Source organism: Psittacula echo, assembly GCF_963264785.1.
Source record: "Psittacula echo genome assembly, chromosome: 4".
NCBI lineage: Eukaryota > Metazoa > Chordata > Aves > Psittaciformes > Psittacidae > Psittacula > Psittacula echo.
In genome coordinates this window covers 32,335,291-32,407,379 of record NC_137738.1, presented here as the reverse complement: position 1 = coordinate 32,407,379, position 72,089 = coordinate 32,335,291, and the positions used below count along the sequence as shown (strand labels likewise).

At 38.2% G+C, this 72,089-nt stretch overlaps 1 protein-coding gene across 1 annotated transcript; it reads right to left on the bottom strand.

Moving 5' to 3' along the window:
* Positions 1 to 14,739: 14,739 nt before the first annotated feature.
* On the bottom strand, positions 14,740 to 44,574 carry THBS2 (thrombospondin 2; the record flags this gene model as incomplete). Its single annotated transcript, XM_080615312.1, has 21 exons — positions 14,740 to 14,838; positions 15,519 to 15,658; positions 18,006 to 18,103; positions 19,046 to 19,317; positions 19,784 to 20,011; positions 23,053 to 23,287; positions 23,942 to 24,060; positions 25,033 to 25,192; positions 27,003 to 27,110; positions 29,399 to 29,617; positions 30,626 to 30,778; positions 30,879 to 31,006; positions 31,441 to 31,614; positions 32,918 to 33,094; positions 34,084 to 34,254; positions 35,212 to 35,308; positions 35,550 to 35,690; positions 36,616 to 36,809; positions 41,424 to 41,508; positions 43,046 to 43,602; positions 44,505 to 44,574. The coding sequence occupies 21 exons, from the start codon at positions 44,572 to 44,574 to the stop codon at positions 14,831 to 14,833; spliced, it is 3,534 nt and encodes a 1,177-aa protein (XP_080471438.1). The 3' UTR covers positions 14,740 to 14,830.
* Positions 44,575 to 72,089: the final 27,515 nt, after the last annotated feature.

The following is a 72,089-nucleotide window of genomic DNA, read 5'->3' as shown; positions in this document are numbered from 1 at the left end:
TGGAGGACAGGGAAAGGAATGGTCTTATGCAAGTCGCAGATCAAATGCCTTGTATCTCCTCCAGAACTGGCAACTAATTTCTTCGAAGCCGAGCTAGAGAATTGAGGCTGTCAACCTGAGCACAGATGGGACTCCAGCTGAGCTGCTGTTTGTTTAGTGACAACAGCTGCTCTCAGCTAGGACCTTCAGAAAATAGTATGTGTTTGGAGAGGCAGGAGGATGCTGCTGCTGCTGTGAAGTACCAAGTATCCTCATCTCCGCACTCTGACTGCTGTGGGAGCTGAAAGCTCTCAGCACTTTGTTGGCAGTGATCGTCACCTCATGATTAGATGCATGGACAATTAAGGCTTTCAGATATTCCCACAGAAGTGATGAAGAATTGCAAACATGAGGTTCTGATTCTCACTACTGTTATGAAGTGTAACTGCTGAAACATTTATTTCCACTTCGAGTATTAGTCCATATGCGTACTTCACTATTGGCATGAGTACACAGTATGGAGCTGAAATTTGAAAACTTTGGCCACCAGTATCTGCTGGGGACATTCCTTCTTGCATGTCCACCTGCTGTGATGCCAAAAGCGTAAAGGGCGGTTTAGGCATAATAGCACAATTTCTTCTCAGCATTCATTTTTTCCCAGTATAATCATTTGTACCAGTCAACATATACAATAGTGTTAGCTTAACAGTACTAATTAAGTAGCTGTTCCCTGAAAGTTCTTTAATCAGATTTAGTTTGTAGTCAGAAATCAAAGGAGCTTCTTTTTTTGTGATAAGCTGTTCCACCCTGGAATTGCTAGATTGAAACACTGCCCATCTTTTAAGACAGAATTACTTCTTACTGCAAGAAGTATCTATATATGCTGTTTAATTATATTTTTTAATTTTACTACACCCTCTTTTACTTCCAGGAAGAGTATTTTGGACCCTACAAGGTGTTACAAGATGTGAATTCTGAAAGTTCTGGGGAAAAAAATTAAAAACCCCAGATTAGAAAATTCTCATGAAATTCTGGAAACATTTAGTTGGTGGGATAGGAGGTGTGTTTTCTTCAGGCTGTCAAGAAGGGAGATAAAATACCATGATTTTCTAAGAGGCTGAAAAGCAAAAATTAGATCAAAGACCTTATAAATTCTACCAGGGACCTACCAGATAATTTGACTATTACAAACTAGTTTCTATTGAAATATAAAGAATAGCAGATCCTCGAGCAGTATGATTTTTTTCCCCTAATTTTCTTTTCTAGCTTTTTCTATGGATGCATACATGTTACTTCTATCCATTTTAGCATAGACAGCAATGTATGTGTCCAACAACATGTAGGAAGGTAGTCTAAAAGATCTCACGTGCTAGTGAACAAACTAAACCCTGTCCTTTTGCCTTTTCAAATCCTGCCTAAAACTTCACATTAGATGCTAATGAGAAAGAACAAAAACTGCCATTTGGGAAAACTGAGTTCTGTTCTCAGCTCCACGCTGACATTCTGTGGAGATTACTTGTCTATAACACTATTCTTCATCTGCCTTTCCCTCCACTCATGACTTCCATACATGCTTGTACATGTGTATCTTTAGTCTCTCTTGACCATTTAGCAGATTTTCCAGGACAACAAACTGTATCTTAAACTGTGCTTGTGTAGTGCCAGCTATGCCTTGGTTTTGTTTGCTTGTTTTAAATTCCTGTGAATAGGCCACTTATATGAGGGCTCTCCCAGAACTGCCAATGGCACAACTCCACCAGCACTGGAACTAGCAACTGGCTTCCAATGCACTTGTGTCTTTTACCCAGTTTTTCACTGCATGTTTTCTCACGAGCTTTACTGTTATTAGACATCAAAAAGAAAGAGATTAGAGATCCTCTAATTATGAGAAAATATTTCAGTCTTTTTGTGACTTACTGGCAAAAAAAAAAAATCTTAATCAATCCTATCTGTGCAAAGTTCCTATGTACTTAATAATTTTGAAAATCTGTCAAATTCAGCTCTGTCAAATTAATTAAAACTGGCTAATGAGCTTAAAAGTTCTGTAGCGATTTACTAAGATATGAGAGACAGATGGAAGCATGATCATGCCAGCTTCATTTCTTTGAGGAACCAGGATTAGTAAAAAGCCCTCTTCAGTTCCTAATAATTTTTTCACTGCAAAATTGTATTCTGTATACTTACAAACTTACATCTTTAGACTTTCTTTTTTTTTTTTTTTTTTTTTTGTCTATTATGTAATTTCTTATTTAGACAACATTCAAGGCAAATGTTCTTCAGCCAGGGGAACAAAGAGGTGGAAGTCCTTGAGAAGCATCATAACGATACTCTGATTTTCTGATGAAGAGGTATCTTAGTACCAATCAGGCAGGCCTGGTAATGGTTAAACCCAGTGCCAGCTCTAGATATCTGCTCTTCTAAATAGAATTACACTGAGTCCTGCATGTATTAGATGTGGTACTGAATATGAGTTAAATATAAGCTAACGGTGCTGCCTCACATGTATCACCATTCCTTTTTTTAAAAATAAAATTTAAGTGCAACACTGAAAGCCCAACCCTACTTGGAGATTTTCTTGCTCAGTCTGATTTGCTCTTGAAGCTCTGCCATTAATGATGAAGCACCCAAATCTGGTGCTTCTAGCAGGCTATGTAAGAGCTCCTTTCACTTTCCATAATCTTCTATAGAGTCAAAGAGTGGTTAAGGTGGGAAGGGACCTCTGGAAATTGTCTAGCTCAACCCCCTGCTCTGAGCAGAGCCAGCTGGACCAGCTGTTCAGAACTGGTTTTTGGTTTAGTGGTGAGCTTTCTTAAATCTCATCAGTGGCTTATATATCATAGCAGTGTTCCTAAATAAGAGATTATTCATATCTATTCCAATATTATTAATATCTCTAGAATTAGCAAAGTCAAATGAATGCAGCTGCTAGGATCCAGAATCACAGCCATTTGGGTCCTTCTGTCTGGTCAGAGTCATTCTATTCAAATGCCTTGATGCATGGGTGTAAGTAAAGCACAGATCAACTTGGATGAAGTCGGTCCAGTGAACACACGAAATGAATCCTTCTGAATCAGCATAGTCAGAAAAAAAGCCCTGTCTCTATTTGCCTGAATAAAATTAAGCGCACCTTGAAAAACCTTTATGGAATGATTTTTTTTTAATACCATACTCAGAGTGCAAAAGAGAAATGTTCTCCCTACAAGACCATATCAGAAAAACAGAAAATCTACAGTGTTATATTCATTTATGAGCAAAGCAAAGCAGGAGAGATGTTTTCCTTCTGCATCTTAGAGAATAATTTTATTTGTTCTATTTTATACACATACATTAAACCAAAAACTTTGTTCTAGGAACGCCTGGTTTGCTTCACTAACTGGAAAGGAAGTAGAAGGAGTTGCATCAGGTATAAATATCTGCTTCTCAGATGTTAAATCTCATTTCTGGTCTTTTGGGTTTTCTTGGGTTGGGGTTTTTTGGGTTTTGGTTGGGTTTTTTTCATTTATTTACCAGATTATCATCTGTCTCACACATCTGGAAACAGAGCATTTCTTACAGCTATAGCTGCAAATAAAGCACTGTGAAACACACACCAAATGGCCAATCCTTTATGAAGGAATATTCCTTCAGGAAATACAATTTTACAGTTGCCCTCAGGTCACTATTAACAATCTCAAATAATTTCTGTTTCCATCTTTAAGAAGCCTAGGTATGAACATGGATCAGTAGCTGTCTTAGTTTAAGCCCAGGCCGTAAATCAGAACCACGCAGTCTACTTTCCCCCGCACCCTTTCTTCCCCCCGCTCCTGGAAGGAGGGGGAGGAGAATCAAAAGAATGCAACTCCCACGGGTTGAGATAAGAACATTTTAATAACTAAGGTATAACACAAATCACTACTGCTACCACCAATAATAATAATGATAAGGGAAATAACAAGGGAAGAAAATACAACCGCTCACCAACCGGTACCTCACCCCCACCCCACAGTGATTTAGCCCTTCCAGGAACTCTCAGTTCTACATCCTGGGCATGACGTGCTGTGGTATGGAATACCTCTTTGGCTAGTTTGGGTCAGGTGTCTTGTCCCTGCTTCCCCCCGGCTTCCCCTCGTCCCTGGCAGAGCATAAGACTCACAAAGTCCTTGGTCAGGGTAAACATTCTGACCAGCAACTGAAAACATCGGTTTTATCAGCGCTATTCCCAGGCCGAAAGTCAAAACACAGCACTGCACCAGCTACTAAGAAGGAGAAAAAATGACTGCTACTGCTAAACCAGGACAGTAGCCTTCAAAACTGTAAGTGAAAAATGTATGTAAGTGAAAAATATCACCTCTGTAAGCTCACTCTGAACAGTGTAACTTCTGTATATTATGCACATGTATAATTTTTCAGCCTGCCTTTGCACAAGTGAAGCAAGAATTTGGCTCTCTGGTTTTATGGTCTATATAATAAAAAATACACAGCAATGAAGAAAGACTAGCAGCTGCCTTCTGATGCATACAGCACAGCACCTCCCCAGGGTATCCTGCCAGTCATCTTAGGTGGTTCAGATCCTGGCTGATGATCTCTGCAGATGAGATCCTACATTTCTGCAAGTACTGATTATAACTTTGAGCAGAGTATTATTTTCCCCTGCCCACCTCTTTCGTGCGGTTTGTCAGACCCTATAAAATTTTGTGCAATTTTACTGCTGCTGCTTTCCCTCATTCCCCTGAGCCACATCTGGTATGTTACATGTTTCCATCTGAGATGCTTCTGCTGGCTTTCCAATAGCTTCAGTAAAGTGATATTGGCATAGGTACTTTAAAAAAGTGGAGGACCCTTTGCAGCACAGATCATTGCAATATGTCTCCTTCTGTGACTGAGCCAATAAGTTTAGTACTGATACTTTTGGCTATGACGATTTCGAATCAGCAGCTATGCTTTTGTTAACAGGAATTGTTCAAATGGTTAATTTTTCGTTGTGATTAGCATGCAAACCCCTGTACATATGAGCACTTACTGTGTATATGTCTATATACAAGTTTGTCTATATGCAAGTGTACTTAAAAATGGATATAAGCACAAATGCTTTGTGACTGGCAGAGAACGAGCAAAACTAATGTCCTTGACCCAGTAATTAATGTCAAGCTTACATTTATAAACTTTATAATAGACTTTCCCAATGCTTTGTGTCACACAATTTGTGTGCTGAAAGACACAAATTCAGATGCCCTGCCCCCTCCTCACACCACAATATTTCTCTCTCGTCACAAAAGGTGAATTTTCCTTTCCTCTCATGGCAGCACCTCTGGCACTCACAAGGCTCCCTACCACTCTCTGAAAAAGTAAAAACCTGTCTTTGCAGTATATAAAATGTGTTTCATTCACTATAAAAATAAGAAGCATTTTTTTTGCAATGTACTCCCTGCAAGTTTTACCAATATTGAAGATCATTGGTGGAAGAAAAAGAAAACAAAAAAACCTTAGATAGCCCAGATGACAAATACATTTGGCATTCACAGTTTCTTATTAGACTAGTTTTTAAAAAAAATCTCTTTGGCTTAATACACTTCAGGAAATTAATATTTAACTTGAAGAAAATTTAGAAACCCCTAAAAGCCCCCATCACAAGCTGCTGTTTGGTATTGTGAGACCTGGCAATAGCTGTACAGGTTCCCCCTCTCAGCTTTTTTTGTCTTTATCCTTCTTTAGTTTCCTTCTCAGCACTTGTGGGTCTGTGATACTGGGAGACTCTGCCTCCCACTGCAGCACTGATGTGCACTTCCAAAAGCTATGACATGGAAAAAAGGGAGGATTTTCTACCTTTCCTACAGTTTATCCCTGGGAGAAATGGAACACCTCATGTGATGGGGACATTACAGTGCAGAGCATAAACACGTGTCAAAACCCAGATGATGAGATACAAAAATATGGATATAACAGGAAATTAAAATGCTCTGAGAGTGTTTCCTTTTGAATTAATAACTCTTTCCAAGCCTTCAGCTTTATTTTGCATTTCTAATGCAAAACATTTGCAACATAAGAAGCATCAGGCTTTTTTCACTAAAAGATGATGTATGTCCCTCGAAATTATGAACATGTGTATGAAAACCTGGTAGTCCTAATAAGGCAAATTGGCAGCATTGGCTTATCCCACATGGACACATCTATGCAGAGTAATAACTGAGCAGTAGAAGAAGTAAAGATGTCTCAGATACTTGCCATTTCTTACTTTACTTATTAAACACTTCATAGTGAAGTGTTCACAGTGTCTTGTAAAAATGAATCTTTCTTCTTGAGAAATACCAGTTCTTCATCTTGAATTATTTAGACATCACAGCCCAAAGATTTTCCCAGCCACTTTTCAGTGTTAGAGCTTTTCTAGAATATTTCAGGAAAGGGCACCAAAATATACATTGATAAAATGTTTTCCATATCCAGCTGAAAATGACAACAATTAAAAATTCATATTGATAAACAAAACTGGACGGAAAAGTAAACTTCCTCTTTATAAGAAGGCCATATATGCAAGCACAGCATTCATTTCTTTTGAAGCTATAGAAATAAATGCAGTAGTTTTCCAAGTAATCTTTTATTTCTGAATGTACTGCAAAAACAACAAAGGCTCCCCTCTGGTTTGGGAATTAGACATGACCTAAAAAGATTACATAAAGTAACAGTTTATATGGAATAGGCAGTGATTTACCAACTGCATTGTTAAATCAATACATTTCATGCTCTGTTGGGATGAGTAATATAGGGAAAAAAGTATGTATATAATTATGAAGCGAAACAATGCTCACTTTTTGAGAAACAGCAGCCACAACATTATGAACTCATCTTGGGCAGGAATGAAGAGGCACAAGCAAAGACCCTTCACAGTACTAAAACACCACAATGCTTTGCACAGGAGTTTTTTTAAGAACTCTTCCAAAACATTATTTCATCCTCTGGGATATACAGGACTATTATAAAACCCCAGTTCTTAGAATTAAAAAACAACATTGGCATGAATCTCCAGAAATAAGCAAGTAAAACTGTTTAGTTTCAGTATACATACATCATTAAGAAAAAAAAAATCTTGAGCACAGCATGCAGGTGTTAAATCTGGAACTAGACTGTAGACAGATTCACTGGCAAGAGAACAGGGGAAAGTATTTTAAGTACAGGCAACACAGCCTCCACAGAGCTGATCTGCAGAGCTCAGCATTTGAAGTAACTGTCTGGGGGCTTAGCACATTTTTCCCCATCTCTTCTGTAGGATACTGAGCAAGGGATAGCTGCAAGCAGGACTTCTTACCTGGGCTGTTTCTTTAGCTGTCACAATGGGTCAAGTGGAACCATGCCACAGGTGCCAGCTACTGTTTTCCGTAACTCAGTTGTACTATTTGTGTCATCAGAAGGCATTCAATGCCCACTGGAAGAAAACAGATCTTCCTCTCTATGGAAAAGTGGTTCTGGCTAGAACTTTCCTTTCCAAGACACATGGTTTCAGCAAAAACTAAATCAAGCATCAGGTCTTCCATGCAGTCAAGAATGATTGGTATTAACAAAAATCAGCTTTTCATTTTTATTCAAAAAAAAAGTTACCATAGATAGAACAAAAAAACCCCAAACCCTGAGGCTTAAAGGATTTTACACAGAAGACCCTTCAATCACTGCAGAAAAGTAGATATAAACCACTTATTTCCAAATGTAATAACACAAATTCAGAAATTGTTACAGAAGTATTATTTGTCTTACTAATAAATTCACACAACATATTAAATACCTGGGTCATTTGTTAAAGTAGTCATTAGTTCTAAAACATTTTCTATAGTTAAAACTGGAGATATGTTTGAAAGTCGGGTCCTTCCAGTGTATAGGTCTCAATCTGCCAAATCTAACAAGGTAGCAGAAGAATGTTCTTTTCATTTACCTTTCCAGCATAGTGCCCATGGTTGGATGAATAATCAGAATATTCATATGTAAATAAGGGAATATGAAAGCATTCAACTAAGATGGCTGGTCTTCATTTCTTGTAAAGGAAGACTAATTCATTGTTAGAGGAAAGTAGGAAGAGGAAATAACTGAAGCTGATGTTTTCGTGGTGTTGTCATAATGACTTGCGCTCGTTTGTTATCAAGTACACAGTCTTGTGATAAAGATGTTGACCTAGTGCTCAGAAGCTCTCTGCTTCCTTTCTATTCAGCCACAGCTTCCCTCTCTCTCATGTTTAAGACAGGATGGATATTAACTTCTCACACCACAAGGAAGGCTGATGCTAGACATGAAGAACAATAGGTTTCTTGATTGTCCAGTGATGGAAGATACAGTTCCTACTCAAGGTTGGACAGTCTTCCTATATATAACCACGAATGGCTTAATTTCTTTCCACTTAATTAATAATACTAATTTAAAGTCTATTTCAAACTCTGAATACCAGTCTTCAATAAAGACATCATGTAAGGTGATCTGAGATCATAATTAATTATATTTGACCATTTAATATTATTGAATAAACAAAAAAAAAAAAAAAGGAAGGATTAGGTGCTATATACATAATAGTCCTCTTTGTGTACTGTAGAGGGTGTTTTCCTTCTCAAATAAGTGGGAGCTTTTTATTGATATATTAATGAAAGAACTGAATGCAGAGTGACTCTTTCTTTCTGCTTTTTAACTCCCTTAATGAAAAAGAAGAATTTCCAGGAAGAAAAAAATGAGAATGTGGTCCCTTGCCATTTTATTGCCCATAGATTCTTCATTTCTCTGAAAATTGTGCAGTGCTTAATCTGAGCATTTAACAATATTCTGGGTTTCTCCCTGCTCCTGATTGCCCTTATAAACATTGCAACTTCTCTTTTTAAATAGAAGAGTGCTCTCTAGAACAGTGACTGCCAATATCTTTGTAACTGAATCTCACTTGAGAAAGCTAGTGATCTTCCACATGTCACTGGTTACACCTATAAATATTGTCCCCACTTCTTTAGCATCAAGGCTGAGTTTCTGCATATAGTTAAACCTACTGGATTACATCCACAACCATCTGGGTGGTCCTTTACTTCTGTCTGCAAAATCCTAGAGCAGAGACACAGCAGCTGAATCTTCAGAAACCAGGACAGATTAACTTGCTTGGGCTCTAACACTCCACTCTAAAGTACTCAAGTATCACCAGAGAAGAATGTCTTAACAATTGGTAGCCACTGCTGCTAAATATCTTTTAAAGCAAGCTGAGGTATTGGTTTTGCCGTATCTTGAATTAATTGTCTCTTTACAGTAGGCAGATCCATTTCTAAAATTTCTATTGGGTGCCTTTGCTACTTTCAAGAAGGCAGCAGCAGCAACTCCAGAAAGAAAAAAAAAATTGAATAATCAGTCAGGAGACTGAGAGAAACCTGTCTGGCATGGAACTGGAAAATCTGGGTTTCCTTTTTATTTACGTATATAAAAAGGTGTAAGTCAAAAAATGTCCGTTGCAGCAGCTGACAGTGCCTGCAGCTTTCCACACTCTCCCTTGTTTTCTTTTCTGTCAGCATGATTTAAAGAGGAAATCAGCTCACAAAGGGAGCATCAAGACTATATCCCTAAAAGTTACTAAATGATTGACTAAAACCAATTTCTAAGTTGCAAGTTACCGTATTACAGCTGTTGCTAAGATTTGAAGTGTGATTTGCAATGCATGCCTCCAGCATCCAGAGACTGGTGCATTCAGCAGTGCTGGAAAGAGTCCAGAAATGGCAGCAGGTGCATGAAAAGAAACTCACCTGCTTCTAAAGGAATATCACCAAACACATTTACATCTAGCTCTAAAAATATCAAGATGAATGGGTAATGACTGATGATTGTTGATAGGATGAAAGGTTGCAAAAGATCTGTCCAACTCTTTTGCCTGATTTCAGCTCTGGCCTGTAGCAGCTGGCTAGTGAAAGCACTATGGACGAGACAAGCACAGAATCACATTTATTTGCAAGAGCTAGCCAGAGAGACTTGGAGGAGACCCTAACCGTGAGTAGCATCCTATACCTGAATAGAATTGCAACATGACAGCTGAGATTTTCAGCAAAAACAGAGGAAATCCTTCTACCTTTGATGTACTGCATGAACACATTGCAGACACATGCACGCAAGCAGTAAAAGCAAAGCAGGGTATTTTTTTTTTTCTAACATGCAGTTTTTATGATGAAATACATACTATTCACTCCTTCCCAAAGCCTGTGACAAATAAAGCCTGTTGATGAAATTAAACGGTAACAGATCTGAAATTGGTAAAAGGAAATTTATACTGTATATCAGGTATATTTAACCACCAGAAGTCTCAATAGGCCGACAAGTGAGATTAAAAACCTGAGATATTTATATGAATAATAATATTTGCAGTTATATTAGTGCAAAATAAGCCATGCAGGCACAAAAGCAGAAACCACCCATTAACTGCCTGAGGCTAAGAATGAAGCATCACTTCTAGGTGTGACAATGTATGATTTTTAATGATAAAGATTTTGCATCTTCCTCTGGTGCATTTGGTACTGGCAGCTTTAAAGAAGCAGAGTAATGGATAAGAAGCACCTTGGTTTAAACAGTCCCGGGTTTCTTTTCCTTCAAAATCCCCCTTCCTGATCTACAAGGGTGGTCTTCTCCATATTGGGAACAACACTGTGCCAAGTTATTACATAGTTAGTTATTTTTCAAATGGCTTTACAGAGCAGATGTTCCCATGAGAACATTAGAACTCTTCCTCTATGGAAGTTTGCAGCACATGCTGAACCTTGATTCTCACCCAGATATCACTCAAGTTTGTAGAAAAGCTCCCACTGAGCTGACCAAGACGAGGATTTGGCCCACTGACTGTGATAGTCTCTTCAGCTTCTGCTCCCATGGTGCAACTAGCAAGGAGCAGACATAGATGTTAGCATTCATTATGCTAATATTTGAGCTGCCTGATGTGCAAAATCACAGGTTTTTTTCCTTTCTTGAAAAGAACCATGATAAATGTGTTACTGATATCCTTAAATGCTGTGAGCTCAGCTTAACCTTCCAGAATTCAGAGGCTTATCCAAAGTTTATCTGAAAAACCCATGTTTTAAAAGTGGTCAAGAAGTCTCATCAGGAATTAATTTCAGGGGGATTTCAGGATTTCATTATTTCCTGTGTTTTTTGGCTGGACCAGAAACAAGAAGATACATAAAACTTATCAAAAGGATTTTAAAAGGGAGGAAAATTATGATTGACGTTTAGTAGGTGGGAGTGTGATGCTCTGGGAAATGAAAAATCTGCCTTGTATCACACAGGAGGCAGTAGCAGAATCAGTGACTACTCTACTTTGTTTCGCCTTACAAGAAAAATGGGATTTCTGCAGAGACTCCAGGCCTTCTTTTTCCAGATCCATATCTCTTTAAGAATCAGATGTACAGAGGCTGCAAAGCTTTTAAATATGGATGTTATTCCAAATTTCCTAAATAATTCTGAATATCTTCAAAAGCCTATAGTTAGAACAACAGACAGGGGATGTCACAGCTTTATATGAACCTGCTCATTCACAGCACAGAATTTGTATTTTTGGTCCTTTCCTGTTTTTCATAGACACCCTGTACTAGTACTGAAGTGCTGCTGTTACATTTTCACATATTTCTACTAATTTTATTTCCCTGGATATGTATTGCAGGTCTCTGATTGGCTGCCACAAAAGGATTTCCCCACCCCCACCCTGCTTCAAATCATCACTAAGTGCTCATGCTCAAAATTCTCTTGCAGGTCCATACTAGAGTTTTGAATGGGACTCTTGAGAACATTGGGTAACAAGATCTTGATCTATTACCTGAACAATGTCAATCATTGATGTCCTCACAGCATAAATAAAAGAAAGCCACTTCTCTAAATGACTGAGCATTTGCATTGGTTTAAAAGACTCATCAAAAGACTGTCCGGAAGATTTGGCTTTCTTGTGCAGTATTCTGAGTATGCACTGGAACCAAAATCCAGGGAAAACAAATAGATGGGATATTTGTAAGGTCAAGAAAATGTAATAGTTGGGCTATTATATATTATAGTTATATATGTATCATCTCATATATATTATAGTTGTATATATATAATATAGTTATGACTTCAGTTCACACCTCAAAATTGGCATTTGGCATGCTGGGCATTCTTACTTTGCTTAATCCAACTTAGATTCCCTTTCCTGGGAGCAGTTCCTACTTCTAGCAATGATCTCTTATGCTAAAAATTTTTCATTTTATTTGGTTAGTGACGATTCACTGGTTCCTGAAATTCTCCAGCAGGAAGGTAATCCTCACTCACAGCAACAAATCACAGACTCAGATGGGACTCACGGCAGAAGCAGTTACAGAGAAGGATCATGTATTTGTTCAAACACATCAGCCAAGACACAATTCAGAGAAGCAGGACCAGTTCCTGCTTCTCAGTTGCAATGCTATAAATAAAACCTGGGATAGTCTGCCAGATAAAGACTTCATTGGGAATGATTTCTTGTCAGAGTGAGCTGGAAATCTGCTGTTTACAACCTTAGAAGATGGTGATTTGTAACCAAGCAACAGATCTGCTGGTTTGCTTGAAACAAACTGGTTTATAGCAAGGCAGGAGGATTATTTAACTGAGAGCTTTGGGGAATGGAATATTTTCTTTAAAGAAACATTTTAACTATAAAAAAGGTAAAGAGAGTTTTTTATATAAAACCTTTTTACAGTTTATTTCCTATCATTAATTTCTTAATATATATAAAAATGAGGATCTGACTAAATGAATCAGGACGTTAAATGATAAAGTTCCGTCCATGTGAACAAATAAATAATTATTTACAATCTTTGGCAAAACAAATGAAATTTCATTGATCTCACTCTCTCACACACACTTGCACGGAAAAAAAATGAAAAAGAAATTTAAAAAACATCATAAATAATTTACATAGAATAGGAAAATTATGATACAGTCCAAATATTAACATCTTCCTCCCCACATTGATGTCTGTCTCTGACAAAACAAAAAAACCCTACACAGCCATTACAATCACTACATTTAATGAAGTCACCCTCCCTTCTGCTTGGGACAAGCAAAATAAATTTGAAACACAAAAAGAAAGAAACTGAAATGTTTAAAAACCTTAAAAAGGGGGCAAAAAACCCAAACAAAACCAAACAGAAAACAGGAAAAAAAAAAAGTTTGAAACAAATCCCTCCCCCCCCAAAAAAAAAAAAAAATTATAATATGAACACTATAAAATGTGCAATAAAGCCAGTAACTGTAGATTCCTTCCTAATGAATATAGCAACAAGATCTACTTCAAGGGAGAAAATTTAGCTCACTTTGCCCTACAAGGTGGCAGAGATACTGTATTATTCCATTAGTTAACCCATCTATGAATAAAATTACACCGGCGTGTGTTCTTTTTGTGAACAAAGCTCATACAACTTAAACAAAACAAAGAAAGTTAAGCATGTTTATACTATTGTATATCTGAGTAACTGTTGTATCTGTTTAGAATAAACACTGGTATCCCTTCAGCATTATTTAAGAAGTTCTATATACAGCAGACACAGGTATCAATACAAAATATTAAAATTAGGGTAACTGCATATATATATTAAGGTTCCATTTATAAATTCCTTATTATTATTCAACTTTAAAGTATACATGAACATAACCCATGAAACTCTACTTAAGTGTATACCGTGCTTTGACAAAATCTACATATTGTGATATGCTTTTACAAACAGCTTTAAAATATTATTTGTGTATGTATTACTGATGCATTATATGACATGCTTTAAAATAAATTATCAGAGAAGACAGCTCCGTGTGATAATCTTAATAAATACTAACAAAATATTTATAAGTGGAACCTTAGATTCATACATTACCAAATTAAGCAATAGTGGCCTTGCCACCTTTTCAGAAACCCACATTACGATTCAGGATCTCAAAGTGCTTTTTGCAGCAGAGGTGGGGAAAGTGGTTCAGGTTCATTTTGCTCCACATGGTCACTGCATATTCTTTATTACAAGGGAATGCAAAATATGATGGAAACAGAACAATTGGAAATAACTTTTTGAAAGTCAGACAATAGTGATAGTTTTTGCATGCTTACATGACTCATTCTTCCCTTTCACATGGGAGTTTCTAGATTAATTGTGTTTGGCCTGAACTAAGCTTCTACTAGGCTAGGCTTTAAGTTGCATATCTGACATTTCTACCAACTGTAATTTTAATAGGTGTATTAAAAGCATCCTCATCAGCTAAAGAACACCTTTTTGGATCAAGAAGTGTTCATAATTGATCTTTACTTTATTACCCAAAGGCATTTTCACTGTTATTATAGACTACTTCACTGTTATTATAGGCTACAACTGTTGGTGTAGCCCTCCTTTATTTTGCTGAAGTTAGACCCAGAAGCCTTGTGTTATTGAAGTCCAGTCCTGATCAGAACAAGGAAGTGTCAATCATATAACTAAAAAGTTATTCAAACACATTTTTCCTCACTTAAAGACAATGACTGATAATCACCCCCCTCTTTTTCTCCATATATATAAATACACTAAGTAATTACATTTTTATATGTAAACGTCATTCCTTGAGAAAAGACAAATAAAACCCCATGTTTTCACTCTACAAAACTGTTCTAACATATCAATCTGCTACTGCTTCAGTGGTGGGTCAGATGCTCACGTTTAGGTTTCATTAATCCTGGCTGTGAGAAGGCACTTGCGTGAAGGGATGATTGAGGCACTCCTGGAAGCAGGGAGGTACCTGGTGAGTGGAGCACGAGGACAGAGGACAGGAGGTACACAAAAATAGAAACTGGGAGTACCAGGATGTACTGAGGTGTCTAGGTTGCATAGCATTTACAGTACTTTGCTGGTAATGCAGCAACCGTTGCTCAAGCATCTGAAAGAAATCGGAAAAAAGGTATTAATTGTGATTGTTTTATTGGGTTAGGTAGTCAAACACAAGAACAGAGCTCCATCATGACACAGTAAAGATCCACACAATGTTTCCTGTTCTGCATTTCCTACAAATGTGAGGACACTTATATAAAAATAGGTATCTGCTCGTGTAGCAAGACACACACTTATGTGTATGTGCATCTACATATCTAAATGTATATAAAAATCATATAGAAGAAACCCTGGGAAAGCATTTTCGTATTTCAAGACATTTCAGACAAGGCAGTATAGACAGACATGCTCATTAAAAAATATCTGCTTTCCCCTTCATGCCTCTTGAATGAGGGATGATCCACAAGTAGCTCTGCCCGCAGGACACACTGAAATAACCTACAAAGGAAAGTGAATATACACAGAGAATTCTAAGAATGTATCTTGCTTAGAGATTTCAATCTCATTTTTTCCAGGTGGGTAGTATTAAAACATCTGTTTTTTATTATTTAAATTGAGATTACTATAGGGGCAAAGGGCATTCATGGTATTTCAATAAATCAAGGTTTACTCCATGTTATGATATTACAGATTGCTTTCAGTAACTAGAGGATACTTTTAGTTTCCATATTTCACTCTGCTCCACAGGTTATCAAAGTCTTCATTTTCCAGACATTTTCTGTAACTAACCTCTGCATTCATATTTGAGGTCAGAGAAATAGACCATCTCTTGAGAGAAGACAAAAAGACCTAATCGTCCACCAGCAAATGTTGTATCATAGATTGGTCCAGAATCCACCATGACTTGTTTCCCTTCATACACTAAAACTCTGTAAAGAACAACATAATTTAAATTAGACAAGAAAGATAATACAGTGTGGAGTGCTGCTGACAGTTCCCAAGAACTAAAACTGAACTAATTTTAACAAGGCACCAGAAAACCCAACTGCATTGTAAGGATCACTTCTCATCTCTATCTCACGCCCACCTGGCTGGCAGCCACAACACATTAATCAGAAGCAGTGGAGCTGTTCCATAAGTAATTTTATGCACACCATCTGCAAAAGATTTACCAATTCCTTATTTAGAAGTCATGTCTCCTGGAATGAACTATGTCATGTGCTAGCATCCACTGATAAGCCCTTGTCCCTGTGAACTCAGAGGTTAGCACAAGACCTTGCCACATCACTTAGCAAAGTCATCTTTACAGCTGTCTGAATGGCTGATTTATTTGTCTTTAAGTGCAAGGGCCAACATCTAAAATTGTAAGAACCATCGCTTGAGTAAAACAAAACATTAATTGGAGACATGCTGAATCTCAATTTCAGACATTTTAAGAGCTTAATGATAGTTGGAAGGGTTTGGACACAAATGACTAGACTAATAATAAATAAATTGGAAAAGAAAGAGAACATGTTGGGGGGGGGTCATCTGTAGAGGTTTTGGTGGGTTGGTTTGGGTTTTTTGTTGTTTTAGGGGGAAGGATTGACTGTTTCTTGTAGTGCTTTGGGCATCTACCCTGAAGCCAAAAGACCAAGACATTTCTTCATTTTCCTTCTCTATCAGATAGGCTGCAGTTCCTTGAGCTTGGATTCTCCACTTCTCATAGGAGATCTTGAGATAGTCAAGGGTCTTAGGCTCTCAGTCTCTTAAAATAGCTTTAGAGTCAAGAAACAACTCCATAGTCTGTTAGTTAAAGCAGTCTCTAGAGTAAGGGATCATGGTCCTGCTTCAATTAATACATTAGTTATACAAAGCAGAAATACATGGCTTCATATGAAGACTAAAACACTTGAGCAACTTCCTATAAACCAAGGGTTAGGGAGATTTCTGTTTAGGATGGAATTCATGTACAGCAATTTGCTATATCTTAAAGTGTCTTATTTTCTGAAAAGTGCCCAAAGAGAAATATGAAACTGCATCCTGAAATCCGTATTTAATGTCCAGTAAAAAGAACAGCAAAAAGAATGGTAGGTTTTCATGTTCAAGTAACCCTATTTAATTCTCAAAATTTCAAAACCCCAAAACATATGGAAAGAGTTTAATAAATCTATCATCCCACCAAAAAAAAAATAAAATCCACCAAAACCATGTAGCTCAAAACATGTTAATAAGAAATTGCTATTTTTGTACAAATAAAATGGTTTCATGACTATATGAGTGAAATCATTGATTTTATTACCTATAAAAACACCCTAAAGAATTAAGGAATTTAAATGCCCTGGATCACAGAATTTGTCATGCTAGAATAATCTAACGGGTTACCAGTTGAAACATGCTTTGCCTGACACTAAGCAGATTCTGCAAATGAGGATACAGATAACAGCAACATGAATGAAAAACAGCTTTCCTTTTGATCTGTATCAGTCAATGCTTTGCACTGCAATACTTTCATGCATAAAGAAATCATTTTCTTTCCAAGAAACAGGTAACTTTTTAGTAACTTAGTGTATCCAAATTTGTCTACCCTTTCTCTCTTACAGCCAAATGAATAACCGCTATAAGCACAAACAAGACCTTAAAAGGTAAGTTCATACTCTGCTGCATAGAAAACATCCTTTACAGGTCCAGTAGTTAGTAGAAGATAAAATTGAGAGGGACAGTTAATGCTCATTCTTTGGAATATTAGATAAGCAGCTGGGCTCTAAGGAAAGTCACATGCCATAGCACCTTGTTGTGTGCATCACAGATGTGTGCATGGCTACTTCTGCAGCATTTCATATTAAGCCACTATGGGAGACAGGATACTGAAGTAGACAGGCCATTGGCCTACTTCCCTGTGGCAATTCTGATGGTTCTGATTAATTTCATTCATTCAAATTCCAGAGGCTGGGGAGGAATCTCGAGTTCTAATCTTGCTCTGAGTTTTGCTCTGGAATTTTTGGTTCCTTTACAGAAAAGCTTTTTTTTTTCTTTTTTCCCAGAAATTTCTTGTTTTCTTTAATTCAATAATATTTAGCTGATGTAAATACTGAACCATCCAGACTAAATTGAAAACATCTGAAAAGAAAAATAACTTATTCTAAGGATAACAAAACATCCCCAAAATACTGGAACAAACTGTCACACAAGTATTATCATTATCAGAACTGACAAAGAAACTGATAACATAGCTCTTATATCAAGAAAGACAAAAAATTTGCTACTAGAAAACAGAGGTGCAGAAACATTTCTTACTTTATTAATCCTGTTTTAGGTCTATGAATCAAATGCCACCGGTAAGCAGTATAATCTTTCCAGCCAATGTTCTTGGGATCATGCCACAATGTACGCACCTACAGTAGGAATACAAATGGCTTATTAGAACAGACTGTGCTCCAGTAATTGTATATTCACTACAGAAACTGTATTTGCAGCCAAAGCTCATTTGCTGCAGAGCATGAAACTGAAAATAGTGTTTAATATTCAATGGTATGATCCCCAAACCTCTCTTATAGGGGGAGAATAATGAAAATTTACATCTTAAATTATTGATCAGTTACTTATCTGTAGTTTCATAGCTGAAGTCACTGAAGACCATTACAGCATCAAACCTGACTTCCCTTAGGAAGTCCTGCCCTTGTTTGCACATACACAGCCATGCTGCCAGAGTCAGCGTTAACTTTCCTATCTGTATGACTGACTCCACCAAAGGAGAGGGATTGCAGCTTGAACAGATGTTACTGCCTGTGGTCTGCTCCTTGAAATCGCTTCCACTCAGTCAGGGTCCTCTTCCTGCAAGAAGCCCTGAAGTTCTAAATTCCTATCTACACAAAGCTTCGCTAATTTCCAAAAGGCACAAGTTTCTCCCATGGCTGGGCCCTATTTGGAACAGCAGCAGTTTTTCTCACTGTTTTCATTTATTTTCTCTTTGGCTGTCACTGGCTACTGAACTCTCAACCACGTATAATCGAAACAAGCTGGAACGCCAAAGAAGCAAGTGGCAATACAGAGTTCACAAAGAATTTGTGGATAACTGAGACCTCTCATTCCTTTCTTTGGACCACATCACATCTTCCCTTTTATACATGTAATTTTTTCCATTTGTAGCTTTTTATACGTGTAATGTTTTCTTTGAAACACAATGCAAATATTATTGAAGCTAGTAATGTGAGAATTGAAGAAAAGCTGATAAATGTCTGCAAAAATTGAGGTGGGAAAAGAAATTCTTTGAGACACCTCCCTTCTTTTTAAAATATTGGTCATGCACTGTTGGCTTCAAGTTTTAAATCTCTCACCTGTCCAGGTGTGTTTCCTGTGTGCCAGAGGGCATTTCTCAAGTGTTCACCAGCACCAGTTGTTGAATTTACTACTTTGAGTGACACACCAGAATAGCCATAAGCCCTGGTAGGTTTGTCCTCCCAGTAGGTCTGAGTGACCTGCTTCCACATCAGAACATAAAATCGACTGCTGGACTGGTAGCCAAACACAAAGCCAGCATAATCATCATCACGATCTGTGTTAACATAGAACGTCCCACTGAAGTCAACAGAGCTGAATTCATCATAGCCTGGGAGAGGACAAAAGTGACAAACCATTGAGTTACCATGCTGAGCCCAGCCACCCACACCAAAGAGTCCCAGCTCTATCCTGAGTTTTGCTAGAAGTCATAAACTATCTTTTTCAGTTTCCTTACCTGTAGGAGAGGAAGTAATTACACTTGCCTACCTATTACATGGAGGCTTCTGGAGGGAAATAAGTTGTTTACAAGGGGCATTGAAGACAGCAGGCACTATATTTATATCAAGTTCTTCAACTGGGTATTTTATGTGCATTACAGTCAGTAATCAGATAAATAGTCAAAGGCAAACAGCATTGACCTGGTTTTAATTTGGGCATATACATTGTCCCCATGTATCCATCTAAAGCTTGCAGCACCAAAAAGGCATGTTTATCTACCTCTTTATTTTTTCATTTCCTTATCACCAGATCACTGGTTACTTTTCTGAAGACGATGCCTGACTTCAGATACTCACCTACAGCTATTCCAGGATCAGAGTTGGCAGTCTGTACCAGTTCCTTGCCTTGGTGGCGAATAACCCAGTTGGGATCAATCTGAGCTGTTCCCTTGGGGTCCAGTGGGACCATCTGGAACTTTCTGAAATCAGTCTCACTTATGGCATTGTTTTCAGGACAAACATCATAAATATCCGGGACGTTGTCATTGTCAAAGTCATCTTTGCAAATATCACCTCTGCCATCACCTATAAGAAATGTGAATAAACAAATGCAACCATTAACAATTTTTCCAGCCTTCCTAGGAGCTCTCCCAATGATGGAAGAAATTTATGACAAACATAAGTATGTTATTCTCTTGTTTCTCAAAGAACACTCCAAACGACTCCAAAGAAAACTTCATTCTCTAAAAGTCAATTTGAAATGTTACTGGTAATGACTGGAAGAAATCATCAACTTAGATCAGGGCCAAAATTGTCAATAAACTGTCCTGTCAGTGGTTTATGACAATGATCAATCTGGCCCCAGACTATATGCTGCTTTGGAATCAGGATGGGAAAAGCTGGAAGTTTGCTATGTCTATGTAATTCACTAATTCCTGTATTACATTTTCAGTTTGATTTGTCCCAGATGTGGATACAACACCACATTAATATGTGCAGTGGAAATGAATTCAAACAATAGCATTAAAAACTTAATCTACTGCACATTACTATATCTGTATATACTATTGAAGATATTAAATATTTTCAGACTTTTATCTCTGTCTCAAGATTTGTTCCATCTAAAGGTGCTTCAGACTGCAGAAGTGTCAACCAGATGTCAAAAGAAAGTGGAGACAATATTGCAGTAAAATGCTGCAATATTTTGTAGTATTTTGAAAAACACTCTTAGTCTTTCACTTGTGGGTAGAGGAACTTGACTTAAAGAAAATGTGGTGCTTCAGAAAAATGTAAGAAAAAATAAAGAAGCACTGTATCCAATAGCACTAGCCTTGGAGAAATGGAAATACTATATTTTGTTACATGAATTGCATAAGTTTTTAGAGAACCTAAAAATACATCCATAGAGTTCAGCTACAGTTGTGCTTCTGCCCAGTACTTTTACTATACTCAGTATTTTTAAAAAAGACAAAAAATTATTTCCTTTCTTAATTTACCCATAATACTGGAGAGATGCCTTGCCTTGAATAGTAGGTGTTGAAAGAGGGCATCTAAAAAAAAAAATCTCAGTGCAAATGCCACTATTATTCAGTGGCATATAACAGTACAAACACTTGAAAATATAGCCAAAAATCTTGGCTAGACAAGTACAGAAACAAATTTGCAAATGGCTTCAACTTTTATAACAGAAACCACTGGATATTACACTGGGTACTAACATAAAACCAGAACTGTCAGCTAATTTGTTTCTATCCTCATGTAGCTGTGCAGCTGCTTTTAAGGTATTTGTGACTGCTCTAAGAACGTGGGAATTAACATAATAGGAAATAGCAGTGATCCAGCTCATTCAATACTGACCTGCTACTAGATGCTTCACAGACAAATGGAAAGCAACATTATTAAGCCTAACCAGCACAGCATTGTCCAAGTATAAAGCTTTCAGAGAGAAAGCAGGATGAGTTTTAGGCAACAGCCAAAAAACAAAATAGTTAGGAAAAGATGAAGCATCTAGTATCTCAGAGACACTCTGCAGTTCAGATACATGGTAAAATGGTCCCATTTTCCACTCTGGCAATCAGCCATGAAGAACTTCAAATCCTGACCAGCTGTGTGTTCCTGCACCTGTTTGTCTTAGTACTTATTGGAGAAAAGAGAATGAATTTCCAATTTTATTCTATTTGCCAATATGAAAGAGGTAATTCTTGAGTCACAGGAGAATCTAAATTATTCGCTGAAAAGTCCTGCTGATGTTCATTTGGTACTGAGCTGCTGCTGACAACATTGACTCCATGTCAAGGAAAGTTAGAAAGTGTTTGTTTACCCAGCCATGTCCAACAGCTCTCTCCAGGGCCTCATCTTCATATGCTATAGCTCACATCTTCAGAGCGTGGGAGCATCTTTTGGCTTTATTTATTGCTTTTCCAAGACCTCTGTTGGACCTACCGCTAATGACAGTGATGACCTGGCTAAACTGTCTATATTTATGCTTTTTGTGATCTTACTCCATACTTAAATGCAGCCTTCCTTGCAAGATCCAGATGATAGATGACTATAACAAACTATCCCAGTTTGGGGGCACCTTTATTCTGGAATACTTCTGAAATTAAGGGGTGATTCCAGAGACTGGTAAGTACAAATATATTCCAAATATATAACTGGACTGAAGGGTTAAGTAATTTAAAAACTACTATTGACTACAAACTTCCTACTGCCAGTGGGAAAAGAGTCAGTGCTCAGAATTTTATCTTGCTAAAAAGTACATAAAGCCATATTGAGTTTCTAAATTCTTCTTTCAATTTCACCATGGCATGACTCCAGCAAGCTGTATAACTCAGAACAGAAATTGCTCACCCGTATTTACTACAAGGGCCATTACTTGTAGACGTATTATGGTGGTTTTCAATAGCTCATAAATGTTTTCTAAATGACATTTACGATTATGAAACTATCACTATTTCATTACTGAAATACTGCCAAGCACAGAGAAAGACTGTTTGAGAGTAACCAGCAACATTTTACCACAGAATTGGAGAAAAGAACAATTGCGTATCCGTTTTTTAAACTGCTATATGATTATTTTAAAAACAGACATGTACATCATCAAGACATATTTAAGGCTATTTATAAAGCAAATTTGAGAAAAGCTGCCCACAGAAACTTTTTTTTTTTTTTTACCAAAATAGTTAAAAATTAAAAAGAAGTTTAGGCCTAAAAAACCTGGAGAAATATTCTGGTTTTCAAAACAAAACAGAGCAGTAAACCACATTCTTTTCTTATTCTGATTTTCAGAAGGTAATGTTTGGAAAGAAAAAACACTAATTTTTAATTTTCTAAAACTTCTATTTGAAATATTTTCCCACATTTTTAATATTTCAATTCAAAGTGAAAATCACAAGTATATAAAAAAAGTTTTTTTCTTTTTATATTTGTTAAAGATGTTCTTCTGTTCTACTGCTCTGACCCTGAACCAAACTGTACAGTTCAGTTCCACTGAAGTTGATAGTGTCTCAAGTGTCAAAAGAAGCATGGTTTGATCTGAAGTCTCTATCTTTACCTCTTTATATATTAATAATCCAAGATCATTGGATACTAAGAACTAAATTAAATACATATGCTATTGTTCTTACCGTCAGAGTCCTCCTGTTCAGGGTTGTATCTAAGACGACAATTGTCCCTGTCATCTGGGACACCATCATTATCATCATCAGGATCACAGGCATCTCCTTTACCATCTTTATCATGGTCAGCCTGGTTTGCATTGGGGATGTAAGGGCAGTTATCTTGGTTGTTCTGGTGGCCATCTTCATCTATGTCCTCGTTGTTGTCACACTGGTCACCAACAAGGTCATTATCTGCATCAGTCTACCCCAAAAAAAATTTAAGAGTAAATTTATTATGGTTACTAAATACAAAAGTACAGATAGCCTGGTAGTTAACTTCTCACTACTTCTCTTCCAGGACATCTCTGAGGAAAAGTGATATTATGATGGCAACCGTGCTTCAAACAGAAACAATTTCAAATTAGTATGGCCACTTAGCCTGCCATCAGTGCACAAGATCTGGTCCCAAAGACACTTCCAGGGCAAGTCCTTGGCCACAATCATCTTCATTGTTCTCATTCTAGAGACCACAGGGGAGCGTCAGTCTGGGCAGCACATTTTCTTATTGCTTCTGTACACTTGACATTACTTATCTGCACATAGACCAGCAAACTCAAGCATATTAAATGCAGCCCTGAGGCTGTAATCACTTGCCATGGGGCAATAAAGCAGTTCACCAAAGGCTTAAAGGTTAATTAAAAGACATCATCACTCTACTTCCATTTCATCTACTACTGCTACTGCTGAACCCAGGACAATCTGCTACAAAGAGGTCTGACAACCTGAGGTGTGAATATTAGCAATATAGGTCCTCTTCTTCAGTTCTACAGTAAACAGGGACTGATAACAATTCCCATGGTCTTTTCTCTACCCTTGTTCTGATATTACCATTAAGGAAATGGTCTCTAACACTCACCTGGTCTGGATTATGCATCAAGGGACAATTATCACACTGATCACCAACTCCATCACCATCTGTATCACTCTGGTCTGTGTTATAGACGTAAGGACAATTATCTCGTTCATTAAAAATGTCTATGAAGAAAAAAAAAAAGGAAAAAAGATTGAAAAAATTAGAATGATGTAGCATCTAGCACAGCCAGCCACACACACAACTGTAGGAGTCACTAGTAAAGAAGTAAGGCTCTTAAGGGGTTCACAAGTTTTCTGACTACTGCAACATGTTGGCATATCTTTCTGGAAAGGACAAAAGAACCCTTTCCTATATTATATGGCCCCTGGATGTTTGCGTAATTTTTCAGCCAATAGCATATGATTACACTTTTCTTCAAATTCAGATGTATCTTAAGTACTACTAAGAACTTCATGATCACAGGGATGAGAGGACTTCAAAATGTTCAGAAGTTCAAGTCAAATAAGCATCCAGAAGTTTAAACTGTTACTGAAGGAAATCCAAAACTGGATTTCTTCAGCTTCTAGTACTTCCTTATTCTCACAAATTTTGAGAGACATTTAAGTGCTTTTCCCCTCCTTAAATCTGATCAAATCTGAGTCATACAGGTATGCATTGGTAGATGAAATAAGCACCTTTAATATTATTTTAACATACACAAAAATGTGTATTTGGATTACTGTGGGCTTTGCTTTACACTCATAGCAAAGCAGATTAATTTCCTACAGGCATTGTCTTAAATGCCTGGATTTTCTGATGTTATTTTACCTCCCCAAAAAGGAAAAAAGAAGTCAACAGAAATGTTATATTAGACAGTGATTATTTTGGAACACAGACAAATTAAATATTTTTTTCTTAGGTTTACACTGATAAAAGACTTGCTGTGAATTATTCTTCAATAATATCCATTGTAGTTATCTAGGGACTTTCTGGACAACTATGCTACACAGAACAGATGAAATTCAGGTCTTCTGCCTTTTTGAGCTGCTATACTCAATTTTATTCCATGTATAAAAGCAGGCAGCCCATCTTACTGGACATAAAGCAAAGTGTACTCATGGAACAGCACATAATTCACAAAATTGAAAGCATACCATCTCCATCAATATCCACAGCACATGAGTCACCCTCCCCATTATTATCTGTGTCAATCTGAGCAGGGTTGTGCACATAGGGGCAATTATCACAGCGGTCACCAACTTCATCCTTGTCATAATCAAACTGACGAGGGTTGAACAGAAGAGGGCAATTGTCCTAAGTAAGAAGAAATAGAAGACTTCAGAATATAAATCACAACTCACAAGAGCATACTATGAAGTGGTAACTCTTCTTTTTAAGCTTGGACAGAGGCAAAAAAAAAACCCAACCAAAACTCAAACTATTAATCTACATTTTTTTTCAATGGACAAGCTGTACTTTCACTGAAAATCTTGGTGGTAATAGGGTGCCATCTGGACAGCCAGACTCACTGGCTGGTTTTGTACATGACACGTGAATGTGTTCATATATCACTAGGATAGCAACAGGCATTTTAAATTGGATCTGTATTCATATTTCAATAAAAGTGTATTACTTGTACGTGCATTATTTTATTAAAAAAACCAAAACCAGAACATGTTGCAAAATCAGGCCAATTTCAGCTGCATTTTATATTTTCTGAGAAAAAAATAATTATTACTCTGCGGGGTTTTTCTGGAACAAACTAGCAATAATATTCTCACTTTTTAAACCACATATTTTGATTTTTCAATTTAAAGAAGGATCAGTTTTTTTGTGGGTTCTGTTATACTGCATATGATAAGAAGATGTAAAAAGTTTCAAAAAAGCAAAGTTAATTTAAATACTGTCATTGACTCAGAATATTTTTTCCCCGAGATCATGCCTTTTAGGGGAATTTTGAAAATTTTGGTTTAGGTTATTCCCTAATTTGGAAGTTTGCCAGAACAAGAACTCTTATGTTTCACACATCCTCAAATTACACATGGGCTTTTGCACAGGCACAAGGAAGTACTTGGTGTAGAAAGCAAAGAACAACAAAACCAAACCTAATTAGTGGGAGTGAGGGCTACATTAGCATCATGGAATCTGAAGGGAGGTCATACAGGAAAAAAAATTAAACTCTTTTTTTTTCTGCTAAAGTAAAAATTATTTACTAGGAAATAGTTTTTTAGCACATTTTAAATTCCTCAGAAATAAATTATATACTCAAGGACAAGATGTAGTGGCAACTAAAAAATATATTGTTCATAAAACAATTGTTCTGGCTACAATTTTTTAAATCTATGTACTAAATCATATTCTTTTATCAAATGATTGTTTTGTTTTTGAAATCTTCAAATAGAAACATTACATGAACACAAGCCTAACCCAACTTTGACCACCTGAAGCTCTAGCATATCTAGGCTCCCTCTGAAGGAAACAAAGAGGAGCAGTGAACTCCTAAAACCAATTCACTCATTCTCAACATGTTCAGAATACGCAGGGTGAATCCCACTCTGGAGGATCCTCTGTCCTTTTGCTGGATATGCAGGGAGAACAGGCTTAGACTGACTGTCTATCTTTTGGACTCTACAAAAAAAATTAATTTCAGTCTTGCTGGTAGAGGCAGAAGAGTAAAGTATCAACCAGGCTAGGCACTTTCCCCCTGTCATTTTCCATTCATGCTGGCTGAGTTGATAGTTGTTATTATTACCCATCATCCCTTGTTTCCAACATACCTCAGATGTAGTATTTACCAGCTTTTCAAATACAATGGACCTATCATTCTCCCATTGCAAAATAAAAAATCCAAAGCTACGTTCCATTGATGTGTTTTTATGCACACAACTGAACCCAGAACTGATATGGAGAACATAATTCACATCCAGGTTCCCCAGGCTGCTTTGCTCTTCACAGTGATACTCTCCTTTGACCGAACACAGCTTTACCGTGTATATCATCCAGGGAAGGCAGTGCAGAATAATTCAGCTGAAGTTCTGAACAATAAAGCTCTCATCTATTGAAATGGTTTTTGCTAAAGCCAGATGTTTAGGTCAAGTGTACTGAAGACACAAACATATCTTACTTTGTCATCTTCAACACCATCATTGTCATCATCCTCATCACAGGCGTCTCCTTTGCCATCTTTATCAAAGTCTTCTTGGCCAGAGTTAGGCAGAAGGGGGCAGTTATCCTGACCAAAAGAAATAATCAATGCATTATGTTTATATTTTGTCGGAATGACTTGCCTGGGCAGAAAAGTAGATGTGGTACACCAGAGACTATAAAACAAGATCAATCGCAAATACTTTTTAAAGTGCCTGTTTGTTTGCTGCCAAAGATAGTAGTTCATTTGCTGCTTTCATATTGTAAAGTAAGTGAAATGCATCTGCAAATCATTCTATTTCCCAGCTCTCCTTCTGTCAAAGCAATATTTCCAGTAAATTTAAGATGAAACCATCTAGCAGAGAACAAGCACACCACATGCACACACATGAAATCTTACATCAACTTTTTATAGACAACTCATGAAGTATGTTTGAAGATTACAAATAAAATGACCAGGTTTGGCTGCCAGAAAAATAAAGACACAAGCCAGGAGATGATCTTCAGAAATAGTTGCTCATATGGAAAGTTACTGGAACAAAGTAGTACACAGCAATGAAGGAGCATACTGTTTAGAAAGGGTTTTGGAAAAAGTGCCTTTATACTGTTCAGCAGAAGAGTACCTTGGCAACCTCATGCTCCCACAGCATTGAAAACAAAAGGCAAATGTACCTCCATTTTGTATCACAGCTTTGTAAAGAACAATAATTTTAAATGAGCAAGTCTTACGTTACACTGAAAAAAATAAGAAGTGAAATAGTTTGTCAAATTTCTAAGATGTATTCCTTTTAAAAATACAAGAATCAGCTAAAAATGAATTGCAATTCTACCACTAGCTAAGAATGCATCTGTTATTCTCACTCCTCACATTCTGTATCTACTGTATCAAAACTGAATCTGCCAATTGCATGCAGAAATACCTTTTTTGTAACACGTACCCTAAGAAAATGAATACTATAGTAAGATTCCTAGCCATGTTTTCAATCTCAATGCTTCTAATAATGTAAGTAATTCAAGTAGAAGAGAACTAGAAAATTTGTGATAAGTATCAAAACCTCAAAGCAACTCCAATTTTTTTAATATCAAATACCTGTGAACAGCCTGACTGTCCAACTCAACATTGGTTACCAGTGATACAAAAAACCCCTTATTTTGAAATAATGAAAGAAATTAGTGGAAGCTTGCCCAATCACTTTGTATGTTTGTATCTGTGTTTTTCTTTCTGCATTCTTTATAGCCTTGAGTCTAGTTTCATGTAAATCAAGTAGTAAGGTACAGACATCATGGGTAGCAAGTTTCTATAAACTTTAGAAAAGGAGGTAACAGGACAGAGAGATCCTACCAGTGCACTCTAGAAGTTTGTTATTAGATACTAGAAAGAACTTAGACATCGCACCTTCCACCTGGGAACTCAACCTTGAGGCACAAACCTACTGGAAAATAGGCTTCTTTAGTTCACCTATCGACAAAGTTGTGTGTTGGTATGACAAATATTAACGAAAAAATTATACTTTCATGTGAATGAAAATAAAATTCACACTAAAAGATATTGCTAAGGTTTTGTTTTTATTTACATCTACATGCTTTATTCATATAGTTTTGATTAGACAATAAGTTAATTTGAAAACTTTTGAAAATATGGTTGAAACCATTAATAGCTCAAGAAAGCAGCATTGTTTTTTCCTTTTTAATTGAGTTACTCAACCTCAATATTTCATAATGAATATAAGTACCTGAAAATACCTGCCATTTTTAAGTTTTTTTGGAAGGGTTGGAAGGGGAGCCTTAAATTAAATACTTGTGTCTATTAGAATGACACATATATTATAGAAACCATGAATCAACCTTTGGAAACAGTTTTTTCTAATGGGTTCGGCATGTTGATTTTTTGTGAAAAGTAATCATTTGCTTTACATCTTGAGTCAATATGTTGCAGATTCTGATGACAGGAACTGAAAAAGAATACATGTACTGCAATTGCTGAATTGGCTGGATCCACAATGAACAGACATCAACTACAGTGAAGAAGATCAACATTTGAGGCTCAAATTTCCACCAGAAACTCTTCTGCTGATAAAGCCTAGACTCAGCTTCAAAAGGATTACATCTGAGTGACCTGATCTCTCAAATAGCCTGATTTCAAACTTTCCTATTCTCTTGATTTATATTTGGTTTTTTTTGAAACCACTGGAGTGGTCTAGAACTCAAGTAATTTTTGCATTTCTTTCCTCATTTTTTAAGTATTCAAGCAGGTTCACCTGCCAGCTTAATGAAAGCAACCGCCAGCTTGATGCTGAGAAGTGTTACTCAACTATTTAGGAAAAGGAGAGAAAATTTGTTTATTGCATGGCATTTTCATCAACTTTTTTTACTTACTTTCACACAATGGTACGTTGCATTAGCAGCACAGACCAAGTTATTATTAGGCCAGCCATCCAAATCTGAATCCTCACCACAGATGCGCCCATCACCAGCATATCCTGTCCTGCATTCACATTTGTACATAGGATCACTGAAATGGCCCAGATAAATGCACTCTGCAGACTTATGGCAGCTGTGTGTCTTGTCCTTGCATGGATTCTCAGGTTCACAGACCTGTAAGAGACCATATTCCCTGAAACCTGATGATACTCACAGTCAGCTGTGTGCACCTCAACTTTGTCAAAAATCAGGGCAGTTATTTAGATGCCTAAAGACAGGAACTTTGTTTTAACTGTGGTTAGTAAGTTATACTGCTCTGTCAGCTCCCAACTCCAGACAATGTGTAAAATGAAAATAATTAAAACAAACCACAGGAAAAATTGGACATCATTAAAAAAGCAATTAAAGTGTGTGATTAACATTTTCAGAACTCTGCTTTCATCCAGATGTCATTAATCTCTAGAAATTAACTGCAACAGAAAGTAAAATGTGTTCACCTCTTTCCCTTCAGTCTTTTGCCTGTCAGGATGCAAGGACTATCTTATTTTCTTAAATCAGAGACCTTAACGAATTCTTGTGTATAATGACTGTATTTTCATTAACAGTGTCTGAGAATCTCACACAGATGTTCTACATTTAGACGTCACACACTGAACTAACCACAGATTGATTCAACAGCAACAAAGAGAAGGCATCCCATGACATCTGTTTTAACCTTTTTTGTCTTGTCTATCAAACCATAGTCTTCAATATTACTTCCACTTCTGTTTTTCACCATTAAGAGGTGTTGTTTTACGGAGTAAGAACTTCAGACATATGTCTAATGACATCCACATTCTCAGCATTATATCTATGGAGAGAATGATACTGATTCTTCAGTTTCCAATCCCCAGAGTAGGTATATACACTTGAGAGAAAGGAGAGCATAGCAGAGGAATGCTTCTTCCTGACATTTAGCACTCATTTGGAAAACTGCGCAGACACCAATGAAAATAAAACCCTTAAAGAAATCAACTCGAAATTCAGTGTTTTGTTACTCAAATCCAAAATAACCTGAAATAGATAAATGCTGTTTCAGAGTATCTTTGATACCTAAGTTTATCCCATGCTTCCGAGCATAGATATTTTCAGGTGGGAATTACTCAGTTTCAAAACCCTCAAATTCTCTTCAACATCACTTACTTGCTTCTCTGTCTTGGCAACTTCCAGCCCTACCCCATAGGGCTGACTTCCTTTATAGCGTGGAGGACATGGCAAGCAGTGGAAACCTGGATTTGTGTTCACACAGCGATGGACCTGATTCACCTTAAAGCAAATGTCTGACACAGCTATACACTGCAGGAAAAGAAAGAAGAAATCAATGAGATGGCTATGCAATTCCCAAATAATGAAAATTTCAGTGATTTCCTGATGTCAATGGAAACAAAGCCAGTACCTCATCAAGATCCTCACAGGCAGTACCATTGCCAAGGTAACCTGCTGGGCATGGCCCACATGACCAAGACCCATCTGGATAACTGTTGCATTCTGCTCCAGGAAAGCAAGGATTTGACAAACACCCATCTGGCAAAGACACATAAAAGTGTATATTAAGTTAGGAGCATAAAAGGCATATAAAATTTCATTTAAGAAACAGGTATTCTCTGTTCATTAGCTTAACTTATGCCTGAGGCAACAGATTCTTATAAGGACCGTTAGAATTATGGTTATTAAATTCATTTAATATAGTATTGATTTAATACTATAATATTAGATTGCTACATCCAATTGAATACTTTACAACATACTGAAGTCCTGCTTAAGAAATGCACCCTTGTTCAGAAATCACTATAAGGAACATATATAAAAATCTCACTGATCTAAAAAGCACTCTAAATAGTCAAATATGCTTTCCTGAAACAAAGGTATAATTAGTAGTTTTCTATAGTTTTGATTCATAATTATCCATTAAAGAAATGGCAACAATTAGACTGTATAAAGAATGACTAAACACCAACCAATTGGGCAATCCTTCTTATTGCACATATCATGTTGCTTGGTATCTCCCACACATGGCTTTCCTCCATACAGTGGCTCTGGGCTGTTACAGAGGCGAGACCTCTCACGGATTCCTCCTCCACAGGTAACAGTGCAGGCAGACCATGGAGACCAAGGACCCCACCGGCCATTCACTAGGACATGCAGAAAAGAGAACAGCATCACAGGCAATATAGCAGGGACAACATTTGGTGCCATGATAACCCTTTCTTCAGATCGTTGACTGGAGACATCACTATGCACATAGAAATAAAGATGCTGGCACAGCCTTACACTGAGATAGCAATGTTTCAGAAACAAACAAACAAAAAAATACCCAACTGCTTTATAGGCATTTTTTGGCCAACAATTCAAAACAACATGCTGTGCCCAATGGCATGGTGTATTTCCATTTAAGCCGATGAGAACAGTGTCTTCAAAGCTGCCTAATAAGCTTCAATTTTTGTACAGAAAGCACAGTGTGAGCACAGGATATAAACTTCTGCTGAGCCAGACCTGAGCTTTGTGGCTTTTTTAATAGGAACAGTATTCTCAGTAAGGTTGCAGCTATCATTTTTTTTTGTAATCCATTCAGTGTATCTTCAGCAGTATTCCTTGACTCAGTATAAATAACTTGTTTCAATGATTGCTGTGCATGTTTTGAATTGGTACAACTCTACTGATCATTCCTTCATCAATCCTGAATTTTCTTGAAATACAAACATCTTTAAACCAAACTCTGTGTGTGTTCTTGGTACTGCAAAAAAACATAAGGGCCATGGTTTGTGTCCTTAAATAACCTATTCACTAACTTTGCATGCACAGCTAGATCAAAAAAAAAAAAAAAAAAAAATATAACTATTTAAGTACTATTGGGTTGGAAGCTTGACATCAGTTTCAAGCTCATATTCTGTAAGTAGAATGAAAAGACTGAACAGAGGAGGGAGCAAATAAATATATACAAAGGGAAAAGAGTTATGGGAAAAATATATGAAAGAAAAATGAAAGTGAATAGAGTGAATGGTCTCTAAAAGATTAAAGAGTGGAGATGAGGAAAATTATAACAATTGAGTTGAATATGTGTAAAATATGTATACATACTTTCAAAGAAACCTGGCCACTAGGGGACTGGATGTCTATTCCTAACATGTACAATATAAGCTTCCTTTTAGATAGTGTTTGTACTTTTGATATGCAGAGATAAATCTCAAAGTTATAAAGTGAAAATTTCTCAAACTCTTAATGTTTAAAGCCAAATCACAACTTGGGAGGTTTACAAAACCTCTGACTTCATTGCTGTCTTCATTTTAAGAGCACCCTTGTGTGTTATTTCAAACCAAGTTATAAATTATATTTTCCATCATAGAAAATCACTGTAACTTAGATCTAAATAAAGAGGAAAAAAAAAAATCGCTGGACTATTATTGCATCACCTTGTATTCAAGGCCACAGACATACCTGGACATGGAACCTTCTCGCACTTCTCTGTTTCACGCCCATTTCCCACACAGTTTTTCCCACCCATCTGGGGAATAGGGGAATTGCAGAGGCGGATGCGGGTGATATTTCCTACTCCACAGGTAACTGAACAGGAAGACCAGGGAGACCAGTGACTCCAGCCACCATCCTGACGTACTGTGAGAAAAGACTGAAACTCAAGAAACAGCCCACCTGCAGCAGTAATGCGAGCTCACTTGTGAAGTTAACCTTCTTATTAAGCCTCTCACTACATCTGATGAATGTCCCATGTCTTTCCTACCACTATCACTTACAAAGCACATAAGCTCAGGCATTCAAGTACAGCTTTCTTAAGAATCTCAGTGACCAACATATGGTTAACGTGAATGTTATATATTTAAACATTTTAATATTTAATATTAAAAATAAACTTGTTCCAATGAAATAACTTGTTTAAAATGCACTTCTGGAGATCTAGCAGCTTCAGCAATAGCCTTATGTACTAAAGTAGCCTATATATAGCAGCTACCTGCAACAGTATTAACTACCTGGAGTATGATTCTTTTAAGTGCCTTAAATGTAAACGCAGTTTAACATTTTGCAAATGTCTATCATTACCATACTCCTAAACACTACTAAGCTAATGGAATGGGCCAATAATTGTGAATGAACGGCAGATTAAAACATGGCCCCATGTGTCATGACTACAAACTCAGCGTTGTCTTGAAATTCACTTCAAACAAGACTCCTGTTCAGAGAATCATATAATGGTTGGGTTAGAAGGCACTTTAAAGATCATCCAGTTCAAATCCCCCTTTCACAAGAAAGGACACCTTCCACTAGATCAGGTTGCTCAAGGCTGCTTCATAATGTTAAAAAAAAAAAAAAAAAAAAAAAAAAAAGACCCACTATTTTATGCTTAACAGATCTAAGCCCAGATGCATATACCTATTGCACTGTCAGGAAAAGAAGAAATGTTTGACAGGGGTGAGATAAAAAAGAATCTAACATTAGCTACTTTAAATATGCGTACATGAGAGCTCAAATACATATTGTCCTGACTAGTGAGCATTCATAGGAAATCCAGACTAAGAAGTTTGTTTTTACTTAGAGATGCCCAAATAAACTTAAAAAAAAAAATGGAAAGGAGAAATTTTATTACTTACTGCGATGGTCACATTTCTTAAAGCTGCACATCCTTGTCTGGATGTGTGGGCCTGTACAAGCACTCCTGGTCACATCACATGATCTTCCTCGCATCTGAGTCCCAGAGCCACACGTAACTGAGCACTTTGTCCAGTCTGACCATGGTGACCAGCCTTCCTCACTGTCATCAGCTGCAGAACAAAAGGTAACACCTGCTCAGCATCACTATTATCCTATTCAGAAGATTTTCATTTCTCTTTCTGTAGAACATGAACTTTGCCCTTTAGATCTCTCTTTTTCTAATTTTGCTTTCCCAAACTGCTGCTGAACTTAGGGAATTATAATTTAATGTAATGAGAGGTTAGCCCAGGTAAGAATACTGGATCATCATGAACTTGCTTGCAGTGTTTGTATGAGGCGCTGACCTTTGGAGGAAGAACATTTTATCTCTAGAATAGACTGAGCCAAAAATTTGACTTCCCAACTGCCTCTGACTTCATGATACAGGTTAGTATAATGAAATGTGGCCCCACCTCTTAACACAACATAACAGCACAACATAACAGCATACATGACCAAGAGCACATTGTAAGAGCATACCCTATGCTCTGAACAGGCAAAAAACCTGAGTATACTCCAATACATTTTTATTTAGAGCACCTAAGCAACCATCATCTTCTGTAACTGCTATCACTCTAAAGACTAGTTCACAGCCTGTAATGTCATCTTAAATGTGGAACAGATTGTCAAGATTTATAAGTAAAGCAATATGACAGAGAAGGAATATAAAACTGAGTAAAAGAATTACAGTAACAAAGAGGAAAAATAACTTGCAATCTTAGTAAAACAACTGTGCACAGTGCTATTGCAAACCAACAAAAATCAGAATATCCAGACTTGGGAAACACAACTGGGGAGGATCATGTAGGATCATGGACCTTTAGTTTCCATCTTAGCTAGGCAAGTTATCAGGTTACTTCTAAGCAATCAACATAATTACAGAAGAGAGATCAACTCCTCCAGAAGGTAGCTTCAAGCAGCCAAGCTACTTCATGTGATCTCACCTGCCTTTACCTCTCACTTTTTGACCTTTCCAACACACTAGTAATGATTTCAAATATTGCCAGAGAGTATGGCTAAATACTCACAATGAGAGCAAACTGGACAGCATTCACCTTCAACAAAAGATGGATCAGCACAGGAGACTGCTGGGCAGGTGATTTGATGGCATACAACTTTAGAATCCTGCAGGCAAAGAAAGTAATTTACTGACATGCTCACAACCAGAGGCAAATAAAGATAAGCATCTGGGGAAATTTCATGTGTGGAAATTCAAGTTATTCTGTCTATCATGGACATGGGGACTACTTTTTAAAAATAGCATATCTAGGTCAAGTTCTTCAGCAAATGTGACCTGACCTGGACAGTGAGGCTCAATTAAACCCACTATCCATTTCTGCAAGGAATAACGTTTCCAAAACCTTACCTGGCAGGTGCACTTGGTGCAGCTATCTACAATCCAGCTTTCATTGTCTGCAAAGACACGACCATCCTGCCAGCAAACAGACTGGTTCTTCAGTGTTTTGTTAGGCCCGATCAATTCCCACATAATTTGGTTCTCTTCAGACTAGAGGACGAAGTAAATGAAAATAAGTTGTGAACTTTGCAAGCAAACCATTAAAAAAAAAAAAAAACAAACCACCAAAAAACCCCAAAACCTGAGACACTAGTGGATTTAATTCTTCCTTCTTAAAAAAAGAAAAAAAAGGATATTTTTACATATTCATGTGCATAAAGATGACCTCAGATAATGGAATGCGGCATAGCACTTCTTCAAATAACAGTACAAAAACAGCCACACAATACTAAGAAATCTGTTCTTCACAATTTTGCTTTCCTCTAGTACAGCTCATCTTTAGATGGTAAGATTTTAGTCCTGAGATATATGGCATAGTAATAAACTTTCTTCAGAAAGAAATAACTGATTCAGAATGAGAGCGGCAGACTACGGCAAAACGTCACCATCATACTTCATGTTTAGGTACCCTGGTTAGCCACTTGCTGATGTTTTCATAAATAGCATAAGCATGGTAACACCACTGCTTTAGCAGTACACAGGCAAGGTTGGGTTTGTTAAATTTTGATTTCCAAACCTGCAGCAACCACAGATCTCTCCTGCGTATGAATGCGTGCATGTGTGCTCTTTTAAATCCAGTCAGTAGAAACCAAGCCATTGTTTAAGTATTATACTCAAGAACTACCTAACTAGTCACTTTGAAAATGTAGGTCATCTCTACATTATGTAGATATACCAACAGGTATACGTGTATATATGTGTATATAACATATATACACATATTGTGTATATATCTTATATTGTATTATCTTATGTAATATATTAACATATAATGTAATTAGAATATATATGCATATGTGTATAACACGTATACATGTGTAATACAGAAATCTATTAACTGCCTCTGGTGTAAAGCAAAGAGGGTAAGAGCACTGCACAGCAGACTTCTTTAAGTTCTACACTTTACAGTACTTACCACTTTTTGGAGGTTATCAGCTAAGTTGTTCACCACAATGCGCAGGCCAGTGAGCTCTGTGAACATCGTGCCCAGCTCTTCACAGGAGCGGTCACAGAACTCTGCCTTCTCTGGTTTCTCGCCCACATATTCAGTTGTAACAGCAGGACTCAAGTGAAGGATTTCCGTGCTCTCATTGATGGTGTTCACTTCAGCTGGTAGCAAGAAAGAGAAGAGAAGAGCAGCATACACAAAGTTCTTCCACAGATTACAGATTCCTGCTGAAATCACACATTGACACCCATGGGTAGGGTTTAAACACATCTATTTTGGCACAGCTTCATGCCAGATTAAACCCATGAATAAAAGAGAGGGGTTAGATGTCAGCTGGTTCCAATTAGAAGCTTTTCCTTTTCAAAACTAAAAGCCAAGTTGTGTCTTATATGGCCCTCACTTTAAAACATAGCTGGCACTGCAACATACTAATTTATGAAGAAGGCATAACAAAAAGACACAGTATCAAAAAGCAACCCATTTTATCCACTCAGAGCCATGAAAGATTTCAGGTTTTTCATGACTTATCACATTATTATGCAGACAAAAAGGAAGGAAAAAGCTTCCTTGAAAACAGTCATTGTCCTTTTTCTTCCCATAAATTCCATAGTTACTTGGGTCAAATTTGAAAAATTATGACATTTTGACCAGTCTCCAGGCTACTCTGTATTGTTCTGCCCGGTATAAAACTCAGAGTAGCTGTTATAAGAATAGCTTAATTCTGAAGTGAAAGGAAGATCAAGCTAAGATCAGGCTCAGTAATTGATTTGTCACTCTAAATACTCCTCCATCAGGCAGTCTGTAATTAAAACAAAAATTTGCATACATTAGAGAGCAAGAACTGAAGAACTGGACATGTAGTATCAAAGACCTCCTTGTCTATCAAATTCTTGAAAAAGACTAACAGAAGGCATCCACAGTAATTAATAAAAAAGGAACATAGGTAATTAAATAAAACAGCCTGTGTTCTGTTAAGCATTTAAATCTCCACTACGTAAATATCGTATGGATTCCATGGAAGCTTTCTCTAAGGAGCCCAATGTCCCCTCATTTTATATCTGCCATACGCAAATCCATACTACCCTGTCTCTTGATAAAGACTTTACCAAATTTAGTAATGTTGTAAATAACATTACCAAATAACAGAAAGGAGAAGAAAAGATATTGCAATTTTAAAAGAAGATGTCAGAACAGGAACATGTGCAGCAAGACACATCATCAAAACACCCCAGTGTTTTCAAGTCACAGAAGGTGGCAATGCTTCAAAATTTTGAGGGCTTGATCTTATGCTTGACTACACGGTGTAAAGTGTTATATTTAAATGTGCAAGCAGTGAAAATAAGAGAAAAGTATTCTTCATTCATTTAGAAAGCTAAAAATGAAAAAACAAAGAACCAACTCATAAAATGACATTAAATAATTACTTTTCAACCATATTTAAAATGATTGGCTTGATGTGTTTTTAAATTAGCTATGAAGTATCTGCCACTAGCCAAGGTCTACAAAAAATTGCTTGCAGTATTCCAGAGTTGAAGTAATTGGTCAGCTTCACTTACAGGATGTGAGAAAACCGATACACCACATAGCACATCAGAACTCTGTGTCATAACTGTTTATTTTAGCTGCTTTTTGATTTCCTGGAAAGAATGCAATTTTCCTACCACACTGAAACACTAGGTTTCTCAGATTCCCCCACAGCACTTGTCAGGTCATTAATTTCATATTTTTCAAGCCAACATGGAGTGTGCCTTGACCAGAACATTCTGAGGACATTAATAAAGCTGCAATCTCAGCAGGAAACATAAACCAAAACTATGTTAGAAGAACTAAAACCACACTTCCTACTGGTACTTGGCAGTTACTGAAAGAAGATGCCTGGGGATCACTGGGATATCAGTTCTCTGCTGCTGGCTTCCTGCTAATTTCTTAAGGACCACATGATCATCTTTAAAATGAGAAACCAGAAGAGCAAATGTGCACCTTCTCACATATGCAAATGTCATTCTGTTGATCTAGCAGAAGAAGGGATTTTATTTTTGTGCCTATTTAGGTGTTTTTGTCATCTGTCCTACCCAGCACTGTGTATAAGTCGTGCCAAAAGTATTTAGGACATGCTTTTTACAAGGGCAAGTAGTAATAAGACAAGGGGGAATAGCTTTAAACTGAAAGAGGGGAGATTGAGATTAGATATTAGGCAAAAATTCTTTACTGTGAAGGTGGTGAGACACTGGCATAGGTTGCCCAGAAAAGCTGTGGCTGCCGCATTCCTAGAAGTTTTCAAGGCCAGGTTGGATGGGACTTTGAGCAACCTGGTCTAGTGGTAGGTGTCCCTGCTCATGGCAGGGGGCTGGAACTGGATGGTCTTTAAGGTCCCTTCCAACCCAAACCATTCTATGATTCTATGACTTGCAGCCACCACACTACAGAGATACTTTCCTACCCTTTACTCAACAGCAATACCAAGATACCATTTCACCATACCCCACATTCTCACACTAGGATTAAAGATATAATATAAAAACACAGTTCAGTCTCTGAAAAAGCAGCAGGCTTTTTGTCTCCTCAGAGCTAAAGGCACTTCTCTGTTAACATCCACCACATTGTTTTGGGACACTTACACATATATATGGCATCTTAGTGCCTGTACCGCAGCTCAACAACTGGCACATCAAAAAGGACAAATATGTACCTTGTGGCCATGGCTTTTCAGCTGTGGTAATTAAGTTGTATAGGCAACACCAGAAAATCAGCCATGCACATAACAAGCTTATCAAGTAATTTTGATGGCCTCAAGCCACAGTGTGCTATTAGCTTTCTTCTGTTGTTGCTCAAGTAATTTTCACCTTGTAGAATTCTCTTGGTGTTGCTAAGTAAAACTACTGTGAATTGAGCTGTGCGCTAAATAATTTCCAGGAAGGATGAAACAAAACCACAAGTCTTCATAATTTATCAGATCTGAAAATTTGGTAGTTGACAGATGTGATTAAAAAAAATACCTTAAGAAAATATTATCTGTTGTCTACAACCACTGAAGGGTATAAGAATTCCTCCTAAGGTATGTATCAGCATGCAGAACTCAATTATCCCTTTAGGCTTCCATCAGCTTCCTCTTCATAGTAGAATCACAGTAACATCCCATTTCTACTTGGGGAAATTTCAAAACATTTGGTCACACTATTCTACTTTGTGATAATCAACCAATAATAATAGAAAAGATTTATAGACACTGTCTTTAATTGGTTTTGCTGGTTCAATCCATCTACACCTAGTGATCCTACCCTGTTCTGCCTCTGACTACTGAAGGTGCCCTCAAAGTTCTACCTCAACTTCTGGGAGGTGTTTATCCTGGTAAATGAAGCATGATAGATGAACTGCATCCTTTCTGAAACCATCCTTCTGTTATTTAGATTACAACTAGACCCAAAATACATGTTCCCTCTCCCCACACCAGTTATGGTCTTCAAGCATTTTATTCCACTAACAAAGCTGAAAACTAGTAATCAGTAGTTCTGAGTAGTTTCTCAGTAGCTTCCAAGTACAAAAACCAGCTTGGATGGGAGAGATAACAGCCAACAAATGAAGGCATGTCTTCTTGCCTGTGGCATGTAAGGCCAACTTCCATTCTAGCCCACATGACTCATTTCTAACACATTGGCACACCTCTGGAATGTATAAAATAACTATCCAATATTTTTTATCAAGATTTAAAAACAGACTAGCAAGCTCAGTTAAACTTCTTGTGCATACACAAATATACATACCTCTATATAGATATACACACACATTTATATATCGCATAGAGACTTCATTATAAGGTCTCAGTACCTTGGCCCCCTTTGAAGAAGTCAAGACCTGTTACTGCTTAATTTCTAGGTTTTGCATAAACAAGGAAAAAGGTTGAGTACAGTCTGCTTAAATGATCTGAGTTTCAAATAAAACTCTGAAGTCCTGACTGCCTTGTGCACCCACCAAATTCCTCCAATGGACTCTGTAGTCTGATTCTTGACTGAGCTCTTGCTAGTTGCAGACTCTGGAAAGTAACATAGCCAGCACCTCCCATGAGTTTAAGTACAAAACCTCAGTGAATACTTGACAAGTTTTCGTAATTCTTTTATAATGAATCAAATGCACTCCCATACACCGAGGGCTCCCTTCCTAGTGAGATCAGCATGAACTTGACTAACAAGAACATATCAGGTTGTCACATACAAGCCTTCCATACTTCTTAGGGGTTTTTTTGTTTGTTTGTTTGTTTTGCCTTATTTTCCTTAGGTTGTTTTGATTGACAATGCTTTGAGTTTCAAACCCAAAGCCTCTCACAATCAACAAACTTATTGCGGAGGAATTCAGCATCTTTAAGACTTGTGAGACTTGTTCATGGGCCCATTGACACTCAGGAGCAAAATTCAGAAGCAACATTACCACTGTTGTGCTTAAAGAATCACAGACATCTCATGGAATAATGCAAATATTTTCATACATATGCACATTTTCCTTTTATTTCTATTAATTCGTTGCTTGACAGCTTTTCTCCCAATTTAAAAACAGCGGCTGAGTTATAAACCTAAGCAATAAGAACTAAAAATAGTAGGCTAGAGAGTAGAAATCTATCCCAACATAGCTAAAGAATATGTTCCTATTACCACTAAAAAAGCAGCTCATTCTCTCTTTAATTTCTAAGTTACATGTTGCATAGCTTTAGGATAATACATCACCATTGATATTTCTGATTTTCAGAGTTAACTGAACGGTATTAATGAGATAAAAAGCCTTACTTGACTGGCTTCTCTGGCATCCTTTTTTACGCAGAACATCCTCTATTGAAGTATCAAAGATTAACTGAATATTTTGCAAAAGACCCTGTAATAATAATAAAAAAATAATTAAAAAACAGTTAGGCCAATTTGGGAGTAAATAATGACAGATCTGTCTCAATCCCATGCCACTGACTGGATTCAGCCATAAGTAAATATGTAAAAAACATTAAACCTGACACAATAGAAAAAATATAGTTTTGTTATATAAGATTGCAATACTATAAGCAACAAAGCCAGGTATGCTCTGAAATTTGTCATAATAAAAGGTTTTGATCATCTGTGAGCTCAAATCTCCATGTTCATAAAACATTTTAGATTATAGTTCTATGAGTTATTCCTCATGAGATAAAGCCAACTTTAGAGTTCTTGTCCCATCGCACTTCAGGCCTTAGCCACACATTCCCATGCACCATATTTCACTGCCTTCTCAACTGTGCTGACGCTACCTTGAGATAACACTGTAAAACCAGACTAGTACATTTCACTCAAAAAAAAAAGAAAAGAAAAAAAAAAGAAAATCAAAGAAAAAACATTACTTTTAAACCAGACTGTTTCAATGACCCACTTAACAGTAGAGCTCCAGAACCAGTTCTATGAGCACAACTGATGGAGAAACTTAGTCATGGAGACAAGAATAGAGAGGCTGTGGGCAAGAACTTCTGGCTTCCCTGCCAAAACTGGTCACCCATGGAACCACAGGCCAGCATGTCACGCTCTAGCTGACAACTAGGTGGCACAACAGGATGAGAAAGAAAGGGGGGTTGGAAATTTCTGAAGCTGTGAGTTCAAGTTTGATTTCAGCTGTGAGTGAAAAGAAGCCATCCTTGGGCCACTATATGAGGCAGGCAGCATTTTTAATTTTATAGGAAAACCAGAAAGTTTGTAATTGCTTTAAAACAAAACAGAAAGAATAAATGTTTTCCACAAAAAGAGGAAAAAAATAAATCTCTCATGTATAGGACTGATCAAAATATTTCTAATTTTCTTCCCCCTAGCTGTTGTTGTTGTTGTTGTTGTTGTTTGGTTGTTTGTTTTTAATTGAAACTAAAGGTTATTCTGAATGGCAAACAAAGATATTCTGCTAGGGGATGGACCAATACCACATGGTTTAGCTCCATTAAAAAAAAAAAAAAAAAAGATTTCTTCCGTCTTTCAAATAAAATTTAAAGATATTGACAGGCTTCTATGACCTGGATAGACTTCAATGGAAAAATAGCTCTTCAGGAAATTCCCAAAGAATTTTACAAATCACCACAAAAATGCAACATGTTCAACAGTCTTACATTTGGAAAAAAAAAGTGGATGGTTGCATAGGAAAGCCCATAAACTGGTTTTGTGCAGTTTGGCTAGATCTAGGCTGTGTTTTACCAGTCCTTTGCTTTCAGGAAACCCAGATTCACACAACACAGATCCAGCAATGAGTAAAAACACACTCTGGAGAAATTCTGCTTGGGAACACCTGTGACCCCATCAAATCCAAGAGGTGCTGGGGAACAAAGCTGTGCCTATTGCATCTTCTCAAACTATTTGAATTTACTTTTATACCTCACCAGAGACCCAAGCTTCTCCAGGTTACCTACCCTGAAATGATTCTCCCGAATAGACCCTTTCGCCACATACATTCTGCTGTTCTCTGCTTTCAACTGCTCATAGAAAGGCTCCTCCAAGATGAAGCTGTCAATAAGGTCACAGCCAACATAGAGGTTGTAGTTCTCCCCCGTTATTTGCATGGTGAGGTTCTTCCACTGTGAGTCGGCAAGGTCCACATCTTCCAAGGAAATCACGTTCTGGAAGCCATCCACCCAATAGATAAGGTCCAGGGTGTTGGCACGGCCATTAGAAATGATCTCAAACTGCCTCTCACTGATGCCAGGACCCTCTAAAGCAAGGATAGTGCCTCTAGATTGCCTGTCCTGTCTCAGGGTGGCTGAAAGGATAAAGCCCTCATTCTGCCGTATAAGTTTGACAATCTTTTTTAATTTCTCTGGTTTACATGGAGGTATATGGTCAAACCGAATGAAACGATATGCTGGGATAGAGGGGTCTGGACCCCGGAACAATTTTGCTCCAATTGTCTTTCGGTTTATGTTACTGATTTGAAGTAAATCAAAGGTAGTCTCCTCTTCCTTCTCACCATCTGAAAAAGTTAACAGGGTGTGACAAAGTGTCTACAAAAAGTCCTAAAAGAAACAACTCTGCACATTATACTTAGTAACTGCAATTACATGACAGGTGTAAGGATCAGCAGAGTAAACCTAGTAGTTTCATACCTCCACAAACAGAACTGTTCCTACTAGCACACCAGTTAATGGTATTTTCCACTTGACATTTTCATTTACATGAGAACTCTTTCCTTCAATGTCCATAGGTATAAATGTTTGGTTATATAACTAAACATATGGCTATACATTTTATAGCACTTGAATACACACTTGCATATACATATATATGCTGTATATATATGCCTACTCAGGATACATCTACCAATGTATTCATTAAATTTTTTTAATACATATGAATGGATAAGGAAGTTGAGCAAATTTCTATATTTTGACTATCAGTTAATAAAAATCAAATTATGAGGAGCCATGTGGCCACATGACAACAGGAAGCAAGAGATTTGCTTTTAATGACTCAGGCCAAGAAGTCAGATGTAAATGAGGGTCTGGCACTGTGCCAGGTTATACTCATATTTGGCCTGTAGAGGTTTATATCTCTGCCTCTGTCTTTTTAAAATGTTCATCAGACTCATTGACTCTGTTTACATGTGACTTTCACCACACATTTCCACTGGAGAGGAAAGTATAACAGGAATTACGTCTTAGATTCATCTATTGGGTAGTTTATTATTGGAGAAACTTCATTTAGCAGTAGTAAGATGTATCTACCAAAACCACCACTAGGAACTACTATTCTAGACACTTCTAAAAAATACAGTATGATTACTTTGCCCACTGTAGCTCAGATAAGCAAATGTTTTACACTGACTTTTAGCTTTGTGAGTTACTAAATATCTAGTTAAGAAGTGTCAGAACTTACCCTGAGCATTTGAGGAAACCCACAGGGTTATCAAGATAGCAAGCCACAACAGCCCACTCCTGTGCAGCATAACTCCTATGAATAAACCAAAAAGTAGCAAGTATTAGGGAAATAATATTTATCAACTACAAATATTTTAATTTATCTCATGAAATGCCATAAACAGAACTCTCATTATAAGCAACTATACGTATAAAATCTGAATTTCTATCTTGTCTGATTTTTGTAATACTTATTCTGAGGTTACTCCTGATGCCAGAAGTAAAACATGATATTAAGTGAAGAGGAAATCTAGATGATAAAACTCCTTTTTATGTAAATGCCCTTAAGAAAAGGGAAAGACAAACAGAAAATACACAATTTTCTTCACAATATTTCAGTTGCTGGCACAAGGACCACATGACACCACTACACGAGATGGAGAATAAGCTGCATCTTTATTTTGGAGCACAGTGTCCAGCTGAAATTCCCTGTAGGAAAATGGGATCTCACTATATGTTGGTTTTGGTTACTAGCTTTCCTATTCAATACCTTTGTCAGTGCTATCATACAAACGCCTCTCTCCTTCCTGTATATATATATATATAATATATCATTCATCCATTCTTACAACCCTCTGCACCCAACCATAGCTGGATAAAGTGCCTTTGAACATGATGGCATTTTTGCCCTGAAGCACTATGCAGCTATAAGCCACGTAGCTGCATCTCCAGATGTGCTTACGCTCAAAATGAATGGAGCAGATGGCGTTCACTGCAACGTGCAGACGTTCATGCCTCTGGATATAGCCATATCGCTTCAACACTGCTAATTCCACATATTCTCGTAAGGACTCGGGGATGCCAACATTCACCGCCTATACTTTCTTTGCCCTGCGGGGAGCTCTTATTACCTGCCGCCCCGAGGAAGCGTCGGTGCAGCCAACTACCGGCCAATGCCACGAAGCCTCTTCCCCCTCTCAATCCCAGCGCATCCCCCATGGGAGCACATCCCTGCGGGCACGGCGCAGCAGGCAGACGCTGCACACAGCCTCAGGTCAGCCTTCCTAGGGCAGGTCCCTTCCTTTGCTACCCGCGAACCCGCGGGGGACGGCTGCTCACGGACAGCTCCGGTCCTGCAGGAGCAACTCCCACCGCCTTCCCCCCTAGAGGGGGTATTACGGTGCGGGGGATACGGCGCCGTCCAGCCTTGTGCCTCACCTGGCATGGGGAGCCGACGGCGCGCTGAGGCTCTACCGGTGGAGAGCTGACCACAGTACCCTGCCGCCGCCACAAGTTCCTCCACGGCCCCGCTCCCCGCGCAGCCGCCTTTATGGGCTACGGGCCGGGCCCCCGCTGTCAATCAGCGGCGCCGGGGCGCGCCCCTAGCTCGCCCCTTCGCGGCCGTGACATAGCCCCCGCACCGCCCCCTCCCCACCGGGTGGCCCGCGCTCGCCTACCTGCGAGGCCATTCCTGGCCCGGGGCCGCCCCTGCTCCGCCCCGCGACCGCCCTTCGCGGGCGGTGCGGGAGGCGGTACGGGGACCAGGCTTTCCGTCGGGGCGCGGCGCGGGGGAGCGTCCGGGCGTGCCGTAGAGTTTCTGGTTTCGAGGCGGGGCGATCGCGGCAGCCCCGGCGCGGCAGAGCCCCCGGGAGGCGGCGCCAGGCCCCGGCAGAAGGGAGGTGAGCGCGGCCAGACCAGCCACCGCGGCCGTCCGAGTCTGGTGCCCGCTGGCGTGGAGTGCGTTCCCGGCTCCTCCGGACCGGCCGGGAGCTTCGCGAAGCCTCGTCGGCTGAGAGCTCTCTGCTTCTGCTGGCACTGCGGTAAAACTCGACCTTCCCGAGCGCTGAATCATTTGTCCCATTTTAAACTTCTTTATTTTTAAATTACACAGTAGCCGAAAGGCGAGACGTGTCCCGGTCTACCCCACACCCCTATCTGTAAAAGTTTGCTGGAGGTAAAGTTTTGTAAAGCTTACTGAAGATCCTAGCCAGCAGCTTCTCAAGCAAGCCCAGCAACTCAGTCCCTCTTTTCTCCGAGGGAAGCACCAGCTCCTTTGACCTCAAGGAGGACGCAGTGGGCTTCCTTAGGCATCTCCTTACGGAGGAAGCCTTGGGCTAATGAAAGAGGCACACAAATCTTACTCTTAGGCTGCTCCCACTCTAGTCTGGAGAACTGGAATGTATCTCCACAAACCAGGGATCCAGTCCCAGCCCTGGGACTTGCAGGTTACCATGCTGGGGAGCTGCTAGCATGGCTGCAGGCACCATGCTCTGTGGGGAGCAGGAGAATGGATCTCTGCGGTGGGTCCGCAGAACCTGCCCTGCATGTTGGCAGGAGTCAAACAAGGAGACCAGTATCCCTGTTGCTGAGACGTGAACTGGGGTTGCAGAATATAAATGGAAGGATCCTGCAGCTGATGCAAAGAGGCATGAATATGGCTGAGTTGCCTACAGAATCCAAGAAATGGAGCCCTGTCAAATGTATAGATGGATAAACACCACAAATGTTAACAAAAAAAAAAAAAAAAAAAAAAAAAAGGAATTCATCAACTTTGCTCATCACAATTTGAAATTCCATCAGAAAAGTGTTGATGTTTCAGAACTCGGAAGGCTCAAAGAACTGCAAAGGCTCAATCTGTCACAAGAGCAGAAAACGCCAGTGCAACGCCAGTGCAAGCATTGCTGCCTTTCCTTTTGCCATGAAGCTCCTTCCAACTTGGCTGGCCTCGGCCTTGCAGGTAGCAGGAGCCAAGAAGCCTTCCTCTTTCTCACAGGGTCCAGGAAACAGAGCCAAGCTAGGAGGGAGAGGGCTTTTTGTCCTCCTAAGACATTTGGTTTTCAGTTTTGCGAAACCTCAAGAATTTAAAAAAATAGCTAATGAAGATCACAAAACCTCAAATTCTACTGAGTTTACTCATCCCCGTTTTCCCCCCATATTAAGACTTAGTCTTTATACCTATATATTTAGCTGTATGGTGTGTTTTCTACAAGACTGAACAGCACTAGCACAACTCTAACCAGGAAGATGCTCTGGGTTTACAGCTAGAGAAGAGAGGGCAGCAAAGTGTTTGAGAGACCTAGAAGGTATCTTTGAAATGGTGCAGTTTGCTATTTGTACATTCATGTACAAAGAGTTTTTACAGTGGAAATTTTTAAGTTAGTAGAAGAACAGTACAAAGTAAAGAGACAAATTTCATCGTGATTGCTTTGAACCAGCTACCTCATAACAAAATTCTTCTTTCCATCTCTGTGGGTGTTACAGTTATGTAGGACTGATAGCATATTGTTTCAAGCTGAGTGATTTATATATAGGATGATGACCTTTAAGAAGACATATTTGGCTCTGTTCTTTCCACGACTGTGGAACTGCTCACTACTCATTTTTCCCTGGCCACCTTGGAAGAGGTAAACATCCTCTTATTTCCAAGATTCCTGAGAGAAAGGCTCACAGGAGTGAATGCACACTCTGCTTTCCCTAGCTAGCCAATGTACATACGCAAACGTTGGAATTATGTTCACATTCTATCTGCTATTTTAGTACAGTGTGAAAGTGAGCAGTGGTAATTAGAGATATAATAAAGTCATATTTACTAATATTTAGGAATGTTGGTGAGGTAACAGTAGTTCTCATTCTAATGGTCTTCTTCTTTAGTGTTTCACATTTCATTGAGTTTGCTTCAGACTGGCACATCAGACAAGAGCATAGGTCCTTAACTTCTCATTTCCTTATTCACCCCTCTTTACCTTTTTCACTCTACTGTGTGGATTTTGGCTTCTTTTTTCTTCTGCATAAGCCCATTCTGGATCACGTGCAAGATTACATCCATTACTGAAAATCGCTGGGGAATGGCAAGATTCTGATATGGCACTATCTCAGAAAGATCTGTGATTTGATGGATCTCCATCAAATAACCCTTGTTTTTGTCTAGGAGGTCATCCCTGACACTGACTTAGCTTATTTTGGGGCAAGACTTGAACCCTCCTACGTTTGAAGAAATCCCACTAAAAAAGTGGAATACACTATACTTACTAGAAATTTCTTTTGGACTGCTTTTCTGGATAAAAATGAAGCTAGTATAACATGATGCCGGAAGATAAATTCCATGAGTTATGCTGGGTTAAATGCTGAGTTTCCACCACCCCTCCACCCCCCCAAAAACATGCCCACTAATTGAAATGGATCTAGTTGCCCTAATATGATGGGTCCTTCAGGTCTCACCTTGCATTCCTGGATCTTGACCTGATGCTGATAAACATTCTTTCTGAAATGCTGTCCCACAAACATGATTTTTTTAAATTTTTTTCTTGTTGTGATGAGGTTTGATTTTCATAATTCACTATATCGGGGGTCCAAAACTGAAGCAAATTACTTCAGATTAGCATGTGACTCAGCCATTCAGGTCTTTGAATGAGCTTGTAGTGTTAGGAAGAAAGGCTTGGGTGGTTCCTCACACATCATGTTGTAAGTACTCCAGCTAAATGCAAATTTTGAATGGGGGAATAGATTACACCAGGGACAGTGAATTTATCTATAATGAGGGAGAAAGTTATTTCTGACAAAGCTTTATGTATGCTTTAGTTAAGTTCTGGTGAATAAGTAGTCAGAAAAAATAGGCATCATAATCAGATACTTAGTTTTCTGTTCTTTGATTCAGGGGAAGTTCTTTATTTCCAACCTTCCTTAAATAATTTCCAGGTACAAAATGTATCCAGACACAAATGCTAACACATTCTGTCAGAACAAATGGCCATGGGTTGTAGAGTACCAGGTGGTATACTTTAACAATAACCTTGTCAAAGAGGGAAATCTTGCTACCACCCGTTTACAAACCTCATTTTTACTCAACAACATGCTTATACACAAAAGCTTGTTCAGTGTCGTCAGCAGGAAGACTTTGAGTTTGAAGCTAAGCACATGTTTAAATGTTTTGTTAAACTGATTCCTACATGATTTAACTGGTGTCACACAATAACTTATGGAAAGAGCTGTAAGTGGAGCCCTGGGCTTCTAACTCATGATTGGAAACTTTAATCTGGAAGCTGTTTTTACCATGTCCTTACAGTATATATGGCAAAACAAATACCCACCTACAAACAGTTAAATGTGTCCTTAACCATTTTATGGAGTTTTTGTATTCTTTTCCCACATGTGAGCTGCTGACCATGTTAGGGCTGCCAAGTATTTTCAGCCTCCAAAAAGGAACATTCCCTGACCAAGCGCAATGCAAATGAGCTCAGTAAATCCAACATTGTTGCTCTGAGTTCCAAAAAAAAAAAGCCTTTTACTAGATTTGGAGCAGATTTATTACCCAGAGACCTTCTTTTATTCAACTTAGTTACATAGTTTCACGTTCTATCACAAAGGTATAGATATTTTCACTTATGACAGGAAAAGAATATGCCGCTACAGCACTGACTTTCAAACAGCTAAGAGTATCCCTATTATCCAGGCTGTAATAATATAATTTTTATTTTATTTGCAGTACTGTGCATTCTGTACATCAAATGGAATTTGATCTGTTGTATTTACATATATTCAAAGACAGCCCAAATCTAAAAGCTTTTAGATTCAATTTTGGATTCAATCCCTATTTCAAAGTAAAACATACTGAAGTTGATAGTAGTTTTAGCTGAGGAGCAAATGAATACAACTGAAACATAAGTTCAGTGGTCCCGCTGGATTATAGAAGTTTCTCAGGGGACCAGATGCCATTCACTTCAGGAGGAGGTAGAGCCAAGCTACCTTGGAAGGCTTTTGCCTACCTTCATTTCACTTATTTAGGTGAAATAAAATATCAAACACTTACTGAGAGCTGAACAAGTTATTATAACAAATGTCTGAATGATCTCAGTCTAAAAAGATTTTGTTACTGCAATGAGACCTGCATTTCTCTTTCACCAGAATTGTGACAAGTCCTTGCCTTACCCACACAACTGCCCCATGAAATGTTGCACTGGTGCATGTGTTGACTACTGCAGGGCACCATCCTGAGGGGACTTGAGGTGCAAACACAGGATGAGAGCTCCTCTTCTAGGCAGGCATGCAGACCCATGCCCAAGGGTGCTGCTTTCTTTCACCTCCTGGCAAGGGCCTGGGCATCTGCACCCTTCCCATTGCCCTCCATTTTTTTATAAGTGCAGCAGGGTGGCTGGCCAACAGCAGAGTATGGTCTAACCAGGTACAGTGTATCCCTGAAACATGGGATTCACAGACTCTGAAAATATCAAGAAGCACAACTGGGAAGAGAAACCAAATCGATGAAAGCCCCAACAGGGCAAGGAAAAAAGCATACTCAAAAGAATTGAAATTGATTGCATGAAATTTGAAAGGCCACAGGGAACAGTCTGGGGGTTTGATATCTCTCCATATGTTCAAAACTCCCACAGATGGAGTCATGGGTCCCGCAGGATGAAGGGAAGAGATGAAAGAAATCAATTCATGAAGCTCCCACAGCTGGCTGTGGGTCTCTGACTGGGAGAAAGAGCATCATTCAGCTGTGGCCTGATAATGATTATGATGATTAAAGCTGAACAAATAATTCCCATATTATATTATTTTTTAACTCTGTGTTTTGCCTCTTTTTCTGCTCATAAGAACATCCACACAGACCACAGCTTCCCCTAGCACATTCATTACTTGGGTTTGTACATATAGCCATTACTTGCATTTTGATGACTAAAATCCAAATCATCTTGCTTAGCTGTGAATAGTCAAAGTCAGATGGCTGCATTGGAGCTCCACCATCAGTACAATCAATTCCCAAGCAAATATTTGGGCATAGGTATTCAAAGTGACGCCTTCTATAGTGTTTGTTCTTATAAGCATCCATTTTGCTCTCAAATTGCTCTGAAAGCTGTCATCCACATAGAATTAAATAATTTCAAAACCCCCTCCGAAATAGTTCAAAGGTGAAGAAAACTGGGTTTACTGTTATGTTCCTGGGTTGCATTCCTGTGTCTTGAAAAGTGAACAGGGAGAAATTTGCTCTGATGATAACCATTAACTACTCAATTTGGTATAGTCATATAACAAAAATGCTGGGGAAACTAGAAAAATTCGAAAAGTACCTATTACAACATACACCAGAAATAAAACAATGTCTCTCCACACATATTTGTTGCAGAGTTGATAGTTCTTTGAAGTCATGAGCTGTTTATTTCTTTATTTGTAATTAGTTCTATGTTTCACTCTATTTAAGAACTAGTTGACTTTACATCTGTCAACACTGTAAGGAAACTGCTATTTGTTCCCCTTTGTACAAAACGTATCCTTCCTATTTCTATCCTTGTTCTCTGGCAATAAAAAGTACAAGTTGATCAACAGTGATATAATTCAACCTATGAATTGTTTACTGATATTAATATTCTTGCTTGGTACTTACTTTGCAGGAATTAACTGCATTTCTCCCTAATGATATTATCTTCTTAACATGCTTAATTTTCCTTTTCTGCAGTTTAACTGATAATTCTCCATTTGCCACTGGGCTTAATGTTTTACTAACAACTACAGAATTAGGTATTTTGCATTTTTCTTCTCTGCAAGGTCTATCTTAGCTTCCTTTGGTAAATCCATCTTTCTTTTATCCAGTTTTCCTCCATATCTTCTCTTAGTCTTTGTTTCAGCATTTGCTCTAAATTCTTTGCACATTACTGATATCTGAGGTGCTCTCTCTTCTCCTCTATAAAGTATATTTATATTAATATTTCCAATTTCCTGTGAGACTGTCTCAGATGAGAAGATTTACTCAAATTGCTTGCTACTGGATTTGGAACCTCTTGTGCCAGTTCCTTCTGAAACCTGGTACAGAGATTATTGAGTGATGTAAATATTGAGCATATCAGAGTCTGGGAGTCTTGGCTTATCTTCCACCTGAGATGTTATAATTCTTTTTCAATGTGCTTTATTCCTTATTGCTTTTCCTTTTACTTTCTTTTCTTATTTTTAATTTCCTTCCCTCTTCTCCTCTTGTTTTCAAAACTAGTGTATATTTTTTTAAATAGGAACACCAGAAATGGATACAGCTTTCCAGTCAAATGAGTGATAAAAATATCTTCCCTGTCCTACTCAGTATTTGCTGATGTATGTGTCCAAGGTTTACATGCTTTTTCATAATCCTACCATAGTGCTGAATGTATTGTTCAATTAGTTATTAGCTCATGGCTCTTTATAAGTCTTTATTATAGTCACTACTTTCTATGTTCTCACATTTCATTTGGTTAAAATATTTTCGTATGAGACACCTCAAATTTTTGTGTAATCTGAAAACCTCAGCAGTCTTAGTGTATTGTTTCAGATACATACAACTCCTGAATTTAGGAAGAAAGATCTTGGCAAGAGTTTGGCAAGATCTACTCCTTTCTTCCATGGCTGTAATATTTCTTACTTCCCTCATGGAGCTATGCATTTAATAGATTAGGCATGTGTGAGGGTATTTTTATAATTTGCCGTGGAAGATGCCCTGAAAAATCTAAATAATTTTAAGTACTGTTACACTTATCAAGATGAGATGTTGATGGCTCTGTGTACACATAGATATTCTTATCTCACTTCAAATGGAACTTACTGTATAAATAAATCCTTTTTACATAAATCTGGCTATGTATCTTTATTTATTCTTTCAGATTTCTAAAATCATACTGAAATGCCATTGGCTTCCATATGCAGAAGCAACTAGTAATTGGGCCTCTGTTTTTTAATTAAATTGAAACACCTTCAGTGTGATTAGTCCCTAGACAATAAGTCTGTGGAGATGTAATTCTATAATTCATTAGAAATAGGCTTCTATGTGGGGTTATTTTTCCATTCTTGGTAGAACTTGAGAGGGAAAGTGATATTCCTGACACTGAATTTTGGATACTAGGTGGTAAATTAGATTTCTGCTTGGAGTAAAGGCTTTTAGACTTAGTCTAAAATTTCAGTTTTCTGTATGGCTTGCATAATATTATAGTGATAAGAAGATGCTAGTAGGTAAGGTATCGTCCTGTTCAGATTTGATTTTGAAGAAACATTCCTGGTACACGGTAATGCGTTTCTCTTCAGACAGAAAGTGGGCAGTAAGGTATATTCCCTGTACCAGCCTCTCTGATTGAGAACTGTAGCTATAATTTTCAATACATTATGCCAAAATGAGTCATACATTTCATGAGGAGCCTTTTTCATAATAATAAACAAAGTTTGTGTTTTCAAATTCAGTGAAAGATTATTAGATATTAAAAAATTATTTATTTATTTTTCACATCATCACAGATAGTAAACTAAGTCCTGATTTGTGTCCTGTATCAATTCCTCAGTATCTCTTGCTACGATTTTCTCAGATTCATTTCTAGTTTATGTAAATTAGTGGAATAGTTGGAGCATGAATAGTTGAATGTACATTTTGTGTACCAAAATTAGACTGAGGTTCTTTGTTGAAAATCAAGGGTTTAGTAATTAATAAAAACCTAACTGCCTGAACTTTATTTAGAATTACTTCTAAATTTTCAGCCTTTTGGTTTATAAAGTAAAGCTAGACACCACCCCTAAAGGAGTGGATTCCATTCTGTAAATGGAAATGGTGCAATCTCTTTAGCCAAGCTGGGGTTCCTTGTAGGGAAAAATGGACTATGGAGAAAGATACGTTAGCTGAATACTGATTTCAGTATTTTAAACCGCCATCTGAAGGGAGCTGATGAGTGTCACATAGCCATAGGACAAGGTTATTTGCACCACGTGGCTCTTAATTGGTTTTTGCTGCTGAAGTGTATGCTTGCCTTTTCACTATTTCCTCCCCAGAGGTGTGCATCAGCCCAGTGTGAACAGGATGTAAATTTGGGTTATGAGTCTCTGTTATTGTGTGTAGCTGAAAAGACTGCAGTGAGATGATTAACAGATTGACAGCTTTAACACACCATAGAGAAACAGTAACAAGTAAGCTTACAGGGGTTGTAGTTCAAACAATCTTGAAAAACGTCTGCCTAATTATCTCGGTCGTGTAGCCAGAGGTATACAAGTTATTCGTTGACTGTTGTTACTATCTCAGTTAAGAGGGTGTCTCTCATCTTTTAAACATTCAGTAGTGATTTCTGCTTCTGGTAGGACACAGTCTGACTTTTATCATGTGAATCTGCAGTGATTAGTTCTGCCAGGAAAATCAGTAGCTTCCAACTGCCTTAGACATATGGCCTCCAAAAGTCAGATCTATGGAAGAATGGCTGTTGTGCCGCAAAAGAAAATGATCTCAGATTATTGTTGGAAAAAAGACAATGAAAGCTCTTTTCTGAGGCTTGGCCTACTTAGAATGCTGATTTTCTTAGAATTTCAGTCCCAGATAGAATTAAAACATCATCAGACTTCTGCATCATAGAAGCCTGTGTAAGGCTGAGCACACAGCCAAAAGGAAATGTGTTTAAGAGCTCTCATAACACAAGGACAGCCTGAGATTGTCTTTGATCTTTAGTGAATTGCTTTATAGGCAATCTATTTCACAACTGCATTTTGTCATCTGCCTTCATGATAAAAAACAGATTTGGTGTATGCCTGTGCATTTTAAAAGTGGTAATCGGGTTATGGCACAGGATCATGGAACTGTGTCATCTTTGTCTAAAAATGACATTTTAGACATTCTCCTGTTTAAATCAATTCTGCAACTTCATTACAACTTCCAAAGATGTCAAAGAACATCCTTTTCCAGGTAAACTTAAAAAAAAAAATAATAAAAAAAAGATGATTTGTTTTGTGAGTTTGTGGGTTGTTTTCTTTTAATATTTGTTTCCATGCAGAAAAGGAGAAGATTCATAAGGAGAATTTTAAAACTAAGGAGATTATGCTTGTTAAGGAAGAAAAAACATCAAGTAGGAAACTGAGATTTTGGAAAATTCCGATTGTGATGACAACTACAAAAAATATATATTTTTCTCACTTAACTCAAAAATTGATTATGCAAGTCTTAGCCAGCCTTAGACTGATTCTTTCTGTGGTCAACAGAGACAGAGGCATTTCAGAGAATGACTCCTCCCCCCCTAAAATCAAGTCTAAAATAAACAAGACCCAAAGGTGCTGACCAAAATGAAGAAATCATGCTTTTAAAGGTTGCATTGACATTAAATGACTGGGATGTCAGAGTCCACACATTATTCTCATAAGCCTGAACAGATTTTTCCTTAGGTGTTACTATCTATCTAACGTTTTGAAGGTCCCTTTGGTCTTTCCTGCTTAAAGTCTCTGTGAGTTCACGGTTTGTTCTTTGACGAGATAGCTGTTACCTGGACTCACAATTCAACATGTACCTCATCCCAATAAAAAAAAAATAAAAAGAAAAAAATAAAAAGAAAAGGTGTAAAATGCAGATACTGTAAATTAATAGTGAAGGCAAAGAAGAATGAGTACTTAAAATCCCAGAGTGAAGGAATGAGGACATTGAGCCCGTCGTACAGAAGAGAAACCCATGAAACAGGCAGGCTGGAATGATAAAAGGAACAAATTATTCCATATTGTACCATGCTTCATTATTTAGAGGTTCACAAAGTGATATAAGACCCATTGAAAACCTGCAGAAATTCCTTCAAACCATGTTCACTCACAGGTTGGATCATCAGTATAGACTTCTGCCAGACATTGCAGAGAGAGTGGGTAGCTGAGTAATGACTCAGGCTTTGGACAAGGATGGTCCTGCTACACCGTTCTACAGGTTTCACACGTATCTGTTGGGAGCCATGGACTTGGACATTTAAAGGTTCAATTTGACAGTGAGGGTGCTAAAACTATCTGTAAGTATTCTCTAGCAATCTAGCTTCTTTCTTGGGCACCATTTCTTCTTTATTGCTACTATACTCCTCTGTCTTTCTTTTATCTAACCCATTACCCTTATCTGTCCCCTCTATGTGACACCAATCACAAGATTCCTTCCTGCCTTCATCTCTCTTGTCTAGTCTGAAGATCTGCTGTCCTTCTGCTATCTCCTGAACAGCACTACTTTCCCACACGCTTAACTCCCCTGATCTGCTCTTCAGAGTAACCCCCAAACTGCATTCTTAACATTTCCAGGTAAGTCTAGTTGCTCTTCTAATTGAAATTTTGATTTTTATTCAAAAAATGAGGACATGAAGCTTCCTCTAAATGGCTTTTACATATGAATTGAGGATATCAGATGTAAGATGGGCTCATTCCAACCTCAGAAACAACCTTTCCATCTATTTTACCTGAAAAATCCTAAAAATTGAGTTCTGACACAGCTTTAAAACAAGAAAATTTTAGTTTAGACTATTAGCATGGGAAAAAATTAAAAGCAAATAAAAAAGAAAATCAGACACCCTTAATGTAGATGTTTTTATCTGCACTGCCTGTAACATTTTTATCATATATATAGCAGGTTTTACTGAATGCCTTGGGATAAGTATCAGATTAACTACACTACCAAATATTAAGCAAACAGAAAAGATTTATGCCAGTAGGAAACAGAAGTTGACCCTCACTGCATAGGAATGTTCTTAGGAAGGGAGGATCTAGGAATTTTTCCTCATCAGGCCATGGTCTGTTGAGTGATTATTCTATTAAGAAATTTCTCTCAAAGTGTCTGACTAGTCCAAAGGATTGAAGTTAGGTACAGTTGAGCAAATAAAAAATCCTTTTCTTCTGTGCTAATTAAAAAATTAGTTTGGACTTACTTATGGACAGATACAAACTGAAATGTCATCAGTACAGTTTTCTGAATCTTAAAGCATGACAGGAAAACATCAGTAAATATACAGTTTATGTTTCAAGCGGGCAACATGAAGATATAATGTGATGCTTGTTTTATAAACCTCTGGAAGTAGAAAGGAGTCTTTTTGGAGAACTTAAGTCTTCCAGAGAATTGACATTCATTAATAATACTAATATTTCTCACAGAGTGTAGCTGTCAGTTCTATGTATGCAAATATGCAGCAGTGCTCAGCTAAGAGAAAAAATTCTTGGGGAAATGTTTGATGCTTCTTGCACCACAAACATAGAAGATATTTTTGTTAGTTCTTTCACCCGTGAGACTTGAGGAATCTCAAATGACAACTGCTAAATTGTGCCCTAGAGACAGGCATGAAAAGAACTCCTCAACTTAAAGGATGGCCGTAAGTAACTCCTCATTATAGCTGTGTTTGGAAAAGAGTGTGAAGAGGTCACTGAACTATACATCAAACTGGGAAGTCTTGCCAGGAAAACATGCACTTCTGGAGTGACAAGGCAGCATGCAGTGTCTTAGCATTATAGTACATGGAACAAATTCTAATGTCCATGCTCAGTTTTTAATAATTCTTTACTCAAAAATGTCACAGAATTGAATGGGAACAGTGCCAGAATAAAGACTGAGTTATAGCTGGGATTGACAGTGGCTTACTGTTTCAAATATGACTGTTCTAAGTAGTTCAAAATTCACTTATAACCCTGACTGTTTGGAAAATTTTTGCTCTCCTGAGACAGCAAGGCAGGGTTAGTGCCCCAGGTTATTTAAGCAATCGATTCCAAAGTTCCCCCCATATCGTACCCATGGAGCGGCACACAAAGCCACATGATCTTTTGTTTTATATGTACAACTAAGGCTCAAACCTCAACTCAAGTCTTTCCCAAAATTAACCAAGACATTTTGGATATGTCTCAAGAACATAAGAACCATAGCCTTTTAGGCAAACAGGTAGTAGGAAGGGGTTCACATACAAATTGTGACAAGGTTTTAAGTTAGAAGCACAAAGCCAGCCAGGAAAATGAACTGAAAGAAGCAACATGTGGATATTGAGGCTTAGTATATGTTGAGGGGCAAAAGAGCTCCACGCGTGCACTGAGTCAGTGCCTCAGAGGCTCAAAGAGGCACACTGCTCCCGGTGAATCTAAACTTCATGTCTGGGGCCTCTGGAGAAGCTGTGCTATTCCCACCTTCTGCCTAATGGGCCCCTTTCTGATGTTTCGTGTAGGCATTTACAACTGGACAGAAAGTGTATAGATCAGTGACCTGAGCCATCATCTGGTCATCCAGACTGGACAATGGCTGAAATGTGTTATGCTTACTTTCTGGCCTGCAAGCTGGATTTAAATATCTCAAAGGTAGGTGCCAGGAGGGTGGTGCCAAACTGTTTTCAGTGGTGCCTAGTGAAAGGATGAGTAGCAACGGCCATAAACACAAGAAGTTTCACCTCAACATGAGGGAGAACTTCTTTACATTGAGGGTGGCAGAGCACTGGAACAGGCTGCCCAGGGAGGTTGTGGAGTCTCCCTCTCTGGAGACATTCAAAACCCACCTGGACACACATAAACTGCTCTAGGTGGCCCTGCCTTGACAGTGGGGTTGGACTAGATGATCTCCAAAGGTCCCATCGAACCCTAATGGTTCTGTGATTCTGTAATTTGTCTTCCAAGGAAGTAAGAAAATAATAATGCAAGAGGTTGTAAGGAAGAGCCTAGAATTTGCATGGATCTCATCCTGGTGCTGTGGTTGAGACATGAATTTTATGTGCATGCAGAGCTGAAAGCTTGGAGCACACAAAGATCTCATAGGTTATCTATTAACCAATCCATATAACATCAATATTTTTAGGTGCAAAGACTTTTTCAGGGTGCTTGAAAATCTTTATACAGATTCCAGTTTTAAGAATCCTTTCCAAGGAAATTAACACTGATGTAGTAGCTAGGATTATACTGGCATACTTTCTGACCAACAGTCTGAGTATAAAGAAGATGACACAGCAAGTCATCATGCTGTGTGGACAAAGGGATCCCTCATACAGATTCTGTAGAAAGAGTTCTTCAAGATACTTCCAGATGCTTCTCAGTTGCTTTTTTGGATCAAAAGGAATGTATAGGGGACATTAGCATAAGGAGACAGCAAGGGGCTCAGGAGCAGGGAGAGAGAAGGTATATAATGCAAGAGGGTGCTCCAGAGGCAGAAGAGAAGAGGGCAGGTCAATTAATTTCATTTCCTTGTTTTTAGAAGTTTTTATTACACTGAGTAGTAACTTCTGTGTTCTCCTAAGCTCTGCATTAACAAAGTGCAGAGAAATTTCATGAAAATATAGTTAAGACTATGAAAATTTAAGACTGCATCTGCTCCAAGGCTTTTTAGAAGTTTCTTGGAGGAAGTTTGATACTCTCAGACATTTCAAGAAAGTGTATCATTTGTTTCTGACTTCTAACTAGTCACACAGTCACTGAAGAGCACCCATGGCACTTTCATGTCTATCTAATTTAAAAATTACAAACAATGAAGAGTTGGAAGTCTGCAAATATTGAGAATACAGCAGTCCTCTGGGTGTTGTAATGCATATTTTAATTGGGAATAAAATGGTATTGGTATTTATCATAACTGTATGTTTATATATTGTGGTTAGCCAACTGTGAAAAGTATCTCCATCAGTTATTTCCTTTCTTTGTCATGGTTTGTAAAAAGACCTCTGGAATATTTTAGTCAAGAAATATGAGACTACATTTTTGCATATTCCATTAGAACTGCTTCTCCCATCCAAGAAAGTGGATAATAAATTGAATGGAGAGTAGGCTTAGCAATTTAGAATGTTAGTTGGCTTGTGTCAGATATCTTGGACAAAATCTTGACAACTTTGCAGAAAAAAATATGCATGTGTCGAAAAATAGACTAGTGGAGGAATTAAAGACGTGAAGCATTCTCCATAGTTCATAGGAGCTCTACCATTGGTGGTGCAGATGAAGAAGCGGAAAGTGCGTAGTGCAAGCAGATTTTTCTCATTGACTAGAGTTTTGGATTTGGCACAGGAAGCAGTCTTTACTGACATGCAGTGATTGAGACTGTATATGGCAGCAATAAAACTCCCTTCACTTTCTCCTCTCCGCATGAGTGATGACTGTAATGATGGGTTTTGTTCTTTTGTTCACTCCTTGAATTGCTCCTTGCAATTGCCAAGTTGTTTTGCACCTGATTTGTCAAAATAAAATCTTCTCCCTAAATATTCAAACCTAGCAAACGAAATCACCTGAGGTTGGTTCAGTGGTTTCTAGAACAGTCACCAAAGGTTGTATGGTGCTTCCTTGCCTTCTTACCTTGCCTGTTATATTTTTCTGAGTGCTCACAATTAATTTTCCCCTCTCAGTTCTTCATGTCGTGGTGGTAGATCCAATTAAATGTTTGGAATGAGGGGGTGTGCCTGCCATAAGAGAAAATAATGCTTTTGGACCTGCACATCTGCAACATAGCATTTATTTTACTTCTCATTAAACATGTCAGAGTCTTTAAAGTGAATTTTTTGACTTTGAGAGGACTCCCCTGCTGGGAAAATTACCATATGCAGAAATGACACTTGCAGCTTCTCAGCTCTCCCCAGATTCTTCTCACAGTAACATGAGAGGCAGGGTTTCCAGATGTCACTGTCTCTGAAGGAAATAAGAGCTTCTGCTTTACATGACCCACACAATGTGTTTCATTTCAGTGGACACTACTATGCCAGGAGTGCAGTATCACATCAGTACTGTATCCCACAGCCTTCAGGATAACAAAATATAATACTATAAAGAAAATCTGTAGTGGGTGAAGTACAGTTCAGTGGTTCAATTCATGTTACATTGAATCTCAGCATTTGAAATCAGTTAAAGAGTGACTGATTATATCTGAACCCAGGATATCTTTTCCAAGAAAAAAACCAAACACAGCACTTCTTTAGAAAAACCAGAGTACCTGTGCTCTCTGAAGCTGGCAAATGAAGAAATATTACCAGCTACAGCAAATGCAAGATATGTGACTGACTTCTACTAGATGACCTGAACAGTGTACAGAAAAAGCTCAATTTGTGCTCAAGATGAGCTCAGCTAAAACTGTTCACACTTACTTGCATGCCAAGTGGTGCATTTGCCTATTCAAGTGCTATATTTGTTTGTAAAATTACAGTAAATACTTGCAGGCATTTTTTGTTCAAATCACTAAATTTGTGGACAGTTAGGAGAAGATTAATCTTCCTGTACAACTTCAGTACGACTTCATTTGGCTTTTCTGTAGTGACTGTGCCAAGGCTATGTTGGTTTACTGGAACTGAGGAATGGACATGATGTGCATTTCAGAAAAAAAGTACAGATTTTTTTCTTAAAATGTAGTGCACAGTTTCAATGAAGGCAAATTATGTCTCCATATTCCACTTAGGAGAATCTAAATATTTGCTCAGTACATCCCTCTGAGCCCATTTGAAGACTTAGCCCACAAGCATGATTTTCAGATGACAGATTTTCTCCATTCCCTGTCCAGATCAAGAGTAATTTGGTCATTTAACAAAAGCTTTTGTGGCTTTTGAAAAGGCTGAAGGTTTAGATACATCCAAAATTTATTTGATCTTCCTTTGAGTCAGATAGTGAAATGGGATTGAACCCATGTTGTTGACACGCTGGCATAGTGAATATTGAGACCCCTGTGAGACATGAACAGGAGCCAAGAGTTATTGATGTATAAACCATCATGCTGTAGATTCAGAGCCTACAGAGAGTAACTGTAGTAGCCTCCTCTGATACTGAATACAGTTACCTCTGTACTTCCAGCTGTTTACTCTGTCCAAGTTTTATGCATAGAATAATTTTAAAGAATATACACAGCTCTGGAAAGTACATTAAGAAAGTAGCAGCCCCTTAAGTGTCTCCCCTGCCTATGCAGCTGGGAAAAGACCATTGCAATGCTTCTGTCCATTTTCCTTCCTTCATTTACTCTTAATTCTTCTATCTGTAGTTGCCACATTGCCCTGCATGTGATTTACACACAAATCTAATCTTTTCCAAAGATAACAAAGGGAAACATTATGGGTGGGGGCTGTTGTTTCAGAAGGAATTAAAGAAACATGCTGAGAATTGGAACACTTTTCAGAAGCTTCCAAAGGGAGAAGAATATGCAGGAAAGAAGGAAGAATCAAAATAATGAGAAAGCTGTAAGAAGGTACAGGGACAAAAGCAGAACTATTTTCATGAACAGGACAAAATATGTTCTTCTTCAGTAGGAACAGAAATTTCCCTATTGCTTTCCTGAAGAAGCTGTTTTGGTTGCTGATGTCCTGAGATTCAGCTGGTTGTGACCTAGAAGTTTCTTTCCCAGCCAGCTGGAAAGGCTGGGACTGAGATTCCTCAGTAGTGATGATTTTGTCTGAAGAGAAAGGTGAGTTATAGAGAATTCTCTTTATGCAATTGTAAGATTTGCATCACAAAAACCATGGGGCTGTCTGTGCAGACTGAATTCAGCAGAAAGAGCATGTGATGTTTTCTATAGGGACGATCTACACCAGAAATCCAGACAGATGGGCAGAAAAGAAATGATTGAGGAGCTGCAGAAAGTAAAATGTAAAGACGAGAGAAAAAGTAAGAAGTGGAAAAAAACCCCAACAAAACCCAATTTAATAAGTGCTATAAAGACATTTATTTTGCTACGCATTACTTACATTACTTAATAAACATATTTCTCTGGCCTACTGGAAAAGCAATGTCATTTTTGGATGCTGGCACTGTTCTACCTGAGCCAACCTGGTATGTACTATAACCCTGTATTTTGAGAAATGCCATGTGTGGAAATGAAGACTTCATTTATGTAGAGTTGGAAAGGAAGTCAATAAAAAACATTCTTTCCACTCATATTTTGTTGAATGAAATAAGGCTCCTTGTCCCTTATTGGCTCAGTAAGATAAGCATTCAGCTGAAATCATGTTATTTCACAGACTGACTCTCAATAGAAGCTAATCTCCTCATGAGCCATTTGCCATACTGTCTGATCATGTAATCCAAATAAACCAAAAGCACAGTGATAAAATAGAGAAAGAGGACTCAATGGAAGTCAGTGAAATAAGTAACCATATGCTATTTGAGCAATTATAAGCAGAGTTGATCAACATGATGCTAACAACATTACTGTGCTGCAGAAGATACATTCTTCCAGGTGAAGGGACTAGCCTGGTGTTTGAGTAATTACATGGTAGCAGTACTTTTTATAAAATTTAGTGGAAAGGACAGAGAAAAAACATGAATCCATTTTCCACTTGTATTTAGAAGGGTGGACTTGCAGAGGTTATCATGTTCTAGATATGACAGACGGTCTTTACTGTTATATAAAAATGCTTCTAGAACTAAAGGTCTTTTCTTACTATTTCCCTTCTTCAACAGTTCATGCAGGAACAGAAAACAGCTACGTCAGTGGGAAGCAGGGGGGATTAGCTCTTTTTGAGAACATTTCTGTGTTATATGAATCAATAAATGAAACAACTCAATAGAATAAATAAAAGCACTTTAAAGTGATGCAGGGCTCTCCTCCACAAATGCTAGGTTATACTGAGTGGCAGTTATGCAGATGGCAAGCGCATGTCTTTATAAAGGGCTTAGTTTTTATAAAATATTTTTCTTTTTTAAAAATGTTAACCCAGCCAGTAATGGGAAGAATACGAAGGAGAGAGGTTTGTGGATGCATGCACGTATATATAATAAAAGAAATAAATACAAAATACTAATTAATAGAGGCCTACTTCTGGAATTTGTTATTGTTAAAAACAAAAAAATAGTCCTTATGCTTGAGGGGAAAAAGTAATTAAATGCAGCTTTTCACAGCGATATCAACATAGGTCAAATACATATATAGATCAGGGCCATTAGACATTGCTAGAAATTCAGCAGTACGGTGCTTGTGGCTTTCCTCATGTGTCTAGCAAGAAATAGGGGGAGCATGAATGGTGTCATCAAGTGAGTAAAGTGAAGAAATAAGATGCAAGTACTTCCAGTTTTGAGAGGTAAATTTTGGAGAGACAAAGATTTCTTGCACAACTGTAATATGCCTTGGGGAAAAAAAGCCTGTTGAAACCACAGGGTTTTTTCCCTTCAGAAACCTTTTACTAAAAATAAATAAATAATAATAAAAAAAGAGCATTCCTAAGTCTGGAAAAAAAATATTTATGCTTTCTAAACATCAATCATCATCTCCCCAACCTCGTTCCTCCTGCATAGAGCACCTGCTTTTGCTTTGTCCAGCTCCGACTGCATATTAAAGCTACTGAGTTTTCCTAGAAAAGGAATGTGTCTTCTCTGCAAACTGCCCTGCAGTCAGCACTGGGTTTGGAAGAGAAACCTGATCTCTGAGAATCTCCAGAGGGCAAACTGATTTCCTAAATCACATAAGTCTAAGTAGTGGAATTTCTTCAAAATCCAAGTTGCTTTCTGTGTTTGGTTCGGTTGGGTATTTTTTAACTTTACCGTAAGTTTCTTTGAGAAGTCTCCTCACCACCTCACTGTGATTTTGCAGAAGGGACACACAACTGGAAATTAAGCAGCAATGGTGAGGCCATTGAGATGAGCAGTGTTATGACAAAATTTCACACTGCCATGTAGCTGCCTCTCTTCCCATCCAAGCCAAGCACAGTGACAGGCAAGAAAGGCAAAGGTACAAAACAGAGAAGCATCTCAGACCAGTGACTGAAAACTGTCCATTCCTCTCTCAAAGCTTTGAAATTTCAGATACAGCCTGCATCCGCAGCAGTCCTCTCCTAGCCCTGCTTTTATATAAACTGCAAAGTGAGAGCATGCTGCCATCACCAATGGCACGTTTCTGCTCCCTGTAAGACCAGAAGGGAGCTTGATGAATTTTGTTATTCCTATAACTCTATGCTATCTATAAACTCTGCACCTCAGTTAAAGGTGCTTTTCTTGTGTAACTGGTCCAGAATAGTGGTGGTGCTAGAACATCACAGGTTTTCTCACTTCCCATACCCTACAGACAAATGTAAGACTCCATACCTTTCCAGTCCATCTGTCTTCCAGAGAGAAAGATATGGCCACAAACACAGAGCCTGGGAAGTAAAGTTTGCTCTTTTATTTCTTGCTGTTTAGAATCATAGAATCATAGAATAGTTAGGGTTGGAAAGGACCTTAAGATCATCTAGTTCCAACCCCCCTGCCAAGGGAAGATGGGAAGATCTGCTCATAAATTTCTCCAGTACTTTTTATTTTGTGGTATTTAATTCTGCGAAGCAGAAACACCAGCTGTTCTTCACTCTTCTGTACTGTGTGCCCTTGTGTACGCACAATTCCATTACTCAAAGCATGAATAGAGCTCTGGAGCACAACTCTCTCCATTCTCCTTCAGCTCTGTAATGGACCTGCTTTTTTAATTCCTACGCCACTCTAACACGACTGTCGTGCTCCACCCCAGAGTTGCATGCTAGCAATACACGGAGTGCAGATGCCCTGACGTGAACCATATGCTGTTGGTTATAAGTTCATATATAAGTGGCATGATAGACTACAGTAACTTTGAGTAACAAATTTCTGCTAGTTTAATTACACTAGCTCTCCTTTTTTTTTTTTTTCCTTTTTTTTCCCCCACCTTGGAAAGTGGATAAGCCAATAAATAACAACCTGACTAGATTTATTGTTTTCATCAGAGCTACACTGCATGAAATTTAACATATGCCCAAGCACTTAGCTAAAGCAGCTTTAACTGCAAAATCATAATTACTGTTAAAACCCTGTGTTTTACTTAGAAGTGTGTATTTTCACTGTGATTCTTTTACTTGGAGGTTAGCAATTTTTTAGAGGAAAGAACAAATATGTGTGTAATTTCTAAAGGCATTTCATGTCTGCCTACCAACAAATACAGAGTTTGATTTTAGAAAAATCATTTAAGTTGGTATTTTCTATCTCATGTGCCATCAGATGTGAACCTGAGTCAGATACAGCACCCCAATGCTAACAAATACCTCTGAGTAGGTTCAGGAGGACACACTCCCGTAGGTTACTACTGTTTACTTAAAAGAAAAGTTAAAGTTCTAAGAAAATCCATTGGTTTACATGCCTTTTGCTTTATGACACTATTTAGTGTGTTGGTGCTGAAGTTTCCTCATATGTATAAAATGAATGCAAAGAGGAAGAAACAGATACAGCTGAAGTTAATAGAGAACTGTCAAACTTACTTACATGCTTTTTAGTACAGCTAGGAATGCAGGTAATTTTTATAATGTGAATGAAAAATAATTTCCAAAGTTGATAGGGCTATTTTACTATTACAAGTTAAAACTCATAAGCTATCTCATGGGTTCTTCACTGCTTTTTAGAAGTAGTGTTAAAAAAATAGAATTGCTAAAACCAAAAAGGAGATTAAAGACATCTGACTGAACTTTTTAGTCGTTTGTTTTCATTAATGCATGTACTTTATCAAGTCTCAAGGTCAAGTGTGTTCATTTATGCTCTACTGTGTATTACATTTATGCTACCTGAACTTTAGTTCTCATATTCTGCAAACTAATATCAATGATGTTATCACACATTTTGCTTGGGCTTTTAGGTGCAGATTGCAAAAGAAGTTCTGCTATATTCTCTCGTTTCCATCAGTAATGTAATTTATCTCATCCCATAGTCTTTTATATATTAGTAATTGAAATAGCAGATTAAGATTTCTCATACTGTAAGGTCTTCTGAGTCTTATTTACCATGAGCATTTTCAAAAAAAGAAGGAAAGGGAAAACAAACTCTCATTTGGTCTTTTTCATCAGATGTATTTTTTTACAACCAGACTTCAAATGTTTTATGGCTATTGTGTCAGCCCATCACTTTGCTTTGTCAGTAATTAAGTCATTACAATAACATATTATGTTACCGTACACCAAGGCAAAAATGCCTTATATCAGGAAACTGTAAAAGGCCAGATGTTTCTAAATAGTTCAGGAAGAATCAAAGAACTATCACTAATCACTGGGTTTGTTTCTGTAGGAGAAAGTGAACCCATGAAGTCAACGTGAAACTTCCTATATAATTAATCCAACTCCATAAATTAAACTACAGTTTATCTTTCAAACCTAAAGTGACAGTTTACTGGGAAAGAAAAAAATCTAGGCAGAGATCAGAAGTATTTGTGACTTTCAAGTCACTCACACCAGATCTATGTGCTTCCAGATCACTGAGACATATATATTCAAAGAAAAGTCAATCCTGGGCACACAATTTCACACCAAGTACTCAGGACACAGGATATAGCTGGCCAGCATAATGCTTTTAAGCCAGCAGTGTGTCAGCTGTGGGAAACAGAAGACATTTGTTTTGGCATAAAACTTGAATGACTTAGACATGCAGTGGTTGATTCAATGTGAAACTTGGAAGGACTAAGTTAAAAGACTAAAGCTTTTTTGATTCATTTGAATCAGAAAAATGAACCCATACCAGTTTATTGCTTTGCATCCTGTGGTCTCAGCATTTATTAATTAGAGATCCTAGAGGCAGCTTATCACACTGGTCAGAAAGCTTGTGAATTCTAAAGGGAACAAGGAGTGAAATAGTTGAGCTTTAGAGCGCTGTTTTCTCACCACCTAGGATATAGAGCTCAGCAAGGCTTTTTGAAAACTTGTAAGGAATGAACTCTCACTCATTTCCACTGTAGTTTAGGATGAATGTTACAACACAGACTCCAACACTGAACTACAATTTGTGTTCCTATTTAATTAATTTATCTTTTAAATGGTAAATTGTGATGTTGGGCAAAGAATATCAAGGATGTAGTAGCATGAACTCCAAGTATCATAGTGAAATATCATGAAGAGAATTGGTTTCTACATTGCTGATAGCAGATATGTGTTTACACTAAGGGAACAATTTACTCTAGATTCTCAAGTACTTTGGAACAAGTTCTGCAGAACTTACAAAACAAACTAACAAGCTATATGGTGATAAATAAATACCTAAATGTGTACATTTATCAGGAGAAATGAAGAAAGGGGAAGGGATGCTGTGAGAGCAGCTGCTTCTTAAAGAAGTGAAAGATAGTTCCCAAGCCAGAGCACAGAAATAGTTGCTCAGAAGACATTTCTCTTCAAACATGTACATCTGGTAACTAATAAACAGTATTTTCCTATGACTATAAAATGCTACTTTATTTTATGCAGTAAATAATGTTATGTGGACCATAGTATTAAATTCCCAAACATAAAGTTGAGACAATATACTATAATTAATTAAGGAATGCAGGATTTCAAAGTTATGAACATTCTCATTTTTCCCACGTCTGTTTTCTGTTGATTAGTTGAAGGAAGAGGTGTTTTGTTTTCACTCAGATAATGTGAAAATGACAGTGACATGGATTCACAGAATCAGTGAATGATTTGGGTTGGAAGGGACCTTAAAGATCCTGCCATGGGCAGGGACACCTTCCACTAGACTAGGTTGCTCAAAGCCCTGTTCAACGTGGCCTTGAACAGTGATGGGACCCGAGCAACCTGTGTCAGTGTCTCACCATCCTCACAGTAAAGAATTTTTGCCTAATATCTAATTTAAATTTACCCTCTTCCAGTTTAAAGCCATTCCTTTTTGCCAAAACACTACATGTCCTTGCAAAAAGCCCCTCTCCAGATTTCTCGTATGCCCCCTTTAGGTACTGGAAGGTTGCTCTAAGGTCTCCTTGGAGCCTTCTCTTCTCCAGGCTGAACAAGTCCAGCTCTCTCAATCTGTCTTCATAGGAGGGGTGCTCCAGGCCTTTGAGCATTTGCAGTAGCTTCTCAGATTTCAAGTAGAAGATTTCAAGTAGAAGAGTGCTTTTCCATCTATCAATTGTCGCTCTTCTCAGGTGCAAAGTGAAAATTGATGATAAGCAAAAACTCTTGAATGACAGCTGTCTTTGGGTACGAATGTAGCAGTAACTGATGCTCATTGCTACTCATGGGGAAATGCATTTTCCCTAGCAGCTGGATTGCTGTTTCAGTCTCTGACCGAATCAAAGACTCCTGTAATCAAGTAGTATGCATGTTTGGGAAGCTCAGATTTTGTCTTCTTGCGTGGTAGGACGTCCCAGTTTCACAGACGTTAGACTGGAGCAGGAGCTGTGAATTCTGAGCCCAGTTCCTGGTAAGCTGAGAAGCATACCTTCACTTTATTCTTTTCTGATGTTATACAGTTGACGCAACAATGCCATTAGTGGAACCATAACACTCAAGCAAAGCAGTGGGTTGTGCTTTATATGCAGATGATTTCATTGTTCAGGTATCTGTCTTTTTCCTAGTTCATCTATGTTGTCATGCTTCCCCTAATAACTGAAACCTTATCCAAATGTTGCAAAGCAGTTGGAAATGGCTGCAGTAAGAAGCTAAGAACCAAACAGTAATGAGGTCCTGCAGTGCACAGGGGCCAGAAGCCTTGAGCTTAGGGAAAAAAAACAGAAATGCCTCTTCTGTCCATCAGAATGAGATGTTCCTAGGTTGTCCTGCATGCCCATATGCATCCTGGGCCCCCAACTAGCATCTTAAGAGCAAAAAGACAAAGTAACTCAGCAAATCAGTGTTAGATTCAGATGATCTGATAGCACAGGAACTTTGTGAGTGTTCACCTTAAGTAGCCAGTGTTTTTTTAATTTCCATGCTCATGTGGTGGCCACTGTCGCATGATGCTACTTGGCTGTGCTCTGCAGATAGAGCTTGGCCACAGACCACTGCTTGAGGAGCCCTGCCCATTGTGCTCAGCTGTGAGAAATCTCCTGCCTTGTGCTTTGTACCTAAATATATCTCACACTTTGCCAATAAAATGCCTCACATACCTAAGGCATTGTAGAAGCAGTAATGCTATATATGTTCCTGTTGATAGAAACATTGCTATTAGCAGCTCAAAGAGTCCTTGTTGGGACTTGTCCTGAGCGAACCCCTACCACATAGGGCTGCCTTGCCCATGTCAGGAGCTGCTTCCTTTGGTGGTTGCCTCAGCTGAGGCTCCCACCCTCAGCTTTGCTGCCTCTTCCTGCAGGCAAGTCTGACCCTGACTTCCCTCTAGCAGGCCCAAATCCCTACACCACTCACAAAGGGCCCACATCCTGGACCATCCTCAGCTCATCCCTGTCCCCAGGAAGGTGCCCAATGCCAGAGGTTGGGGCTGCCCTGGTGCTCCAGCTGCACTGCAGCTGGCTGTGGGTGGGATGCACCCTGGATGCCAGGCTGTGCCCTGACAGACCCCTACGGACACCCTCTTCTGCCCCTGGGTAACCCCTAAGCCCAACAGGGCCCTGACTGTGCTTTCTCATTCTTCTCTGCTTCTGCTTCACTTCTGGATGATGCCTAGTCCCTTACTGGCAATTTCAGATCCTTTTTCACTGGCATCTATTATGACTCTTTCAGGCAAAATTAAATAGCACATACTTGCCCCATTCTCCCAATGAAACAATAGCATTCATCTTTATGTAGAGATATCTTTTAGGATAGAAACACAAAACCAAAAATTATCACAAGTGAAATACTTGGCAGTGACAGAGATAACTCTGTACTTATCAGAGAGTACTCACTCTCAAGATGTGATTTACAAAGCAGAGACAGCCAGCAGAAATCAGGAAGGTCAATGCCATGTTTCTCAGCAAGTAAATGATGAGTAGTCCTGGACCATGCTTAGGAAATGAGAAGTGTTGACTGCTTACAAAGCACACTTCATTCACTGTGACTGATTGCACAGTGTCATCGTTTGGATTAGGTGAGCAGGAATGCAAGACTGACCTAAAAGCTTTTTAGTCATGATGGAAAAAATGCACATGATGAATATTAACCACACATCTCTGGAAACTTTTTTCAGCGTCCTCATATTACTTGAATTGCAGACTTTTGAGCAACTTGTGGTCCTTCTATGATTCTTCTAAAACATTCCAGGCAATTCTAGTGTTCATAATTTATTGTTAGATAAAAAGAGAGCTACAGATTCAGATCAACTGTCTTGAAATCTTGTAACAGTAGGGAAGAAGGACTTAAGATGGCAGAATTGGTATCACAGGTCTCATCAAACACCAGCAGTATCCAGACTTACTCTGATTTTCACTGTTGTTCAAGAATTTTGTGGGCCTAAAACGGGACATAAACTGATCCCAAAAAACTTTGTTCCATCTGCTGCCCAACCTTGTAGGCAGGCAAGCTACAGAAGCCGAGTCTGAACCTCCCTGGGTATCTCAGACATGCCTGAGGAAATGTGTGTATCTCAGTGCCTGGCTCACTGTGATCAGAATAAAAATAATAGGTACTTCTTTGTTTAAAAAGCTTAAGAACTGTAGGGCTCAACTCAGTTAGCTAAAGCCCACGTCACACATACCTAAAAGTTCTTTAAAATATACAATGACTGACACTTTCTTTTAAAACCAATCTCTTTCATGTGATGCCCAACAAAAAAAAACAAAAACAAAAAAAACCAACCAAACAAAAAAAAAAAAAACACCAAAAACCAAACCAAACCAACCAAACAAAAAAACACCAACCAAAAAAACCCAAACCTACAACAAAACCAGACAAAATGCAGTATGTGAAAGATATGGTTATAGTCTCCTCCACTACATATAAAGTTTCAAATCCACGGTGAGGATTCTAATCACTGACCTAGGACAATAAGAGGTGGAGTGCAGTGGCTAAGGAGGGCAGAGGAATCCTCCACTACCCATCATTATTCCCACCCTTTCCTTCAGAACCTGTTCTCCCAGCAATCTGAATCTTCATGCCAAAAATAAAGCATACAAAAGGAACATAGTTCTGCACTCCAGTGAATGGGGAACTTCATAAGCAATATTGTGGTACTGTTCTCTTCTGGTGGGAAAAATAAATAATAATAATAAAAATCATTAAAAAATAAAATGGAATAGCAAAAAGCAGAGTAAAGCAAGCAAGTGAACTTTATGTGTTTTCTTACAGAGCATGCC